We start from the raw sequence: 60948 nt of genomic DNA on the forward strand, positions 1-60948 counted from the left end.
CGCGCTCGCCCAGCCGCCACAAAAGGGCTGCCCTGGGCCAGCGCTGGCATCCGCCGCTGCCGCCTCGCTCCGCTCGGGACAAGGGCGGGTGGGTGCCCGCGGCTGTCCGGCTCCCGTGGCGGGGCCGGCGTGGGGCCACCTCGGCCGGGAGAGCTGTGGCAGCGGCGGGCACGGCCGCCAGGCTGGATGGCCGGGCCGGGCCGGGCTGAGCCGCGCCGCGCCGGCAGGAGGAAGGAGCCCCGTGGCCGCGGCAGCCAGAGCCAGGCCCTGCGCGGGCTGTGGATGGGGCTTGTGTGCGCCCTGTGTGCGCAGAGCGGGCACTGAGGGGGCCGCTGGGCACAGGGCGAGGGGCGGGCAGGGTGGGCAAGGCCGTGGCTCTGCCGCTGCGGCTGCGGCTGCCCCGGGATCGGGGCGGTGCCGGCCCGGGGTAGGATCTTCTCCTCCGTCGTGACACCGCTGCTTGGGGCTGTGTTTCAGGCCCGGCCGTCTCACGCCAAGATGTCTTGCTCCGAGCTGTGCCCACCAAAGGCCAGCGTGGCCGTGCCCCAGCCCATCGCTGAGAGCTGCAACGAGCTGTGCGCCCGGCAGTGCCCCGACTCCACGGCCTTCATCCAGCCGCCCCCCGTCGTCGTCACCTTCCCCGGCCCCATCCTCAGCTCCTTCCCGCAGCAAGCCGTGGTGGGCTCCTCCGGAGCACCCGCCTTTGGGGGCTCCCTGGTGCTGGGGGGCCTCTACGGCGCCGGGGCCACGCTGGGCTCGGGGGGCCTCTGCACCTTTGGCACAGCCTACGCTGCTCCCGCCTGCAGCCCTTGCGCCGTGCCCCGCTACAGCAAGAAGCTCTGGGACACCTGCGGGCCCTGCTAGACCCAGCCCAAGGACCCTCACACACCTCGGCCTCTCGCCTGCTCTCCCACCACCTCTCCTGCCCCTCTCCCCATGGCCACTCCTCTCCTCCTGCCCCGCTGTGCCCCTCCACCAGCATCCCACCGGGCACTGGCCTGGCTCTGCAACGGCTGCCACGGGGCAGAAGCCTGAGGGAAGCCCTCTCCTGAGAGCTGTGGGGACAAAGGGAATGTCTCTGCCTTCCCTGTCTTTCTGCACTGGATCTTTTTGTGTACTGCAATAAAGCCAACTGCAGCCAACTCTTGCCTCTCTGTGCCTTGTCTTTGAGAATGATGGAATGAGAGGATCTTTTTGGCTGGTGCCAAAAAGACACCCCTTGGGTGTCTGTTAGCTGATTGGAAGGCATTTAGGAGAGATTTTCTTAAAGATCAACTTATAGCATACTGTGATCAGTGTGGCTGTTGTATGATTTGGAGAGTGGGGAAAAGTGGCCCTTAAACGGGACATTGAATTTTAATATCATCTTGCAGTTAATGGTATTTTGTAAAAGGAAAGGAAACGGGATGAGGTCCCATATGTAGATCTTTTGTCTCTGAGAGAAAGCAGATGGGCAAAAGGAATTGGAATTGGCTGAACAGGCATGTAAGCAAATGCCATGGAAAGTAAAGAGTGCGGAGGCTCAGGGGAATTGTTCAGCCTGCACATCTACCAAAGCCTGGTTTAAACATTTGGCTACGAAACAAAAGGAAGAGGAGCGTGATAACACGGCTCTAGAATTGGACACAGCCCCATCTGCCCCCACAGCTCCCATTCCAGTATAACCCCTCTTCCGTCATCATCTGATTTTAGACCCGATTCAGAGGCTGACGGTCCAGCGGGGCGATCGGCATCAGAGCTTGGAAATTTGGGTCCTTGCCCGGACTGTAGTGGATTGAGACAAGAGGAGGAATCAGATTCAGATTGGTCTACAGCCATACCTAGGAGAACGAGACGGCGTGCTCATTTGATAACTCCTCTACGATCACGGCATGAGAGACGATCAGTAGCCCCCTTAAGACAGGGAGCTGGACAACAAGGACCGGCGGATGTGACAGGAGCCTTCTCTCCCTCAGATTTAACACTGTGGAAAGAATCGGCCGCTCTCTATAGAGAGGATCCTGGTAAAGTGGGAAGAATAAAGGGAATGAGAATTAAAACTCAAAATCCTGATTGGGATGAAATACGGCTGATTCTGGATAATCTTATGGATTCCAGTGAAAAACAAATGGTTAGGAGAAGTGCTGGAATGCGGGCAGAAGAAGATGTCCGTACTCGGACAGTAGAGAGAGCCACAGACCAGACTTTCCCATCGGGGGACCCAACCCCCCGAAAGGGACGATCATAGGCAGAGACTGAAGAGGTACCAAGAGTGGCTTTTCTATGGGGTCCAAAATGCCATGCCTAAAACTCTAAACTGGTCTACATTGTATGATACCAGGCAGGAAAGGAAAGAGTCCCCAAGAGCATTTTTGGAAAGACTGAAGGAAGCAGTTCGTAAATACACGGATTTGCAGCCTGAAGCTGAGCAAACCAAAGCGCAATTAGCCTTGATATCGTTGTTACCATCGCAGGAGGATATCAGAAAGAAAGTCCAAAAACGGGGAGGAACAGATCCAGGAAATTTGGACAAATTAGTGGAAGGAGCCTGGAAAGTCTATAACAAGCGAGATCAAAGGAATGAGGAAAGCAAAGGAAGACAATTCCTTGCAGTGGTGAACAGGGCTCCTGGATTTTGAAAGCAAAGACAAGAGCGGGGACAAAGCCCTATGAGAGGAGGGATAAGAGGAAGAGGACAAATTGGCAGAATCTCCCTTGGAACTAATCAATGTGCCTTTTGCAGGGAACAGGGACGTTGGAAAAACGAATGCCCTAAACTAGCTGGTCAACAAGCTACAGCTAAATCGATGGTCTTGGGAGAATATATGGACTGATGGGGACCACGGGCGAACCCAGCCGAGCCTCTGGTTACAACTAAGATGGGAGAAAAAGAGGTCACATTTTTGGTGGGTACAGGCGCAACATTTCGGTATTAAACAGCCAAAAGGGAAAAGGTACAACTGACATGGACACGACTACCCCAAGGACTTAAAAAGAGCCGGAAAACCTTGAGGGATGAGTCAGCATTAAATGAGTCAGGTAAAAAGCCCGGCATCAGGACTCTGAGCCCAGAAAGAAGGGAGAAGGTGTTCTTAAAGGGTTGGTCGGAGTCTTCATCGTTGTACCACTCTGTGTTGTTTTATTTTGGGGTTTTATGGTTATACTTTAGTTGGTGTTGCATTAAATTATCTTCTGTTTTCTTCCCCAAGCCGAGTAGCCTGCTCTGTTTTGTCCTGGACCTTAAGCAGCAATTAAGCTCTCCCTGCCCTTTAGCAATCTTCAGGACTTTAGCCCTTGAGACCAATCGCGGTCTTTTGTTCCTTGCTGGATCTAAACCACGACAGCCAAGTGAAGAGATTAATATCTTTGCCTTTGCTTAATGAGGCATTTAACCAATCACTATGATATCGAGACATTTTACAGTAGTTAGGAAGCAACCAGGGGAAAGGGCAAATTCAACGACGGACATTCCACGCGTGCTTTGGATGGCAAGTGTAGCTCTTACTGTTTGACACGTATCAGAACCTTGACAAGTGGACCTAAGGCCGCAGCACAATTGGAGGAGATATCGTCTGTGTCCCCCAGGGCTGCAAAACAAAGAAGTGCCTGCTTCTCGGCATCCCCGTGGAGAGAAGTTGTTTGGCGATTGCGGCCCCGTCAGCGGCCGCTGCTGGAGGAGCCCGGGCCGCAGCACGGCAGCATCATCGTGCCGGGAAGGCGGGCGCTGCTGAGCCTCAAGCCGAGGCGTGAGGGAGGGGGGCCCTGGGCCCCGTGGGCCCCCCAGCGCTTGTCCCCGAGCGCTGCAGCTGAGCCGTGGGGCGGCAGCGCCGTGGGGCACAGCCTGACGCGCAGGTTCCCGCAGAAGAAGCGCATCCCTCCCGCCAGCCCGGCCCTCAGCCGGCTCCGGGAGCTGCCGCCGCAGGAGCCCTCCCCACAGCCCAGCGCCACGAGCAGGGGCAGCGGCCCGACGTGGAGCCTCCCGGCCCCTGCCCCGACCCCCCCCATTCCTTCCCGAGGAGCAGCCTCCCGGAGAGCTGCCGCGTCCCCCCTCTCTGCACAAACCCAACCCGAACGCGAGCCGTTTGCCGCGGGCCGGCGGCAAATCGAGGCGCTTGTGCGGCGTGGAACGGCAGCCGCTCGGGCTCGGCTCTGGGCTCTGCCATGCAGATGTCGGGCAGCCCGGCGCCGGCCTGGGCCGAGCAGAAGCGATGGGGACAGCGCAGGCGGAACGCGCCCCAGCTCCCCGGCTGCCGCTCGGCTCAGCGATTGTCCCCGGCGGCGGGCGGGGAGCAGAGCCCGGGGCTGGGGCGGCCTCGCTGCCCCCCTGCGCCCCGCCGGCCAGGCTGCGGGGAAGGGAAGGCGGCTGTTTGCAGGAGGGGCTGCGCCTCCGTTCACGGCGATGGGCAGCGGGGAGAGGCTGCAGCACGGACAGGGGCAGAAGCAAGTGCATCTACACAGAGGGGATGCAGCTGGGACGGCGGGGGAGGCGCGGGCTGGGAGGCTGAGCCGGGGCTGCCGGGCGAAAGGGGGAGTTTTGGGGCGCGTCTGCTCAGCGATCACTGAATCTCTCTCAGCTGCGCCCTGGCTTCTTGAGTCTGGGCTCAGCACACCAGCTGCTCAGCTGGAGGTGTTCGGCCTAGAGAGGAGGCACAGGAGAGACATCATCAGTCTCTAGAGCTACCTGAAAGGAGGTTGTGGACAGCTGCAGGTCGGTCTCTTCTCCAAAGTCACAAGTGAGAGCAAAGGAGGAAACTGCCTCAGGTTGCAGAAAGGCAGGGTTTAGACTGGAGCTGAGGAAGCAATTTTTCCCCGAGAGGGTTGTTGGACACTGTCGCAGGCTGCCCAGGGAGGTGAGAGAGTCCCAGCCCTGGAGATATTGCAAAGCCATGCAGCTGAGGTGCTGAGGGAGCTGGTGCACTGGTGGCTGTGCAGTGTGAGGACAGTGGTTGGCCTGGAGGATCTTGAAGAGATTTTTCCAGGCAAAAAGATCCTCTCATTCCATCATTCTCAAAGACAAGGCACAGAGAGGCAAGAGTTGGCTGCAGTTGGCTTTATTGCAGTACACGAAAAGATCCAGTGCAGAAAGACAGGGAAGGCAGAGACATTCCCTTTGTCCCCACAGCTCTCAGGAGATGGCTTCCCTCAGGCTTCTGCCCCGTGGCAGCCGTTGCAGAGCCAGGCCAGTGCCCGGTGGGATGCTGGTGGAGGGGCAGAGCGGGGCAGGAGGAGAGGAGTGGCCATGGGGAGAGGGGCAGGAGAGGAGGAGGGAGAGCAGGCGAGAGGCCGAGGTGTGTGAGGGTCCTTGGGCTGGGTCTAGCAGGGCCCGCAGGTGTCCCAGAGCTTCTTGCTGTAGCGGGGCACGGCGCAAGGGCTGCAGGCGGGAGCAGCGTAGGCTGTGCCAAAGGTGCAGAGGCCCCCCGAGCCCAGCGTGGCCCCGGCGCCGTAGAGGCCCCCCAGCCCCAGGGAGCCCCCAAAGGCGGGTGCTCCGGAGGAGCCCACCACGGCTTGCTGCGGGAAGGAGCTGAGGATGGGGCCGGGGAAGGTGACGACGACGGGGGGCGGCTGGATGAAGGCCGTGGAGTCGGGGCACTGCCGGGCGCACAGCTCGTTGCAGCTCTCAGCGATGGGCTGGGGCACGGCCACGCTGGCCTTTGGTGGGCACAGCTCGGAGCAGGACATCTTGGCACGGGCTGGCACGGGCTCTGCAAGAGGACAGAGACTGAGAGAGAGCAGCAGAGGGGAGCCCCTGAGGCAGAGGGGCCCGGGCTGGAAATGGGCAGCAGCAGGAGAAGCGCTCGCAGCCTTACCCTGTTCCTAGACGAGAAGGCACCAGAGCAGGGCTTGGCAGAGCCTGGCACAGGCAGAGCTCTTATAGCAGCCGCAGCATTGCTCAGCCTGGCCTGGACCAATCTGCAGAGCCGGCACTCCCTCCCTCCTGCCAGGCAGGACAGTCCAGGGCTGTTTGTCTCCTGTCCCTCCCTGTGGCAGCATCCCCTGGCCACACCAGCTTCTCCCCCTGCCCAGCCTGTGCTGCTGCTGTCTCAGCTAAAGGGCAGCAGCAGCTCTAGGCTGGGGGCAGTGACCAGGAGCTGAGGGCCATGCTGTTCCCCATCCTTGCTGAGTGTTTGGGCTGTACCCTGTGCCTGCAGCGCCAGGCTCTGCAGGGAGGATGAGCCTACGCCCAGTGCCCAAAGGGCCAACCCAGCCATGGCTCCTTGAGCTTGTGCCTTCAGACAGAGCTCCAGCTGCCCAGCACCCTGAAGGCAGCGTCTGCCCAGCACCACATACTGCAGGGAAGGGCACGAGGGACTTTGTGCCCCAGACTTGCAGAGGCTCATGGCCACGAGGCCAGTGCAGGCTGTCTAGCTGGGCTGGCGAGTGATGCATCCATCGTGCTGAGCAGGCGGGGCCAGAGATCAGCGTCTTTCATCTTCCCCGCCGTAAGCTCAGCCCCGTGTCGATATGAGCCCACGGGATGAGGCAAGAAGAATGTGAGGCAGGGCGCTGGCAGGCAGCCCGTGTCAGGCTGCGTGCGCTCTGAGGCAGCGAGATGCTGAACAGGCAGCGGGGCTCATCTGGGCCGGGAGCTGGCAGCTGGCAGCGCCCCAGCAGGGCCGTTGGCGGGGCCGAGGGAGCGGGTCGGGGCCGGCGAGGAAGCGGCGTCAGCAAAACAGCCGCGTGCTGTCGAGGAATGGTTAAGGGAGAATGGACATGGATCCCAGGGTATAATGTTAGGCCTGATGGGGCAAGGCAAGCTGCGTTCTAGTTATATGAATTTAATGCACAATCAAGACCAGAGTCAGAACCATCGTTAAAGCAGTTGCTGTCACGTAGTCAGTGCAGACAGCAGGCCGCTTTCTGCTCCTTCAAGGTCGGGCTGACATTAGAAGGCTTGATTAGTGATGTAAGTAGCATTAGACATGCACTTGTGTATCATTGTATGCGTGATATCCTCATTGCTCAGGAGGAGGCATTTACTGTAGATCAAGAGAGAGATCTAGAAACCATGCTATTTAGAGAAACTAACTTTGTTTGCTCCTCGACAGCAGGACTGGTTAAAAATTACCAAGTTACAGAAAACAAGAGACACCCACAACTTAAAAGGAGATTGTGATGGTAAAGTACAATTGTGGTCCATTACGGCGAGTGTATTTGCTTCAGCATTTGTACCTGGGTTGGCTGCAGCCCAGGCCTTACGGCAGTTAGAAAAGCTAGTGTGTTGGTCGGAGCAGCAAGCTAATGCTACTACTGATGTTATTGAAAAATTGTTAGCAGACCAGAAAAGCCTTACACATGCCTGATTGCAAGATCGTGCAGCTATTGATTTTTTGCTATTGGCACAAGGGCACGGATGCCAAGACTTTGAAGGCATGTGTTGTTTTAATCTTTCTGATCATAGTGAATCTATTCACAAAGCTTTGGCATATTTAAAGGCTCACGCTAAGAATATTATGGTGGGTTATAACCCTTTTGATAATTGGCTTCAAACAGCTTTTGGGGGGTTGTCACCTTGGTTGACTATGTTAATCAAAGAAGGGTTAAGATGGATTTTGGTTATTTTGCTTTTGCTTGTAATGTTTAGAATAGTATATAGTTGTGTTATGAAGGCAGTGCATAAATTGACTGATTCAGTCTTGATTGTGCAAAAACAAAACGGGGGATTTGTCGAGGATTGGTTAAGAAAGAATGGACATGGACCCCAGGGTATAATGTTAGGCCCGACGGGGCAAGGCAATCTGAGTTCTAGTTATATGAATTTAATGCACAATCAAGACCAGAGTCAGAGCCATGGTTAAAGCAGTTGCTGTCACGTAGTCAGTGCAGACAGCAGGCCACTTTCTGCTCCTTCAACGTCGGGCTGTTTTCAGCCAATGAGCTAACAGCTCAAGCTCGGGCTGTTTTCAGCTAACAGCTAACAGCTCAAGGTGGAAAACAACTACAGGGGAAAAACAAGATGGGAAAATGTGAGGGAGCTTGCTTATCGCAGAAACCGCAAGTAGGATGAACACAAGAATGTAACCTATTAGCTGCTGTTGCTGAGCTGGCTTTGAAGCTGCTGTGTATATAAGTTAGAGCCTGCTCTCAATAAAGAGAAGATTTCTGCTATCACTCACATTGAGTAGGACTGATTTCTTCCCACCCAGCTGAGAATCGGACCCTGGGTTGATCGCCGCATGAAGTAGGCTTGGAGCTGGTTGTTCAGGCTTCGAGCCTGGGTGTTTCAGACTTAGAGTCTGGGTTGCAGACTTCGAGTCTGGTTTTTCAGGCCAAGAGCCGACAACTTCGCGGCAGCGTGCCACGCAGGGAGGAGGAAGGGGCTCGGCCGCCACCAGCCGTGTGCCCCAGCGTGGCAGCTCCTCCCCGCGCTCGCTCAGCCGCCAGAAAAGGGCTGCCCTGGGCCAGCACTGGCATCCGCCGCTGGCCCTCAGATCCTGGGCACTGCCCCCAGCCTAGAGCTGCTGCTGCCCTTTAGCTGAGACAGCAGCAGCACAGGCTGGGCAGGGGGAGAAGCTGGTGTGGCCAGGGGACGCTGCCACAGGGAGGGACAGGAGACAAACAGCCCTGGACTGTCCTGCCTGGCAGGAGGGAGGGAGTGCCGGCTCTGCAGATTGGTCCAGGCCAGGCTGAGCAATGCTGGGGCTGCTATAAGAGCTCTGCCTGTGCCAGGCTCTGCCAAGCCCTGCTCTGGTGCCTTCTCTTCTAGGAACAGGGTAAGGCTGCGAGCGCTTCTCCTGCTGCTGCCCATTTCCAGCCCGGGCCCCTCTGCCTCAGGGGCTCCCCTCTGCTGCTCTCTCTCAGTCTCTGTCCTCTTGCAGAGCCCGTGCCAGCTCGTGCCAAGATGTCCTGCTCCGAGCTGTGCCCACCAAAGGCCAGCGTGGCCGTGCCCCAGCCCATCGCTGAGAGCTGCAACGAGCTGTGCGCCCGGCAGTGCCCCGACTCCACGGCCTTCATCCAGCCGCCCCCCGTCGTCGTCACCTTCCCCGGCCCCATCCTCAGCTCCTTCCCGCAGCAAGCCGTGGTGGGCTCCTCCGGAGCACCCGCCTTTGGGGGCTCCCTGGGGCTGGGGGGCCTCTACGGCGCCGGGGCCACGCTGGGCTCGGGGGGCCTCTGCACCTTTGGCAGAGCCTACGCTGCTCCCGCCTGCAGCCCTTGCGCTGTGCCCCGCTACAGCAAGAAGCTCTGGGACACCTGCGGGCCCTGCTAGACCCAGCCCAAGGACCCTCACACACCTCGACCTGTCACCTGCTCTCCCTCCTCCTCTCCTGCCCCTCTCCCCATGGCCACTCCTCTCCTCCTGCCCCGCTCTGCCCCTCCACCAGCATCCCACCGGGCACTGGCCTGGCTCTGCAACGGCTGCCACGGGGCAGAAGCCTGAGGGAAGCCCTCTCCTGAGAGCTGTGGGGACAAAGGGAATGTCTCTGCCTTCCCTGTCTTTCTGCACTGGATCTTTTCGTGTACTGCAATAAAGCCAACTGCAGCCAACTCTTGCCTCTCTGTGCCTTGTCTTTGAGAATATTGGAATGAGAGGATCTTTTTGTCTGGTGCCATTCACCCCTTGGGTGTCTGTTAGCTGATTGGAAGGCATTTAGGAGCGATTTTCTTAAAGATGAACTTATAGCATACTGTGATCACGTGTGGCTGTTGTATGATTTGGAGAGTGGGGAAAAGTGGCCCTTAAACGGGACATTGAATTATAATATCACCTTGCAGTTAACGGTATTTTGTAAAAGGAAAGGAAACGGGATGAGGTCTCATATGTAGATCTTTTGTCTGTGAGAGAAACCAGATGGGCGAAAGGAATTGGAATTGGCTGAACAGGCATGTAAGCAAATGCCATGGTGTAGTGGGTCTGGGACGGTAGTGATTTTCCACAGCAGCTCCTGCAGTGCTGTGCTTACTGTTGATATCAATATTATGACTACCGCTTGCACAACATCAGGGCTGTCCCTCCAGCATTCCTTTCCCCACCTTCACCAATAGCTGTGGGTGGGCATGATCTTGGGAGGGACTATGGCCAGGACAGCTGACCCAGGCTGACCAAGGAGATATTCCATACCATATGACGTCAGCTCAGTAATATAAACTGGAGGAGAGGAGCAGGAAGGGGAGGTGAGATTCATTTCTGGCCTTCCCAAAGCAACCGCTACGCGTACCGCAGCCCTGCTTCTCGGGAGGTGGCCGGACATCGCTGCTGATGGGAAGTGGAGAGTAACAGCTTTATCTGCTTCTGCTTTGCTTCCCGCGCGCGGCTTTGCTGCTTCTTTATTAAACTGCTTTTATCTCAACCCACGAGACTCCCATCTTATTTTCTCCCCTTCCCTGGCTTGCTGAGGAGGTGGGGGATAAAGCGGGGTGGTGGGCACCTGGCATCCAGCCAGGCTCAAACTACCACAGCCCTTTTGGAACCAAACAACAACCACAGTGGTTGCCCCAGTAGTGAAAAAGAAGCAGTGGATAAGGAGGTCAAGTCCATATCATCGATTAGTAAAGGGCAGAAGAGGAGGAAGAGGAAAGGCTAGAAGAAGAAACTGGTCCTTCGGTACGTAGATCAGGAGAAGGAGTGAAAGAAATCGAAAAGGAAATGGAAACTACTCGGTCCCTCACCTCGACAGAACTTAGAGATATGCGAAAAGATTACAGTCGCCAGCCAGGTGAGCGGATTGGTGCCTGGCTGCTCCGATGTTGGGATAACAGGGCTGACAGTCAGCAATTGGAAGGCAGAGAAGCCCAACAGCTAGGATCTCTTGCTAGGGACCGGGGAATTGATAGAGGCATTGGAAAGAAGACCTCAATTTGTAGTCTCTGGAAACGGCTCCTCTCAAGTGTACGGGCAAGATACCCATTCAAGGAAGACCTTGTAAATGCCCGAGGAAAGTGGACTAGAGCTGATGAAGGGATCCAATATCTAAGAGAATTAGCTGTGTTGGAAGTCATCTATGGTGATCTAGATAATGCCGAGGCCTCCACAGATCCAGACGATGTCCAGTGTACACGGGCCATGTTGAGAAAAGTGATTCAGAGTGCCCCAGCTACATATTCTAATATCCTGGCAATGGTGTATCATCCAGACATGGAGATACCAACAGTGGAGAGGATATCTTCTTGGTTACAGAACTATGAAGAGAGCCTCTGCACCTCCTCATCAGTGAGGGATGATGGCCTGACTGTCAGATCTGCCTCAAGAATTCAGTCATCCACTGTCCCGACCAGGGGAAAGGGAAGTCCCAGACGCAGGAGTACACCGCGAAATGAACTCTGGCTCTTTTTGCGTGGCCAAGGAGAGGATATGAGGAAGTGGGATGGTGAACCCACTTTTAAGCTGGAAGCGCGTGTACGTGAACTAAGGGGGAAGACAGCTGTTAGAAAAGGACCACCCAAGAGAGCTGTCAGCATAGTGGCTGCCAAAACAAAAGAGGACATCAACAGTCTCCAAGACATAGAAGAACTGCAACTACTTCCTTCGATGCCAACGAGGAGACTTCAGGTCTAAAATTGCAAGGATCAGATAGCGAATACTCTGATGAAGAACAGAAATAGAGGGTCCCTGCCTCCAGCCAGGAGGAGGAAAGGGATGACCGAATCTACTGGACTGTGTGGGTTCGATGGCCTGGCACATCAAACCCACAAAGGTATAAAGCCTTAGTAGACACAGGGGCACAGTGTACATTGATGCCATCAAGGTATAGAGGCACAGATTCTGTCTGGATCTCTGGAGTGACAGGGGGATGTGAAGAATTATCTGTATTAGAGGCTGAAGTGAGCTTAACAGGGGACAAATGGAAAAAACACCCCATTGTGACTGGTCCAGAGGCCCCTTGTATTCTTGGCATAGATTACCTCAGGAGAGGGTACTTCAAAGACCCCAAGGGGTATCGATGGGCTTTTGGTATAGCCACTGTAGATACAGAGAAAATCAAACAACTCTCTAATTTACCTGGCCTCTCAGAAGACCCTTTTGTTGTGGGATTGCTGCAAGTTCAAGAGCAACAGGTATCAATTGCTACCAGGACAGTGCACCGGAGGCAATATCGCACGAACCGAGATTCCCTGACTCCCATCCGTGAGTTGATTCATCAACTGGAGGCTCAAGGAGTAATTAGCAAAACTCATTCCCCATTTAATAGTCCCATATGGCCTGTGAAAAAATCTGAGGGAGGGTGGAGGTTAACAGTAGACTATCATGGCCTGAACGAAGTGACACCACCACTGAGTGCTGCTGTACCAGACATGTTAGAGCTCCAGTATGAACTGGAGTCAAAAGCAGCCAAGTGCTATGCTACGATTGACATCGCTAATGCATTCTTCTCAATTCCATTGGCAGCAGAGTGCAGGCCACAATTTGCCTTCACATGGAGAGGCGTCCAATATACTTGGAATCGATTGCCCCAGGGGTGGAAACATAGTCCTACTATTTGCCATGGTCTAATCCAAACTGTGCTGGAAATGGGTGATGCCCCTGAACATTTACAGTACATTGATGACATAATTGTATGGGGCAACAAGGCAGAAGAAGTGTTTGAGAAAGGGAAAAGAATAATACAGATTCTCCTAAAAGCTGGTTTTGCTATAAAAAGAAACAAAGTAAAGGGACCTGCACAAGAGATACAGTTTTGGGGCATAAAATGGCAAGATGGGCGTCGGCATGTGCCTATGGATGTTGTGAACAAAATAGCGACTATGTCTCAACCGACTAATAAGAAAGAAACACAAGCTTTCCTGGGCCTTGTGGGATTCTGGAGGATGCATATCCCAGGTTATAGTCAGCTTGTGAGCCCTCTCTTTAGAGTAACCAGAAAGAAGAACTGTTTTGAGTGGGGCCTGGAGCAACAACAAGCTTTTCAACAAATTAAACAGGAAATAGCTCGTGCAGTCGCCCTTGGGCCCATCCGTACAGGACCAGATGTGCAGAATATCCTCTACACTGCCGCTGGAGAGCATGGTCTCACCTGGAGCCTCTGGCAGAAAACATCTGGAGAAACCCGAGGTCAACCATTAGGGTTTTGGAGCCAAGGATATCGAGGATCGGAAGCCCACTACACCCCAACTGAAAAAGAAATACTAGCAGCATATGAGGGACTTCGAGCTGCTTCAGAAGTCATTGGCACAGAAGCTCATCTCCTCTTGGCACCACGTCTGCCTGTGTTACACTGGATGTGCAAAGGGAAAACCCCTTCTATACATCATGCAACCAGCGCTACATGGAGTAAGTGGATGGCGTTGATTACACAACGATCTCGGCTGGGGAAATCTAATCGCCCAGGAATCCTGGAAGAAATCATGGACTGGCCAGAAGGCAGAGATTTTGGAGCATTGCCTGAGGAAGTAGCTCGCGCCCAAGAGGCACCACCATATAATGAACTGTCAGAAGATGAGAGGCATTATGCTTTGTTTACTGATGGATCCTGCCGCGTGGTAGGAAATCATCGTAAGTGGAAAGCTGCTGTGTGGAGTCCCACACGACGAGTTGTTGAGGCCACTGAAGGAGAAGGTGAGTCAAGTCAGTTTGCTGAAGTGAAGGCTATCCAACTAGCTCTAAAGATTGCAGAACGAGAGAAGTGGCCAGTACTCTATCTTTACACTGACTCCTGGATGGTGGCTAATGCTCTATGGGGATGGCTACAGCAATGGAAGAAGATCAACTGGCAGCGCAAGGGTAAACCCATCTGGGCTGCTGCATTATGGCAAGACATTGCTGCTCGGGTGGAAAATATGACTCTGAAAGTACGTCATGTAGATGCTCATGTGCCAAAAAGCCGTGCCAATGAAGAAAAATGGAACAACCAACGGGTAGATAAAGCTGCTAAAATTGAACTAGCTCAGGTAGATCTAGACTGGGAGCGTAAAGGTGAGCTATTTATAGCTCGATGGGCCCATGAAACATCAGGACATCTGGGAAGAGATGCAACATATAGATGGGCTCGTGATCGAGAGGTGGACTTGACCATGGAAGCCATTACACAGGTCACCCATGAATGTGAAACGTGTGCCGCAATCAAGCGAGCCACACGAATCAAGTCTCCCTGGAACAGAGGCCGATGGCTGGGTTTTCAGTATGGTGAGGCCTGGCAAATTGACTATGTTGGACCGCTACCACGAACACATCAAGGCAAGCGTTATATACTCACCATGGTGGAAGCAACTACCGGTTGGTTGGAAACATACTCTGTAAACCACGCGACTGCCCGAAATACTGTCTTGGGTCTTGAAAGGCAAGTTTTGTGGCGACACGGCACTCCAGAAAGAATTGAATCAGATAATGGAACTCATTTTCGAAATAATCTCATAAACTCCTGGGCAAAGAAACATGGCATTGAGTGGATATACCACATCCCCTATCACCCACAAGCCTCTGGAAAGATTGAGAGATATAATGGGTTAGTAAAGACCATGTTGAGAGCACTGGGCAATGGGGCATGGAAGCAGTGGGATAAAAATTTAGCAGAAGCCACTTGACTGGTCAATAGCAGAGGTTCAACTAACCGTCCTGGTCCTGCCCAAACAAAACCACTACATACTGTGGGAGGAGATAAGGTCCCCGTAGTGCACCCAGGGAAATGGCTGGGGAAGGCAGTATGGGTTGCACCTCCCACGGGAAAGGGCAAACCCATTCGTGGGATTGTCTTTGCTCAAGGGCCTGGGTGTACTTGGTGGGTGATGAGAAAGGATGGGGAAACTCGATGTGTACCTCAAGGAGACTTAACCTTGGGGGAAAAATAACCTGTTATGTGAGTTATCTGTTGTAGATGAACTTTGCAAGAAAAAGCGGACAAGTGGACAAACCAAGCCGGTGCTGGTGCCCAACACTGAACATACTGTTTCCCCTGGCCTGGATATCCATCTTGATAGATGAGACAGAAGTTATGACCTGCTCCAGTGAACATCTACAGAGGATGAAAGGCATAGGAATGTTGTTTGTTTGTTTGATGCAAGATGCAATACAAGAATGATGTTTGTCTGTTGAAGAGTGGGGGTACTGGTTAATGAGAGTGTATAAGAACGTATATGGCTTGTTAAGATGGTTTGTCTGAGCATGACATAAATGGTATGGAATAAGGGGTGGAGACTGTAGTGGGTCTGGGATGGTAGTGATTTTCCACAGCAGCTCCTGCAGTGCTGTGCTTACTGTTGATATCAATATTATGACTACTGCTTGCACAACATCAGGGCTGTCCCTCCAGCATTCCTTTCCCCACCTTCACCAATAGCTGTGGGTGGGCATGATCTTGGGAGGGACTATGGCCAGGACAGCTGACCCAGGCTGACCAAGGAGATATTCCATACCATATGACGTCAGCTCAGTAATATAAACTGGGGGAGAGGAGCAGGAAGGGGAGGTGAGATTCATTTCTGGCCTTCCCAAAGCAACCGCTACGCGTACCACAGCCCTGCTTCTCGGGAGGTGGCCGGACATCGCTGCTGATGGGAAGTAGAGAGGAACAGCTTATCTGCTTCTGCTTTGCTTCCCGCGCGTGCGGCTTTGCTGCTTCTTTATTAAACTGCTTTTATCTCAACCCACGAGACTCCCATCTTATTTTCTCCCCTTCCCTGGCTTGCTGAGGAGGTGGGGGATAAAGCGGGGTGGTGGGCACCTGGCATCCAGCCAGGCTCAAACTACCACACATGGAAAGTAAAGAGTGCGGAGGCTCAGGGGAATTGTTCAGCCTGCACATCTACCAAAACCTGGTTTAAACATTTGGCTACGAAACAAAAGGAAGAGGAGCGTGATAACACGGCTCTAGAATTGGACACAGCCCCATCTGCCCCCACAGCTCCCATTCCAGTATAACCCCTCTTCCGTCATCATCTGATTTTAGACCCGATTCAGAGGCTGACGGTCCAGCGGGGCGATCGGCATCAGAGCTTGGAAATTTGGGTCCTTGCCCGGACTGTAGTGGATTGAGACAAGAGGAGGAATCAGATTCAGATTGGTCTACAGCCATACCTAGGAGAACGAGACGGCGTGCTCATTTGGTAACTCCTCTACGATCACGGCATGAGAGACGATCAGTAGCCCCCTTAAGACAGGGAGCTGGACAACAAGGACCGGCGGATGTGACAGGAGCCTTCTCTCCCTCAGATTTAACACTGTGGAAAGAATCGGCCGCTCTCTATAGAGAGGATCCTGGTAAAGTGGGAAGAATAATGGGAATGAGAATTAGAGCTCAAAATCCTGATTGGGATGAAATACGGCTGATTTTGGATAATCTTATGGATTCCAGTGAAAAACAAACGGTTAGGAGCGCGGGCAGAAGAAGATGTCCGTACTCGGACAGTGGATAGAGCCACAGACCAGACTTTCCCTACGGGGGACCCACCCCCCACCCCCCCCCCCCTCAAAGGGATGATCATAGGCAGAGACTGAAGAGGTACCAAGAGTGGCTTTTCTATGGGGTCCAAAATGCCATGCCTAAAACTCTAAACTGGTCTACATTGTATGATACCAGGCAGGAAAGGAAAGAGTCCCCAAGAGCATTTTTGGAAAGACTGAAGGAAGCGGTTCGTAAATACACGGATTTGCAGCCTGAAGCTGAGCAAACCAAAGCGCAATTAGCCTTGATATTGTTGTTACCATCGCAGGAGGATATCAGAAAGAAACTCCAAAAACTGGGAGGAACAGATCCAGGAAATTTGGACAAATTAGTGGCAGGAGCCTGGAAAGTCTATAACAAGCGAGATCAAAGGAATGAGGAAAGCAAACGAAGACAATTCCTTGCAGTGGAGAACAGGGCTCCTGGATTTTCAAAGCAAAGACAAGGGCGGGGACAAAGCCCTATGAGAGGAGCGATAAGAGGAAGAGGACAAATTGGCAGAATCTCCCTTGGAACTAATCAATGTGCCTTTTGCAGGGAACAGGGACGTTGGAAAAACGAATGCCCTAAACTAGCTGGTCAACAAGCTACAGCTAAATCGATGGTCTTGGGAGAATATATGGACTGATGGGGACCACGGGCGAAGCCAGCCGAGCCTCTGGTTACAACTAAGATGGGAGAAAAAGAGGTCACATTTTTGGTGGGTACAGGCGCAACATTTCGGTATTAAACAGCCAAAAGGGAAAAGGTACAACTGACATGGACACGACTACCCCAAGGACTTAAAAAGAGCCGGAAAATCTTGAGGGATCAGTCAGCAAAGAAGCTACAAATGTGGAAGAAGGAAGAAACAGTGACCCCGGAACCAGAAGCCCTGATCCTGCAGCATGTGGATGACATTTGAAGAGCCACCGAAGCAAAGTCAGCCTGTGCTCAGGTAACCGCTGAACTTTGAAACTCTTTTGGGTCTCAATGAACATGAAGTGTCCAAGAAGAAAGCTCGGGGAGCAGCCAAGCTGTAATAGTTTTGGGCTTTGAAATGTCAAAAGGGGGAAGAAAGCTGGGAACCAAGCAAAATGAAAGCATCTGTGCCACTCCTGAACCATGAACTGTGCAAAGACTTCAGGGCATTCCTGAAAATAGCTGAGTGGTGTCACCTTTGAATGGCGAACGATGGCCTGATAGGCAAACTGCTATATAAAGCCGAAAAATCGACTCCTTTTGTATGGGGTCGCCCTTTTGAAAGCATAAGGAAGCTCTAATATCAACAACAGCTTCAGAATTACCTGATCTAACGAAAGACTTTTCAGCAGCAGGACCCCGCAGCGTCTGCGCCGTGTTCCTGCGAGCCGGGGCCCGGGGAGCCGCCTCCGGGGGCTCTCCCCACCCCACATCCCCCGTTCACGCAGCCTTGCCCTCCCCGTGTCGGCAGGCTGCGGGACCGAGTGTTCCAGCTCTGAGCTCTGTGCTGCCGCAGCCTCTGGAACGCCGGGCTGCCGGCGCGGCTGCTCCCGGCGCTGCCGGCGCTGTCCTCACGCTGCCCTGGGCTGCGGGAGGCGGCCGCCCGGGGGCTGCTCCCTCCCGAGGGCTCCTTAAGCAGCGCGGAGCATCGTTCCCGCGGGCTGGGGCTGGGGCTGGGGCTGCGGCTGCGGCTGGGGCTGGGGGAGTTTCCTCCACAGGACCCTCAGGCTGGAGGCGAGTCCCTTGCCCGAGCCCGCCTTCCGCCCGCTGCTGCACAGCGACAAGCCGTCAGTCGTGAGCCGGCGCCGGGCTGAGCCGCGCTCGTCCTTCTGGCCCTGGGCTCGGCCGAGCGCCCCACGGGACGGCCCGGGCGGAGAGTCCCCTTCCCCGGCTGCGGGCTGCTCTCGCTCGTCCTCGCCTTCGACCGCCTCTCGGACCTCGAAAGCGGCTGCGTGGCGGAGGTGGGCAGGGGAGGGGGCGAGGGGCTCAGCCCCCCGGCGATCAGCCTGACCGCGTGGCGAGAATGCAGCTGTAGCCCTGCAAGCCGTGCGGGGCCACGGCAGGACTGAGAGCCACCAGCAGCTCCGCGTGAGTGCACCCGGACGGGCGAGACACTGTGTGAGGAGGGGCCATGGCACAGGCCGTGCTGGAGCCTGCGGGCCCAGAGCAGCCCCACACGAGAGGCAGAGAGGAGCTGCAGCCTTTGGGATAAATGCACGTCGGAGCAGCCCGTGCAGAGCTGTGTGTGTGTGAGGGACCCCACGGACGTGCAGGGACGACGGGTGCGGAGCCCATCTGCCCTGAGGGCGGACAAACGGCAGAAGCCATCAAGAATAGACCGACTGAAACCCCCACTCCCTGCCCCCTTGGCCGCTCAGGGAAGGAGGAGGTAAAAAGCCCGGCATCAGGGCTCTGAGCCCAGAAAGAAGGGAGAAGGTGTTCTTAAAGGGCTGGTCGGACTCTTCATCGTTGTACCACTCTGTGTTGTTTTATTTTGGGGTTTTATGGTTATACTTTAGTTGGTGTTGCGTTAAATTATCTTCTGTTTTCTTCCCCAAGCCGAGTAGCCTGCTCTGTTTTGTCCTGGACCTTAAGCAGCAATTAAGCTCTCCCTGCCCTTTAGCAATCTTCAGGACTTTAGTCCTTGAGGCCAATCGCGGTCTTTTGTTCCTTGCTGGACCTAAACCACGACAGCCAAGTGAAGAGATGAATATCTTTGCCTTTGCTTAAGGAGGCATTTAACCAATCACTATGATATGGAGACATTTTACGGCAGCCGCTCGGGCTCGGCTCTGGGCTCTGCCATGCAGATGTCGGGCAGCCCGGCGCCGGCCTGGGCCGAGCAGAAGCGATGGGGGCAGCGCAGGCGGAACGCGCCCCAGCTCCCCGGCTGCCGCTCGGCTCAGCGATTGTCCCCGGCGGCGGGCGGGGAGCAGAGCCCGGGGCTGGGGCGGCCTCGCTGCCCCCCTGCGCCCCGCCGGCCAGGCTGCGGGGAAGGGAAGGCGGCTGTTTGCAGGAGGGGCTGCGCGTCCGTTCACGGCGATGGGCAGCGGGGAGAGGCTGCAGCACGGACAGGGGCAGAAGCAAGTGCATCTACACAGACGGGATGCAGCTGGGACGGCGGGGGAGGCGCGGGCTGGGAGGCTGAGCCGGGGCTGCCGGGCGAAAGGGGGAGTTTTGGGGCGCGTCTGCTCAGCGATCACTGAATCTCTCTCAGCTGCGCCCTGGCTTCTTGAGTCTGGGCTCAGCACACCAGCTGCTCAGCTGGAGGTGTTCGGCCTAGAGAGGAGGCACAGGAGAGACATCGTCAGTCTCTAGAGCTACCTGAAAGGAGGTTGTGGACAGCTGCAGGTCGGTCTCTTCTCCAAAGTCACAAGTGAGAGCAAAGGAGGAAACTGCCTGAGGTTGCAGAAAGGCAGGGTTTAGACTGGAGCTGAGGAAGACATTTTCCCCGAGAGGGTTGTTGGACACTGTCCCAGGCTGCCCAGGGAGGTGAGAGAGTCCCAGCCCTGGAGATATTGCAAAGCCATGCAGCTGAGGTGCTGAGGGAGCTGGTGCACTGGTGGCTGTGCAGTGTGAGGACAGTGGTTGGCCTGGAGGATCTTGAAGAGATTTTTCCAGGCAAAAAGATCCTCTCATTCCATCATTCTCAAAGACAAGGCACAGAGAGGCAAGAGTTGACTGCAGTTGGCTTTATTGCAGTACACGAAAAGATCCAGTGCAGAAAGACAGGGAAGGCAGAGACATTCCCTTTGTCCCCACAGCTCTCAGGAGAGGGGTTCCCTCAGGCTTCTGCCCCGTGGCAGCCGTTGCAGAGCCAGGCCAGTGCCCGGTGGGATGCTGGTGGAGGGGCACAGCGGGGCAGGAGGAGAGGAGTGGCCATGGGGAGAGGGGCAGGAGAGGAGGAGGGAGAGCAGGCGAGAGGCCGAGGTGTGTGAGGGTCCTTGGGCTGGGTCTAGCAGGGCCCGCAGATGTCCCAGAGCTTCTTGCTGTAGCGGGGCACGGCGCAAGGGCTGCAGGCGGGAGCAGCGTAGGCTCTGCCAAAGGTGCAGAGGCCCCCCGAGCCCAGCGTGGCCCCGGCGCCGTAGAGGCCCCCCAGCCCCAGGGAGCCCCCAAAGGCGGGTGCTCCGGAGGAGCCCACCACGGCTTGCTGCGGGAAGGAGCTGAGGATGGGGCCGGGGAAGGTGACGACGACGGGGGGCGGCTGGATGAAGGCCGTGGAGTCGGGGCACTGCCGGGCGCACAGCTCGTTGCAGCTCTCAGCGATGGGCTGGGGCACGGCCACGCTGGCCTTTGGTGGGCACAGCTCGGAGCAAGACATCTTGGCACGGGCTGGCACGGGCTCTGCAAGAGGACAGAGGCTGAGAGAGAGCAGCACAGGAGAGCCCCTGAGGCAGAGGGGCCCGGGCTGGAAATGGGCAGCAGCAGGAGAAGCGCTCGCAGCCTTACCCTGTTCCTAGAGGAGAAGGCACCAGAGCAGGGCTTGGCAGTGCCTGGCACAGGCAGAGCTCTTATAGCAGCCCCAGCATTGCTCAGCCTCGCCTGGGCCAATCTGCAGAGCCGGCACTCCCTCCCTCCTGCCAGGCAGGACAGTCCAGGGCTGTTTGTCTCCTGCCCCTCCCTATGGCAGCATCCCCTGGCCACACCAGCTTCTCCCCCTGCCCAGCCTGTGCTGCTGCTGTCTCAGCTAAAGGGCAGCAGCAGCTCCACGCTGGGGGCAGTGCCCAGGAGCTGAGGGCCATGTCCCCATCCTTGCTGAGTGTTTGGGCTGTAGCCTGTGCCTGCAGCGCCAGGCTGTGCAGGGAGGATGAGCCTACGCCCAGTGCCCAAAGGGCCAACCCAGCCAGGGCTCCTTGAGCTTGTGCCTTCAGACAGAGCTCCAGCTGCCCAGCACCCTGAAGGCAACGTCTGCCCAGCACCACATACTGCAGGGAAGGGCACGAGGGACTTTGTGCCCCAGACTTACAGAGGCTCATGGCCACGAGGCCAGTGCAGGCTGTCTAGCTGGGCTGGCGAGTGATGCATCCATCGTGCTGAGCAGACGGGGCCCGAGATCAGCGTCTTTCATCTTCCCCGCCGTAAGCTCAGCCCCGTGTCGATATGAGCCCACGGGATGAGGCAAGAGGAATGTGAGGCAGGGCGCTGGCAGGCAGCCCGTGTCAGGCTGCGTGCGCTCTGAGGCAGCGAGATGCTGAACAGGCAGCGGGGCTCATCTGGGCCGGGAGGTGGCAGCTGGCAGCGCCCCAGCAGGGCCGTTGGCGGGGCCGAGGGAGCGGGTCGGGGCCGGCGAGGAAGCGACGTCAGCAAAACAGCCGCGTGCTGTCGAGGAATGGTTAAGGGAGAATGGACATGGATGCCAGGGTATAATGTTAGGTCTGATGGGGCAAGGCAATCTGAGTTCTAGTTATATGAATTTAATGCACAATCAAGACCAGAGTCAGAGCCATGGTTAAAGCAGTTGCTGTCACGTAGTCAGTGCAGACAGCAGGCCGCTTTCTGCTCCTTCAAGGTCGGGCTGTTTTCAGCCAACGAGCTAACAGCTCAAGGTCGGGCTGTTTTCAGCTAACAGCTAACAGCTCAAGCTCGGGCTGTTTTCAGCTAACAGCTAACAGCCCAAGGTGGAAAACAACTACGGGGGAAAAAGAAGATGGGAAAATGTGAGGGAGCTTGCTTATCGCAGAAACCGCAAGTAGGATGAACACAAGAATGTAACCTGTTAGCTGCTGTTGCTGAGCTGGCTTTGAAGCTGCTGTGTATATAAGTTAGAGTCTGCTCTCAATAAAGAGAAGATTTCTGCTATCACTCACATTGAGTAGGACTGATTTCTTCCCACCCAGCTGAGAATCGGACCCTAGGTTGATCGCCGCATGAAGTAGGCTTGGAGCTGGTTGTTCAGGCTTCGAGCCTGGGTGTTTCAGACTTAGAGTCTGGTTTCAGGCTTCGAGCCTGGTTTCAGGCTTTGAGCCTGGGTTTTTCAGATTTAGAGTCTGGGTTGCAGACTTCGAGTCTGGTTTTACAGGCCAAGAGCCGACAACTTCGCGGCAGCGTGCCACGCAGGGAGGAGGAAGGGGCTCGGCCGCCACCAGCCGCGTGCCCCAGCGTGGCAGCTCCTCCCCGCGCTCGCTCAGCCGCCAGAAAAGGGCTGCCCTGGGCCAGCACTGGCATCCGCCGCTGGCCCTCAGATCCTGGGCACTGCCCCCAGCGTGGAGCTGCTGCTGCCCTTTAGCTGAGACAGCAGCAGCACAGGCTGGGCAGGGGGAGAAGCTGGTGTAGCCAGGGGATGCTGCCACAGGGAGGGGCAGGAGACAACAGCCCTGGACTGTCCTGCCTGGCAGGAGGGAGGGAGTGCCGGCTCTGCAGATTGGTCCAGGCCAGGCTGAGCAATGCTGGGGCTGCTATAAGAGCTCTGCCTGTGCCAGGCTCTGCCAAGCCCTGCTCTGGTGCCTTCTCCTCTAGGAACAGGGTAAGGCTGCGAGCGCTTCTCCTGCTGCTGCCCATTTCCAGCCCGGGCCCCTCTGCCTCAGGGGCTCCCCTGTGCTGCTCTCTCTCAGTCTCTGTCCTCTTGCAGAGCCCGTGCCAGCCCCTGCCAAGATGTCTTGCTCCGAGCTGTGCCCACCAAAGGCCAGCGTGGCCGTGCCCCAGCCCATCGCTGAGAGCTGCAACGAGCTGTGCGCCCGGCAGTGCCCCGACTCCACGGCCTTCATCCAGCCGCCCCCCGTCGTCGTCACCTTCCCCGGCCCCATCCTCAGCTCCTTCCCGCAGCAAGCCGTGGTGGGCTCCTCCGGAGCACCCGCCTTTGGGGGCTCGCTGGGGCTGGGGGGCCTCTACGGCGCCGGGGCCACGCTGGGCTCGGGGGGCCTCTGCACCTTTGGCAGAGCCTACGCTGCTCCCGCCTGCAGCCCTTGTGCCGTGCCCCGCTACAGCAAGAAGCTCTGGGACACCTGTGGGCCCTGCTAGACCCAGACCAAGGACCCTCACACACCTCGACCTGTCACCTGCTCTCCCTCCTCCTCTCCTGCCCCTCTCCCCATGGCCACTCCTCTCCTCCTGCCCCGCTCTGCCCCTCCACCAGCATCCCACCGGGCACTGGCCTGGCTCTGCAACGGCTGCCACGGGGCAGAAGCCTGAGGGAAGCCCTCTCCTGAGAGCTGTGGGGACAAAGGGAATGTCTCTGCCTTCCCTGTCTTTCTGCACTGGATCTTTTCGTGTACTGCAATAAAGCCAACTGCAGCCAACTCTTGCCTCTCTGTGCCTTGTCTTTGAGAATGATGGAATGAGAGGATCTTTTTGTCTGGTGCCATTCACCCCTTGGGTGTCTGTTAGCTGATTGGAAGGCATTTAGGAGCGATTTTCTTAAAGATCAACTTATAGCATACTGTGATCACGTGTGGCTGTTGTATGATTTGGAGAGTGGGGAAAAGTGGCCCTTAAACGGGACATTGAATTATAATATCACCTTGCAGTTAATGGTATTTTGTAAAGGGAAAGGAAACGGGATGAGGTCTCATATGTAGATCTTTTGTCTCCGAGAGAAACCAGATTGGCAAAAGGAATTAGAATTGGCTGAACAGGCCTGTAAGCAAATGCCATGGAAAGTAAAGAGTGTGGAGGCTCAGGGGAATTGTTCAGCCTGCACATCTACCAAAACCTGGTTTAAACATTTGGCTACGAAACAAAAGGAAGAGGAGCGTGATAACACAGCTCTAGAATTGGACACAGCCCCATCTGCCCCCACAGCTCCCATTCCAGTATAACCCCTCTTCCGTCATCATCTGATTTTAGACCCGATTCAGAGGCTGACGGTCCAGCGGGGCGATTGGCATCAGAGCTTGGAAATTTGGGTCCTTGCCCGGACTGTAGTGGATTGAGACAAGAGGAGGAATCAGATTCAGATTGGTCTACAGCCATACCTAGGAGAACGAGACGGCGTGCTCATTTGGTAACTCCTCTACGATCACGGCATGAGAGACGATCAGTAGCCCCCTTAAGACAGGGAGCTGGACAACAAGGACCGGCGGATGTGACAGGAGCCTTCTCTCCCTCAGATTTAACACTGTGGAAAGAATCGGCCGCTCTCTATAGAGAGGATCCTGGTAAAGTGGGAAGAATAATGGGAATGAGAATTAAAACTCAAAGTCCTGATTGGGATGAAATACGGCTGATTCTGGATACTCTTATGGATTCCAGTGAAAAACAAATGGTTAGGAGAAGTGCTGGAATGCAGGCAGAAGAAGATGTCCGTACTCGGACAGTAGATGGAGCCACAGACCAGACTTTCCCATCGGGGATCCAACCCCCTCCCCCCCCTCCAATGGGACGATCATAGGCAGAGACTGAAGAGGTACCAAGAGTGGCTTTTCTATGGGGTCCAAAATGCCATGCCTAAAACTCTAAACTGGTCTACATTGTATGATACCAGGCAGGAAAGGAAAGAGTCCCCAAGAGCATTTTTGGAAAGACCGAAGGAAGCCGTTCGTAAATACACGGTTTTCAGCCTGAAGCTGAGCAAACCAAAGCGCAATTAGCCTTGATATCGTTGTTACCATCGCAGGAGGATGTCAGAAAGAAAGTCCAAAAACTGGGAGGAACAGATCCAGGAAATTTGGACAAATTAGTGGAAGGAGCCTGGAAAGTCTATAACAAGCGAGATCAAAGGAATGAGGAAAGCAAACGAAGACAATTCCTTGCAGTGGTGAACAGGGCTCCTGGATTTTCAAAGCAAAGACAAGGGCGGGGACAAAGCCCTATGAGAGGAGGGATAAGAGGAAGAGGACAAATTGGCAGAATCTCCCTTGGAACTAATCAATGTGCCTTTGGCAGGGAACAGGGACACTGGAAAAACGAATGCCCTAAACTAGCTGGTCAACAAGCTAAGGCTAAATCGATGATCTTGGGAGAATATATGGAGTGATGGGGACCACGGGCGAACCCAGCCGAGCCTCTGGTTACAACTAAGATGGGAGAAAAAGAGGTCACATTTTTGGTGGGTACGGGCGCAACATTTCTGTATTAAACAGCCAAAAGGGAAAAGGTACAACTGACATGGACACGACTACCCCAAGGACTTTAAAAGAGCCGGAAAATCTTGAGGGATCAGTCAGCAAAGAAGCTACAAATGTGGAAAAAGGTAGAAACAGTGACCCCAGAACCAGAAGCCCTGATCCTGCCGCATGTGGATGACATTTGAAGAGCCACCGAAGCAAAGTCAGCCTGTGCTCAGGTAACCGCTGAACTTTGAAACTTTTTGGGACTCAATGAACATGAAGTGTCCAAGAAGAAAGCTCAGAGAGCAGCCAAACTGTAATAGTTTTGGGCTTTAAAATGTCAAAAGGGGGAAGAAAGCTGGGAACCAAGCAAAATGAAAGCATCTGTGCCGTTTTCCTGCGAGCCGGGCCCGGGGAGCCGCCTCCGGGGGCTCTCCCCACCCCACATCCCCCGTTCACGCAGCCTTGCACTCCCCGTGTCGGCAGGCTGCGGGACCGAGTGTTCCAGCTCTGAGCTCTGTGCTGCCGCAGCCTCTGGAACGCCGGGCTGCCGGCGCGGCTGCTCCCGGCGCTGCCGGCGCTGTCCTCACGCTGCCCTGGGCTGCGGGAGGCGGCCGCCCGGGGGCTGCTCCCTCCCGAGGGCTCCTTAAGCAGCGGGGAGCATCGTTCCCGCGGGCTGGGGCTGCGGCTGCGGCTGGGGCTGGGGCTGGGGGAGTTTCCTCCACAGGACCCTCAGGCTGGAGGCGAGTCCCTTGCCCGAGCCCGCCTTCCGCCCGCTGCTGCAGAGCGACAAGCCGTCAGTCGTGAGCCGGCGCCGGGCTGAGCCGCGCTCGTCCTTCTGGCCCTGGGCTCGGCCGAGCGCCCCACGGGACGGCCCGGGCGGAGAGTCCCCTTCCCCGGCTGCGGGCTGCTCTCTGTCCTGGACCTTAAGCAGCAATTAAGCTCTCCCTGCCCTTTAGCAATCTTCAGGACTTTAGTCCTTGAGGCCAATCGCGGTCTTTTGTTCCTTGCTGGACCTAAACCACGACAGCCAAGTGAACAGATTAATATCTTTTCCTTAGCCTAAGGAGGCATTTAACCAATCACTATGATATCGAGACATTTTACAGTAGTTAGGAAGCAACCAGGGGAAAGGGCAAATTCAACGACGGACATTCCACGCGTGCTTTGGATGGCAAGTGTAGCTCTTACTGTTTGACACGTATCAGAACCTTGACAAGTGGACCTAAGGCCGCAGCACAATTGGAGGAGATATGGTCCGTGTCCCCCAGCGCTGCAAAACAAAGAAGTGCCTGCTTCTCGGCATCCCCGTGGAGAGAAGTTGTTTGGCGACTGCGGCCCCGTCAGCGGCCGCTGCTGGAGGAGCCCGGGCCGCAGCACGGCAGCATCATCGTGCCGGGAAGGCGGGCGCTGCTGAGCCTCAAGCCGAGGCGTGAGGGAGGGGGGCCCTGGGCCCCGTGGGCCCCCCAGCGCTTGTCCCCGAGCGCTGCAGCTGAGCCGTGGGGCGGCAGCGCCGTGGGGCACAGCCTGACGCGCAGGTTCCCGCACAAGAAGCGCATCCCTCCCGCCAGCCCGGCCCTCAGCCGGCTCCGGGAGCTGCCGCCGCAGGAGCCCTCCCCACAGCCCAGCGCCACGAGCAGGGGCAGCGGCCCGACGGGGAGCCTCCCGGCTCCTGCCCCGACCCCCCCATTCCTTCCCGAGGAGCAGCGTCCCGGAGAGCTGCCGCGTCCCCCCTCTCTGCACAAACCCAACCCGAACGCGAGCCGTTTGCCGCGGGCCGGCGGCAAATCGAGGCGCTTGTGCGGCGTGGAACGGCAGCCGCTCGGGCTCGGCTCTGGGCTCTGCCATGCAGATGTCGGGCAGCCCGGCGCCGGCCTGGGCCGAGCAGAAGCGATGGGGGCAGCGCAGGCGGAACGCGCCCCAGCTCCCCGGCTGCCGCTCGGCTCAGCGATTGTCCCCGGCGGCGGGCGGGGAGCAGAGCCCGGGGCTGGGGCGGCCTCGCTGCCCCCCTGCGCCCCGCCGGCCAGGCTGCGGGGAAGGGAAGGCGGCTGTTTGCAGGAGGGGCTGCGCGTCCGTTCACGGCGATGGGCAGCGGGGAGAGGCTGCAGCACGGACACGGGCAGAAGCAAGTGCATCTACACAGAGGGGATGCAGCTGGGACGGCGGGGGAGGCGCGGGCTGGGAGGCTGAGCCGGGGCTGCCGGGCGAAAGGGGGAGTTTTGGGGCGCGTCTGCTCAGCGATCACTGAATCTCTCTCAGCTGCGCCCTGGCTTCTTGAGTCTGGGCTCAGCACACCAGCTGCTCAGCTGGAGGTGTTCGGCCTAGAGAGGAGGCACAGGAGAGACATCGTCAGTCTCTAGAGCTACCTGAAAGGAGGTTGTGGACAGCTGCAGGTCGGTCTCTTCTCCGAAGTCACAAGTGAGAGCAAAGGAGGAAACTGCCTCAGGTTGCAGAAAGGCAGGGTTTAGGCTGGAGCTGAGGAAGACATTTTTCCCCGAGAGGGTTGTTGGACACTGTCCCAGGCTGCCCAGGGAGGTGAGAGAGTCCGAACCCTGAAGATATTGCAAAGCCATGCAGCTGAGGTGCTGAGGGAGCTGGTGCACTGGTGGCTGTGCAGTGTGAGGACAGTGGTTGGCCTGGAGGATCTTAAAGAGATTTTTCCAGGCAAACAGATCCTCTCATTCCATCATTCTCAAAGACAAGGCACAGAGAGGCAAGAGTTGGCTGCAGTTGGCTTTATTGCAGTACACGAAAAGATCCAGTGCAGAAAGACAGGGAAGGCAGAGACATTCCCTTTGTCCCCACAGCTCTCAGGAGAGGGCTTCCCTCAGGCTTCTGCCCCGTGGCAGCCGTTGCAGAGCCAGGCCAGTGCCCGGTGGGATGCTGGTGGAGGGGCAGAGCGGGGCAGGAGGAGAGGAGTGGCCATGGGGAGAGGGGCAGGAGAGGAGGAGGGAGAGCAGGCGAGAGGCCGAGGTGTGTGAGGGTCCTTGGGCTGGGTCTAGCAGGGCCCGCAGGTGTCCCAGAGCTTCTTGCTGTAGCGGGGCACGGCGCAAGGGCTGCAGGCGGGAGCAGCGTAGGCTCTGCCAAAGGTGCAGAGGCCCCCCGAGCCCAGCGTGGCCCCGGCGCCGTAGAGGCCCCCCAGCCCCAGCGAGCCCCCAAAGGCGGGTGCTCCGGAGGAGCCCACCACGGCTTGCTGCGGGAAGGAGCTGAGGATGGGGCCGGGGAAGGTGACGACGACGGGGGGCGGCTGGATGAAGGCCGTGGAGTCGGGGCACTGCCGGGCGCACAGCTCGTTGCAGCTCTCAGCGATGGGCTGGGGCACGGCCACGCTGGCCTTTGGTGGGCACAGCTCGGAGCAGGACATCTTGGCACGGGCTGGCACGGGCTCTGCAAGAGGACAGAGACTGAGAGAGAGCAGCACAGGAGAGCCCCTGAGGCAGAGGGGTCCGGGCTGGAAATGGGCAGCAGCAGGAGAAGCGCTCGCAGCCTTACCCTGTTCCTAGAAGAGAAGGCACCAGAGCAGGGCTTGGCAGTGCCTGACACAGGCAGAGCTCTTATAGCAGCCCCAACATTGCTCAGCCTGGCCTGGGCCAATCTGCAGAGCCGGCACTCCCTCCCTCCTGCCAGGCAGGACAGTCCAGGGCTGTTTGTCTCCTGCCCCTCCCTGAGGCAGCATCCCCTGGCCACACCAGCTTCTCCCCCTGCCCAGCCTGTGCTGCTGCTGTCTCAGCTAAAGGGCAGCAGCAGCTCTAGGCTGGGGGCAGTGCCCAGGAGCTGAGGGTCAGCGGCGGATGCCAGTGCTGGCCCAGGGCAGCCCTTTTCTGGCGACTGGGCGAGCGCGGGGAGGAGCTGCCACGCTGGGGCACGCGGCTGCTGGCGGCCGAGCCCCTTCCTCCTCCCTACGTGGCACGCTGCCGCGAAGTTTTCGGCTCTTGACCTGAAAAACCAGACTCGAAGTCTGCAACCCAGACTCTAAGTCTGAAAAACCCAGGCTCGAAGCCTGAAACCAGACTCTAAGTCTGAAACACCCAGGCTCGAAGCCTGAACAACCAGCTCCAAGCCTACTTCATGCGGCGATCAACCCAGGGTCCGATTCTCAGCTGGGTGGGAAGAAATCAGTCCTACTCAATGTGAGTGATAGCAGAAATCTTCTCTTTATTGAGAGCAGGCTCTAACTTATATACACAGCAGCTTCAAAGCCAGCTCAGCAACAGCAGCTAATAGGTTACATTCTCATGTTCATCCTACTTGCGGTTTCTGCGATAAGCAAGCTCCCTCACATTTTCCCATCTTGTTTTTCCCCCGTAGTTGTTTTCCACCTTGAGCTGTTAGCTGTTAGCTGAAAACAGCCCGAGCTTGAGCTGTTAGCTCGTTGGCTGAAAACAGCCCGACCTTGAAGGAGCAGAAAGCGGCCTGCTGTCTGCACTGACTACGTGACAGCAACTGCTTTAACCATGGCTCTGACTCTGGTCTTGACTGTGCATTAAATTCATATAACTAGAACTCAGATTGCCTTGCCCCATCAGGCCTAACATTATACCCTGGGATCCATGTCCATTCTCCCTTAACCATTCCTCGACAAATCCCCCGTTTTGTTTTTGCACAATCAAGACTGTGTCAGTCAATTTATGCACTGCCTTCATAACACAACTATATACTATTCTAAACATTACAAGTAAAAGCAAAATAACCAAAATCCATCTTAACCCTTCTTTGATTAACATAGTCAACCAAGGTGACAACATCATGCATACAATGATACACAAGTGCATGTCTAATACTACTTACATCACTAATCAAGCCTTCTAATGTCATTGAGGTTTGGTTACTTTGTTTGCTAAGCCAGCATCCTAATTTGCATAGCTGAGTTAATAAAGCAGATACTCTTACACCTGGAGCAAATATACTAGTTGCTATTATTGCTGAGGAAGACCAAAGGTAACACGGTCATCACATTTGTCAGTAAATGCACGCACAAATTGGTTTTGACAATGATGTTTCTAAATCATTGTGTGATTAGGCATCAAGATCGTCAGTTGTCCCAAACTGCATGGTCCCCTTTGTAATCTCGAGGGTATTCCAGGCTATGCCTGGTCCCCACAGATCAGAAACATTCCCTTTGGTAACTGCATAGGCACAAGACTAGACCTGGGTCTTTTTGGTGAAGTGTAATTGCACCGAGATGTTGCGTTCTTATACACGCCCAGGATGGGATCCACATTCTGTCCCAAATGTTTTGGTATTGCTGGTAAAATTAAACATAACACAAAAATCCATCTTTATAGATCCCAATAATTCTAACTCCTGTGGCTCTGTTGTCATTATTGGCAACCATGAAATGATCAAATCCCAGCTGTCAGCTTTGCCATTACCCTTAACTAAGGGGTTTGTTTTTAATGCATTTGGTACAGGCCATTGTGCCACATCTGATGGAACTCCCACCAAACAGGTAGAAAAAGGATTATCTGGAGTGGCCATTGATAAACATATTGTAGACTGATTGATTGCTTTGGCCAGTGTAAGCCACATGTTTTGCTTGGTTTGTTGAAATTGCCTAAAACCATTTACCACAATCATTTGAAGCATCAACAGTATGACAAAATCCCTTTTTTTTTTTACTCCTGATAAAAAAAAAATCCTTCACCAATGAGTCTAAAACACAAACCACCTTTTAGCTTCTCAATGTCAAAATGTTCTGTTCCTGACACCTAAAACACCTCAGAAAGTTTCCCCTGTAAGAAAACCAGTATTCATCATCACATTTACAGCAAAATGCATAACATCACGACCAACAGTTTTTACACTCGTTGAGGCAAGGGACTGAGGATGGAAAGGACGAGCCCAGCGGTCCGTGAGGGCCGGGGCCGTCGGTGTCGGCGCGGTGTGTGTGGGGGGCTCCGGAGACACCGACCGGGCGCGGGAAGCGGCTGCGCGGCGCCGGCTGCGGATGGAAGGGGCGGGGGGGGTCTGGCTCACTCCGTGCCGTCCCCGGCGCCGGCGGCGCAGTCGGTACTGGTCTCTCCTGTGTTTTCCTTGTCTCCCCTCTCGTGCCCGATGGTGTCCAGTCTAACACGGGGTCGCGCTCCCCCACTCCTCTGATCGTCCTGCGCCTCACCCCCGCCCGACTCCGCCCGCTCGGCATTGCCCTGCGAGTCGTCCCAGGGGTAACTCGGCGGGTTGGGCTCGAATGGGAAGCAGCTCTCCCGCGGGGGCTCTGCTCCGAAGCCCTTTCGCCTCTCTGACTTTGTAAAAACTCTTGTGTAGAGAAGAATTCTTTTTTTTTTTCTTCTTTTCTTTTTTTTTTCTCAGCACGCCCCGCTCAGCGCCGGGCGGCACCGGGCTGGCTTTCAGTGACGACAGGCCGTGTCTCGATGGTCCCTTGTCGCTCCAGTTTCTTTAATACTTCCTGCAGGAACCTGTCCATTCCCTTGTCTGTCTCCTTCAGCCTCGGCACAAGGGTCAACGCCTGGGCTGCAGCCATGGCCACACGCTGTTCTGCTTGCATTTCTTTTAAAGTATTTAGCACGTCTCTCCAAACGAGACCTAGATCTTTACTGATCTTACTATTGTCCTCATCACCACTAATAGTGGCTTCCCAGAGAAGGTTTCCAATTTCTCGCCACTCACCAGAAAAGGGAGATGAGACATAATTAGTCCCGATACCAAACAGTCCAGCTGTTGGCTCGGCTACAGTCTCGGGCATATCAAGCCGCTGAGTTACAGCAGCGGCCAAATTCTTTTCCAACTTATACTTTTTCAAACAGTTAATGACCTCTCTCCACTGTTTCATCAGTTTCCGAGCAGTCTTATCTTCGTCTATAACCAAGTCCCAAAGACAAGTCCCATATGCTCTCCACTCCTCCTCATCAAAATATTTCTCAGAGTCTTTAAAAAAGCCTTTACAATTACTATGTACAAGTAGACCAGACAAATCGGTCAGTTTTAAGTCCACCCCCCGCTTTTCTAAAAAGCGATGTAAAAGTGAGAGTGCTGCCTCCTTATCCATGTTGTCGGATCCTCGTCTCACCGCAACCTGTAGTCACTCCCCCGGGTACAGCAACCTCTGCTTGGGGTCCGTCAGGCTTCCTCCGACCACTGCCTCTGCCTCCGGATTTTCAAGTCTCAGCTCCCCGCAGGCAGGCTCCTTACCCGGTAACACCCACTGATGTCCCTGTTCGGGCACCATATGCCGAGAAGTTTTTGGCTCTTGGCCTGAAAAATCAGACTCGAAGTCTGCAACCCAGATTCTAAGTCTGAAAAACCCAGGCTCAAAGCCTGAAACCCAGGCTCGAAGCCTGAAACCAGACTCTAAGTCTGAAACCAGACTCTAAGTCTGAAAAACCCAGGCTCGAAGCCTGAACAACCAGCTCCAAGCCTACTTCATGCGGCGATCAACCCAGGGTCCGATTCTCAGCTGGGTAGGAAGAAATCAGTCCTACTCAATGTGAGTGATAGCAGAAATCTTCTCTTTATTGAGAGCAGGCTCTAACTTATATACACAGCAGCTTCAAAGCTGGCTCAGCAACAGCAGCTAATAGGTTACATTCTTGTGTTCATCCTACTTGCGGTTTCTGCGATAAGCAAGCTCCCTCACATTTTCCCATCTTGTTTTTCCCCCGTAGTTGTTTTCCACCTTGAGCTGTTAGCTGTTAGCTGAAAACAGCCCGAGCTTGAGCTGTTAGCTCGTTGGCTGAAAACAGCCCGACCTTGAAGGAGCAGCAAGCGGCCTGCTGTCTGCACTGACTACGTGACAACAACTGCTTTAACCATGGCTCTGACTCTGGTCTTGATTGTGCATTAAATTCATATAACTAGAACATAGATTGCCTTGCCCCATCAGGCCTAACATTATACCCTGGGATCCATGTCCATTCTCCCTTAACCATTCCTCGACAGCACGCGGCTGTTTTGCTGACGCCGCTTCCTCGCCGGCCCCGACCCGCTCCCTCGGCCCCGCCAACGGCCCTGCTGGGGCGCTGCCAGCTGCCAGCTCCTGGCCCACATGAGCCCCGCTGCCTGTTCAGCATCTCGCTGCCTCAGAGCGCACGCAGCCTGACACGGGCTGCCTGCCAGCGCCCTGCCTCACGTTCCTCTTGCCTCATCCCGTGGGCTCATATCGACACGGGGCTGAGCTTACGGCGGGGAAGATGAAAGACGCTGATGTTGGGCGCTGCCTGCTCAGCACGATGAATGCATCACTCGCCAGCCCAGCTAGACAGCCTGCACTGGCCTCCTGGCCATGAGCCTCTGCAAGTCTGGGGCACAAAGTCCCTCGTGCCCTTCCCTGCAGTATGTGGTGCTGGGCAGAGGCTGCCTTCAGGGTGCTGGGCAGCTGGAGCTCTGTCTGAAGGCACAAGCTCAAGGAGCCATGGCTGGGTTGGCCCTTTGGGCACTGGGCGTAGGCTCATCCTCCCTGCAGAGCCTGGCACTGCAGGCACAGGCTACAGCCCAAACACTCAGCAAGGATGGGGAACAGCATGGCCCTCAGCTCCTGGGCACTGCCCCCAGCGTGGAGCTGCTGCTGCCCTTTAGCTGAGACAGCAGCAGCACAGGCTGGGCAAGGGGAGAAGCTGGTGTGGCCAGGGGATGCTGCCTCAGGGAGGGGCAGGAGACAAACAGCCCTGGACTGTCCTGCCTGGCAGGAGGGAGGGAGTGCCGGCTCTGCAGATTGGCCCAGGCCAGGCTGAGCAATGCTGGGGCTGCTATAAGAGCTCTGCCTGTGCCAGGCTCTGCCAAGCCCTGCTCTGGTGCCTTCTCGTCTAGGAACAGGGTAAGGCTGCGAGCGCTTCTCCTGCTGCTGCCCATTTCCAGCCCGGGCCCCTCTGCCTCAGGGGCTCCCCTCTGCTGCTCTCTCTCAGTCTCTGTCCTCTTGCAGAGCCCGTGCCAGCCCGTGCCAAGATGTCCTGCTCCGAGCTGTGCCCACCAAAGGCCAGCGTGGCCGTGCCCCAGCCCATCGCTGAGAGCTGCAACGAGCTGTGCGCCCGGCAGTGCCCCGACTCCACGGCCTTCATCCAGCCGCCCCCCGTCGTCGTCACCTTCCCCGGCCCCATCCTCAGCTCCTTCCCGCAGCAAGCCGTGGTGGGCTCCTCCGGAGCACCCGCCTTTGGGGGCTCGCTGGGGCTGGGGGGCCTCTACGGCGCCGGGGCCACGCTGGGCTCGGGGGGCCTCTGCACCTTTGGCAGAGCCTACGCTGCTCCCACCTGCAGCCCTTGCGCCGTGCCCCGCTACAGCAAGAAGCTCTGGGACACCTGCGGGCCCTGCTAGACCCAGACCAAGGACCCTCACACACCTCGACCTGTCACCTGCTCTCCCTCCTCCTCTCCTGCCCCTCTCCCCATGGCCACTCCTCTCCTCCTGCCCCGCTGTGCCCCTCCACCAGCATCCCGCCGGGCACTGGCCTGGCTCTGCAACGGCTGCCACGGGGCAGAAGCCTGAGGGAAGCCCTCTCCTGAGAGCTGTGGGGACAAAGGGAATGTCTCTGCCTTCCCTGTCTTTCTGCACTGGATCTTTTCGTGTACTGCAATAAAGCCAACTGCAGCCAACTCTTGCCTCTCTGTGCCTTGTCTTTGAGAATGATGGAATGAGAGGATCTTTTTGTCTGGTGCCATTCACCCCTTGGGTGTCTGTTAGCTGATTGAAAGGCATTTAGGAGCGATTTTCTTAAAGATCAACTTATAGCATACTGTGATCACGTGTGGCTGTTGTATGATTTGGAGAGTGGGGAAAAGTGGCCCTTAAACGGGACATTGAATTATAATATCACCTTGCAGTTAACGGTATTTTGTAAAGGGAAAGGAAACGGGATGAGGTCTCATATGTAGATCTTTTGTCTCCGAGAGAAACCAGATGGGCAAAAGGAATTAGAATTGGCTGAACAGGCATGTAAGCAAATGCCATGGTGTAGTGGGTCTGGGATGGTAGTGATTTTCCACAGCAGCTCCTGCAGTGCTGTGCTTACTGTTGATATCAATATTATGACTACCGCTTGCACAACATCAGGGCTGTCCCTCCAGCATTCCTTTCCCCACCTTCACCAATAGCTGTGGGTGGGCATGATCTTGGGAGGGACTATGGCCAGGACAGCTGACCCAGGCTGACCAAGGAGATATTCCATACCATATGACGTCAGCTCAGTAATATAAACTGGGGGAGAGGAGCAGGAAGGGGAGGTGAGATTCATTTCTGGCCTTCCCAAAGCAACCGCTACGCGTACTGAAGCCCTGCTTCTCGGGAGGTGGCCGGACAGCGCTGCTGATGGGAAGTGGAGAGTAACAGCTTTATCTGCTTCTGCTTTGCTTCCTGCGCGCGGCTTTGCTGCTTCTTTATTAAACTGCTTTTATCTCAACCCACGAGACTCCCATCTTATTTTCTCCCCTTCCCTGGCTTGCTGAGGAGGTGGGGGATAAAGCGGGGTGGTGGGCACCTGGCATCCAGCCAGGCTCAAACTACCACAGCCCTTTTGGCGCCCAACGTGGGGCGAGATAATAGCAGATTTACATTAACTCCATTGCAATTACAGTAAGCCAATGAGTGCAAAGTTCCTGTGCTGGTCACGGAGCCTTGCTGTTATGCAGCTTATCTTACACTTTCTAATGCTTGGGAACACGATGCTACTAACATTGACTCTCTGCTGTGCTTTAACCTTAATAGCTTTGCTAGGCTGGCTATATAATTTTGTGAAAAGGATGAAAGGGCCTGGGAACATGATGGCCCAAATAATAATAGCAAGTCTCATTCTGTTACTGATGAATTTAGTGTGCTGTGGGAGCTATCTTGTGGAGGCCATGGGGCAAAGCACCTCTTTTTCCTCAGCTCGGACTGATCTAGACAATTTTGTTATACAGACTTCCCAGGTCCTTAGTCACCCTTATACGAGAGTTTTAATAGTACTAATTAACATGGTTGGTATATTATATATCTTGTGGAATCTGGACTCATCTGGGTATCAGAGAGTACAAATTTGTGATGGAAACATGTTAAAATGCCCCCTGAAGCGGCCAGTCCCTGGGTGGCAGGGTATGTGGATGAATTTAGGCAAATTCCTAGGACGGTTATCACCTCCTGTAACCTGGGATTTTACATCTGAACAGATAAAAAACCCTGCTTTACTGACACGCTACCTGATAGAAGGGTGTCTTACCTACCCTAATGAGGCCCATCAGGTTCAGGCACTATACTGGGGCCTAGCCTCTGCCTACCGAGCTGCATTCCAGTCCTCTCAGAGAGCTATGATAGAAGTGGAAACTCAAACGGTACCTGAGGCCAACATAGTTGAGTCAGTCGCAGTCCAGCCCTCTCAGAGAACTATGGCCGAGGTGGAAATGCAAACTATACCTGAGACTACCATGGTTGAGTCAGGGAACCAAACAACAACCAGAGTGGTTGCCCCAGTAGTGAAAAAGAAGCAGTGGATAAGGAGGTCAAGTCCATATCATCGATTAGTAAGGGCAGAAGAGGAGGAAGAGGAAAGGCTAGAAGAAGAAACTGGTCCTTCGGTAAGGAGATCAGGAGAAGGAGTGAAAGAAATCGAAAAGGAAATGGAAACTACTCGGTCCCTCACCTCGACAGAACTTAGAGATATGCGAAAAGATTCAAGTCGCCAGCCAGGTGAGCGGACTGGTGCCTGGCTGCTCCGATGTTGGGATAACGGGGCTGACAGTCAGCAATTGGAAGGCAGAGAAGCCCAACAGCTAGGATCTCTTGCTAGGGACCGGGGAATTGATAGAGGCATTGGAAAGAAGACCTCAATTTGTAGTCTCTGGAAACGGCTCCTCTCAAGTGTACGGGCAAGATACCCATTCAAGGAAGACCTTGTAAATGCCCGAGGAAAGTGGACTAGAGCTGATGAAGGGATCCAATATCTAAGAGAATTAGCTGTGTTGGAAGTCATCTATGGTGATCTAGATAATGCCGAGGCCTCCACAGATCCAGACGATGTCCAGTGTACACGGGCCATGTTGAGAAAAGTGATTCAGAGTGCCCCAGCTACATATTCTAATATCCTGGCAATGGTGTATCATCCAGACATGGATATACCAACAGTGGAGAGGGTATCTTCTTGGTTACAGAACTATGAAGAGAGCCTCTGCACCTCCTCATCAGTGTGGGATGATGGCCTGACTGTCAGATCTGCCTCAAGAATTCAGTCATCCACTGTCCCGACCAGGGGAAAGGGAAGTCCCAGACGCAGGAGTACACCGCGAAATGAACTCTGGCTCTTTTTGCGTGGCCAAGGAGAGGATATGAGGAAGTGGGATGGTGAACCCACTTTTAAGCTGGAAGCGCGTGTACGTGAACTAAGGGGGAAGACAGCTGTTAGAAAAGGACCACCCAAGAGAGCTGTCAGCATAGTGGCTGCCAAAACAAAAGAGGACATCAACAGTCTCCAAGACATAGAAGAATTGCAACTGCTTCCTTCGATGCCAATGAGGAGACTTCAGGTCTAAAATTGCAAGGATCAGATAGCGAATACTCTGATGAAGAACAGAAATAGAGGGTCCCTGCCTCCAGCCAGGAGGAGGAAAGGGATGACCGAATCTACTGGACTGTGTGGGTTCGATGGCCTGGCACATCAAACCCACAAAGGTATAAAGCCTTAGTAGACACAGGGGCACAGTGTACATTGATGCCATCAAGGTATAGAGGCACAGATTCTGTCTGGATCTCTGGAGTGACAGGGGGATGTGAAGAATTATCTGTATTAGAGGCTGAAGTGAGCTTAACAGGGGACAAATGGAAAAAACACCCCATTGTGACTGGTCCAGAGGCCCCTTGTATTCTTGGCATAGATTACCTCAGGAGAGGGTACTTCAAAGACCCCAAGGGGTATCGATGGGCTTTTGGTATAGCCACTGTAGATACAGAGAAAATCAAACAACTCTCTAATTTACCTGGCCTCTCAGAAGACCCTTTTGTTGTGGGATTGCTGCAAGTTCAAGAGCAACAGGTATCAATTGCTACCAGGACAGTGCACCGGAGGCAATATCGCACGAACCGAGATTCCCTGACTCCCATCCGTGAGTTGATTCATCAACTGGAGGCTCAAGGAGTAATTAGCAAAACTCATTCCCCATTTAATAGTCCCATATGGCCTGTGAAAAAATCTGAGGGAGGGTGGAGGTTAACAGTAGACTATCGTGGCCTGAACGAAGTGACACCACCACTGAGTGCTGCTGTACCAGACATGTTAGAGCTCCAGTATGAACTGGAGTCAAAAGCAGCCAAGTGCTATGCTACGATTGACATCGCTAATGCATTCTTCTCAATTCCATTGGCAGCAGAGTGCAGGCCGCAATTTGCCTTCACATGGAGAGGCGTCCAATATACTTGGAATCGATTGCCCCAGGGGTGGAAACATAGTCCTACTATTTGCCATGGTCTAATCCAAACTGTGCTGGAAATGGGTGATGCCCCTGAACATTTACAGTACATTGATGACATAATTGTATGGGGCAACAAGGCAGAAGAAGTGTTTGAGAAAGGGAAAAGAATAATACAGATTCTCCTAAAAGCTGGTTTTGCTATAAAAAGAAACAAAGTAAAGGGACCTGCACAAGAGATACAGTTTTGGGGCATAAAATGGCAAGATGGGCGTCGGCATGTGCCTATGGATGTTGTGAACAAAATAGCGACTATGTCTCAACCGACTAATAAGAAAGAAACACAAGCTTTCCTGGGCCTTGTGGGATTCTGGAGGATGCATATCCCAGGTTATAGTCAGCTTGTGAGCCCTCTCTTTAGAGTAACCAGAAAGAAGAACTGTTTTGAGTGGGGCCTGGAGCAACAACAAGCTTTTCAACAAATTAAACAGGAAATAGCTCGTGCAGTCGCCCTTGGGCCCATCCGTACAGGACCAGTTGTGCAGAATATCCTCTACACTGCCGCTGGAGAGCATGGTCTCACCTGGAGCCTCTGGCAGAAAACATCTGGAGAAACCCGAGGTCAACCATTAGGGTTTTGGAGCCAAGGATATCGAGGATCGGAAGCCCACTACACCCCAACTGAAAAAGAAATACTAGCAGCATATGAGGGACTTCGAGCTGCTTCAGAAGTCATTGGCACAGAAGCTCATCTCCTCTTGGCACCACGTCTGCCTGTGTTACACTGGATGTTCAAAGGGAAAACCCCTTCTATACATCATGCAACCAGCGCTACATGGAGTAAGTGGGTGGCGTTGATTACACAACGATCTCGGCTGGGGAAATCTAATCGCCCAGGAATCCTGGAAGAAATCATGGACTGGCCAGAAGGCAGAGATTTTGGAGCATTGCCTGAGGAAGTAGCTCGCGCCCAAGAGGCACCACCGTATAATGAACTCTCAGAAGATGAGAGGCATTATGCTTTGTTTACTGATGGATCCTGCCGCGTGGTAGGAAATCATCGTAAGTGGAAAGCTGCTGTGTGGAGTCCCACACGACGAGTTGTTGAGGCCACTGAAGGAGAAGGTGAGTCAAGTCAGTTTGCTGAAGTGAAGGCTATCCAACTAGCTCTAAAGATTGCAGAACGAGAGAAGTGGCCAGTACTCTATCTTTACACTGACTCCTGGATGGTGGCTAATGCTCTATGGGGATGGCTGCAGCAATGGAAGAAGACCAACTGGCAGCGCAAGGGTAAACCCATCTGGGCTGCTGCATTATGGCAAGACATTGCTGCTCGGGTGGAAAATATGACTCTGAAAGTACGTCATGTAGATGCTCACGTGCCAAAAAGCCGTGCCAATGAAGAACAATGGAACAACCAACGGGTAGATAAAGCTGCTAAAATTGAACTAGCTCAGGTAGATCTAGACTGGGAGCGTAAAGGTGAGCTATTTATAGCTCGATGGGCCCATGAAACATCAGGACATCTGGGAAGAGATGCAACATATAGATGGGCTCGTGATCGAGGGGTGGACTTGACCATGGAAGCCATTACACAGGTCACCCATGAATGTGAAACGTGTGCTGCAATCAAGCGAGCCACACGAATCAAGTCTCCCTGGAACAGAGGCCGATGGCTGGGTTTTCAGTATGGTGAGGCCTGGCAAATTGACTATGTTGGACCGCTACCACGAACACATCAAGGCAAGCGTTATATACTCACCATGGTGGAAGCAACTACCGGTTGGTTGGAAACATACCCTGTAAACCACGCGACTGCCCGAAATACTGTCTTGGGTCTTGAAAGGCAAGTTTTGTGGCGACACGGCACTCCAGAAAGAATTGAATCAGATAATGGAACTCATTTTCGAAATAATCTCATAAACTCCTGGGCAAAGAAACATGGCATTGAGTGGATATACCACATCCCCTATCACCCACAAGCCTCTGGAAAGATTGAGAGATATAATGGGTTAGTAAAGACCATGTTGAGAGCACTGGGCAATGGGGCATGGAAGCAGTGGGATAAAAATTTAGCAGAAGCCACTTGACTGGTCAATAGCAGAGGTTCAACTAACCGTCCTGGTCCTGCCCAAACAAAACCACTACATACTGTGGGAGGAGATAAGGTCCCCGTAGTGCACCCAGGGAAATGGCTGGGGAAGGCAGTATGGGTTGCACCTCCCACGGGAAAGGGCAAACCCATTTGTGGGATTGTCTTTGCTCAAGGGCCTGGGTGTACTTGGTGGGTGATGAGAAAGGATGGGGAAACTCGATGTGTACCTCAAGGAGACTTAACCTTGGGGGAAAAATAACCTGTTATGTGAGTTATCTGTTGTAGATGAACTTTGCAAGAAAAAGCGGACAAGTGGACAAACCAAGCCGGTGCTGGTGCCCAACACTGAACATACTGTTTCCCCTGGCCTGGATATCCATCTTGATAGATGAGACAGAAGTTATGACCTGCTCCAGTGAACATCTACAGAGGATGAAAGGCATAGGAATGTTGTTTGTTTGTTTGATGCAAGATGCAATACAAGAATGATGTTTGTCTGTTGAAGAGTGGGGGTACTGGTTAATGAGAGTGTATAAGAACGTATATGGCTTGTTAAGATGGTTTGTCTGAGCATGACATAAATGGTATGGAATAAGGGGTGGAGACTGTAGTGGGTTTGGGATGGTAGTGATTTTCCACAGCAGCTCCTGCAGTGCTGTGCTTACTGTTGATATCAATATTATGACTACTGCTTGCACAACATCAGGGCTGTCCCTCCAGCATTCCTTTCCCCACCTTCACCAATAGCTGTGGGTGGGCATGATCTTGGGAGGGACTATGGCCAGGACAGCTGACCCAGGCTGACCAAGGAGCTATTCCATACCATATGACGTCAGCTCAGTAATATAAACTGGGGGAGAGGAGCAGGAAGGGGAGGTGAGATTCATTTCTGGCCTTCCCGAAGCAACCGCTACGCGTACCACAGCCCTGCTTCTCAGGAGGTGGCCGGACATCGCTGCTGATGGGAAGTGGAGAGGAACAGCTTTATCTGCTTTTGCTTTGCTTCGCGCGCGCGCGGCTTTGCTGCTTCTTTATTAAACTGCTTTTATCTCAACCCACGAGACTCCCATCTAATTTTCTCCCCTTCCCTGGCTTGCTGAGGAGGTGGGGGATAAAGCGGGGTGGTGGGCACCTGGCATCCAGCCAGGCTCAAACTACCACACATGGAAAGTAAAGAGTGCGGAGGCTCAGGGGAATTGTTCAGCCTGCACATCTACCAAAACCTGGTTGAAACATTTGGCTACGAAACAAAAGGAAGAGGAGCGTGATAACACGGCTCTAGAATTGGACACAGCCCCATCTGCCCCCACAGCTCCCATTCCAGTATAACCCCTCTTCCGTCATCATCTGATTTTAGACCCGATTCAGAGGCTGACGGTCCAGCGCGGTCCAGCTTGGAAATTTGGGTCCTTGCCCGGACTGTAGTGGATTGAGACAAGAGGAGGAATCAGATTCAGATTGGTCTACAGCCATACCTAGGAGAACGAGACGGCGTGCTCATTTGGTAACTCCTCTACGATCACGGCATGAGAGACGATCAGTAGCCCCCTTAAGACAGGGAGCTGGACAACAAGGACTGGCGGATGTGACAGGAGCCTTCTCTCCCTCAGATTTAACACTGTGGAAAGAATCGGCCGCTCTCTATAGAGAGGATCCTGGTAAAGTGGGAAGAATAATGGGAATGAGAATTAAAACTCAAAGTCCTGATTGGGATGAAATACGGCTGATTCTGGATACTCTTATGGATTCCAGTGAAAAACAAATGGTTAGGAGAAGTGCTGGAATGCGGGCAGAAGAAGATGTCCGTACTCGGACAGTAGATAGAGCCACAGACCAGACTTTCCCATCGGGGGACCCACCCCCCACCCCCCCCCCTCAAAGGGATGATCATAGGCAGAGACTGAAGAGGTACCAAGAGTGGCTTTTCTATGGGGTCCAAAATGCCATGCCTAAAACTCTAAACTGGTCTACATTGTATGATACCAGGCAGGAAAGGAAAGAGTCCCCAAGAGCATTTTTGGAAAGACTGAAGGAAGCGGTTCGTAAATACACGGATTTGCAGCCTGAAGCTGAGCAAACCAAAGCGCAATTAGCCTTGATATTGTTGTTACCATCGCAGGAGGATATCAGAAAGAAACTCCAAAAACTGGGAGGAACAGATCCAGGAAATTTGGACAAATTAGTGGCAGGAGCCTGGAAAGTCTATAACAAGCGAGATCAAAGGAATGAGGAAAGCAAACGAAGACAATTCCTTGCAGTGGAGAACAGGGCTCCTGGATTTTCAAAGCAAAGACAAGGGCGGGGACAAAGCCCTATGAGAGGAGCGATAAGAGGAAGAGGACAAATTGGCAGAATCTCCCTTGGAACTAATCAATGTGCCTTTTGCAGGGAACAGGGACGTTGGAAAAACGAATGCCCTAAACTAGCTGGTCAACAAGCTACAGCTAAATCGATGGTCTTGGGAGAATATATGGACTGATGGGGACCACGGGCGAAGCCAGCCGAGCCTCTGGTTACAACTAAGATGGGAGAAAAAGAGGTCACATTTTTGGTGGGTACAGGCGCAACATTTCGGTATTAAACAGCCAAAAGGGAAAAGGTACAACTGACATGGACACGACTACCCCAAGGACTTAAAAAGAGCCGGAAAATCTTGAGGGATCAGTCAGCAAAGAAGCTACAAATGTGGAAGAAGGAAGAAACAGTGACCCCGGAACCAGAAGCCCTGATCCTGCAGCATGTGGATGACATTTGAAGAGCCACCGAAGCAAAGTCAGCCTGTGCTCAGGTAACCGCTGAACTTTGAAACTCTTTTGGGTCTCAATGAACATGAAGTGTCCAAGAAGAAAGCTCGGGGAGCAGCCAAGCTGTAATAGTTTTGGGCTTTGAAATGTCAAAAGGGGGAAGAAAGCTGGGAACCAAGCAAAATGAAAGCATCTGTGCCACTCCTGAACCATGAACTGTGCAAAGACTTCAGGGCATTCCTGAAAATAGCTGAGTGGTGTCACCTTTGAATGGCGAACGATGGCCTGATAGGCAAACTGCTATATAAAGCCGAAAAATCGACTCCTTTTGTATGGGGTCGCCCTTTTGAAAGCATAAGGAAGCTCTAATATCAACAACAGCTTCAGAATTACCTGATCTAACGAAAGACTTTTCAGCAGCAGGACCCCGCAGCGTCTGCGCCGTGTTCCTGCGAGCCGGGGCCCGGGGAGCCGCCTCCGGGGGCTCTCCCCACCCCACATCCCCCGTTCACGCAGCCTTGCCCTCCCCGTGTCGGCAGGCTGCGGGACCGAGTGTTCCAGCTCTGAGCTCTGTGCTGCCGCAGCCTCTGGAACGCCGGGCTGCCGGCGCGGCTGCTCCCGGCGCTGCCGGCGCTGTCCTCACGCTGCCCTGGGCTGCGGGAGGCGGCCGCCCGGGGGCTGCTCCCTCCCGAGGGCTCCTTAAGCAGCGCGGAGCATCGTTCCCGCGGGCTGGGGCTGGGGCTGGGGCTGCGGCTGCGGCTGGGGCTGGGGGAGTTTCCTCCACAGGACCCTCAGGCTGGAGGCGAGTCCCTTGCCCGAGCCCGCCTTCCGCCCGCTGCTGCAGAGCGACAAGCCGTCAGTCGGGAGCCGGCGCCGGGCTGAGCCGCGCTCGTCCTTCTGGCCCTGGGCTCGGCCGAGCGCCCCACGGGACGGCCCGGGCGGAGAGTCCCCTTCCCCGGCTGCGGGCTGCTCTCGCTCGTCCTCGCCTTCGACCGCCTCTCGGACCTCGAAAGCGGCTGCGTGGCGGAGGTGGGCAGGGGAGGGGGCGAGGGGCTCAGCCCCCCGGCGATCAGCCTGACCGCGTGGCGAGAATGCAGCTGTAGCCCTGCAAGCCGTGCGGGGCCACGGCAGGACTGAGAGCCACCAGCAGCTCCGCGTGAGTGCACCCGGACGGGCGAGACACTGTGTGAGGAGGGGCCATGGCACAGGCCGTGCTGGAGCCTGCGGGCCCAGAGCAGCCCCACACGAGAGGCAGAGAGGAGCTGCAGCCTTTGGGATAAATGCACGTCGGAGCAGCCCGTGCAGAGCTGTGTGTGTGTGAGGGACCCCACGGACGTGCAGGGACGACGGGTGCGGAGCCCATCTGCCCTGAGGGCGGACAAACGGCAGAAGCCATCAAGAATAGACCGACTGAAACCCCCACTCCCTGCCCCCTTGGCCGCTCAGGGAAGGAGGAGGTAAAAAGCCCGGCATCAGGGCTCTGAGCCCAGAAAGAAGGGAGAAGGTGTTCTTAAAGGGCTGGTCGGACTCTTCATCGTTGTACCACTCTGTGTTGTTTTATTTTGGGGTTTTATGGTTATACTTTAGTTGGTGTTGCGTTAAATTATCTTCTGTTTTCTTCCCCAAGCCGAGTAGCCTGCTCTGTTTTGTCCTGGACCTTAAGCAGCAATTAAGCTCTCCCTGCCCTTTAGCAATCTTCAGGACTTTAGTCCTTGAGGCCAATCGCGGTCTTTTGTTCCTTGCTGGACCTAAACCACGACAGCCAAGTGAAGAGATGAATATCTTTGCCTTTGCTTAAGGAGGCATTTAACCAATCACTATGATATGGAGACATTTTACGGCAGCCGCTCGGGCTCGGCTCTGGGCTCTGCCATGCAGATGTCGGGCAGCCCGGCGCCGGCCTGGGCCGAGCAGAAGCGATGGGGGCAGCGCAGGCGGAACGCGCCCCAGCTCCCCGGCTGCCGCTCGGCTCAGCGATTGTCCCCGGCGGCGGGCGGGGAGCAGAGCCCGGGGCTGGGGCGGCCTCGCTGCCCCCCTGCGCCCCGCCGGCCAGGCTGCGGGGAAGGGAAGGCGGCTGTTTGCAGGAGGGGCTGCGCGTCCGTTCACGGCGATGGGCAGCGGGGAGAGGCTGCAGCACGGACACGGGCAGAAGCAAGTGCATCTACACAGAGGGGATGCAGCTGGGACGGCGGGGGAGGCGCGGGCTGGGAGGCTGAGCCGGGGCTGCCGGGCGAAAGGGGGAGTTTTGGGGCGCGTCTGCTCAGCGATCACTGAATCTCTCTCAGCTGCGCCCTGGCTTCTTGAGTCTGGGCTCAGCACACCAGCTGCTCAGCTGGAGGTGTTCGGCCTAGAGAGGAGGCACAGGAGAGACATCGTCAGTCTCTAGAGCTACCTGAAAGGAGGTTGTGGACAGCTGCAGGTCGGTCTCTTCTCCGAAGTCACAAGTGAGAGCAAAGGAGGAAACTGCCTCAGGTTGCAGAAAGGCAGGGTTTAGGCTGGAGCTGAGGAAGACATTTTTCCCCGAGAGGGTTGTTGGACACTGTCCCAGGCTGCCCAGGGAGGTGAGAGAGTCCGAACCCTGAAGATATTGCAAAGCCATGCAGCTGAGGTGCTGAGGGAGCTGGTGCACTGGTGGCTGTGCAGTGTGAGGACAGTGGTTGGCCTGGAGGATCTTAAAGAGATTTTTCCAGGCAAACAGATCCTCTCATTCCATCATTCTCAAAGACAAGGCACAGAGAGGCAAGAGTTGGCTGCAGTTGGCTTTATTGCAGTACACGAAAAGATCCAGTGCAGAAAGACAGGGAAGGCAGAGACATTCCCTTTGTCCCCACAGCTCTCAGGAGAGGGCTTCCCTCAGGCTTCTGCCCCGTGGCAGCCGTTGCAGAGCCAGGCCAGTGCCCGGTGGGATGCTGGTGGAGGGGCAGAGCGGGGCAGGAGGAGAGGAGTGGCCATGGGGAGAGGGGCAGGAGAGGAGGAGGGAGAGCAGGCGAGAGGCCGAGGTGTGTGAGGGTCCTTGGGCTGGGTCTAGCAGGGCCCGCAGGTGTCCCAGAGCTTCTTGCTGTAGCGGGGCACGGCGCAAGGGCTGCAGGCGGGAGCAGCGTAGGCTCTGCCAAAGGTGCAGAGGCCCCCCGAGCCCAGCGTGGCCCCGGCGCCGTAGAGGCCCCCCAGCCCCAGCGAGCCCCCAAAGGCGGGTGCTCCGGAGGAGCCCACCACGGCTTGCTGCGGGAAGGAGCTGAGGATGGGGCCGGGGAAGGTGACGACGACGGGGGGCGGCTGGATGAAGGCCGTGGAGTCGGGGCACTGCCGGGCGCACAGCTCGTTGCAGCTCTCAGCGATGGGCTGGGGCACGGCCACGCTGGCCTTTGGTGGGCACAGCTCGGAGCAGGACATCTTGGCACGGGCTGGCACGGGCTCTGCAAGAGGACAGAGACTGAGAGAGAGCAGCACAGGAGAGCCCCTGAGGCAGAGGGGTCCGGGCTGGAAATGGGCAGCAGCAGGAGAAGCGCTCGCAGCCTTACCCTGTTCCTAGAAGAGAAGGCACCAGAGCAGGGCTTGGCAGTGCCTGACACAGGCAGAGCTCTTATAGCAGCCCCAACATTGCTCAGCCTGGCCTGGGCCAATCTGCAGAGCCGGCACTCCCTCCCTCCTGCCAGGCAGGACAGTCCAGGGCTGTTTGTCTCCTGCCCCTCCCTATGGCAGCATCCCCTGGCCACACCAGCTTCTCCCCCTGCCCAGCCTGTGCTGCTGCTGTCTCAGCTAAAGGGCAGCAGCAGCTCCACGCTGGGGGCAGTGCCCAGGAGCTGAGGGCCATGTCCCCATCCTTGCTGAGTGTTTGGGCTGTAGCCTGTGCCTGCAGCGCCAGGCTGTGCAGGGAGGATGAGCCTACGCCCAGTGCCCAAAGGGCCAACCCAGCCAGGGCTCCTTGAGCTTGTGCCTTCAGACAGAGCTCCAGCTGCCCAGCACCCTGAAGGCAACGTCTGCCCAGCACCACATACTGCAGGGAAGGGCACGAGGGACTTTGTGCCCCAGACTTACAGAGGCTCATGGCCACGAGGCCAGTGCAGGCTGTCTAGCTGGGCTGGCGAGTGATGCATCCATCGTGCTGAGCAGACGGGGCCCGAGATCAGCGTCTTTCATCTTCCCCGCCGTAAGCTCACCCCCGTGTCGATATGAGCCCACGGGATGAGGCAAGAGGAATGTGAGGCAGGGCGCTGGCAGGCAGCCCGTGTCAGGCTGCGTGCGCTCTGAGGCAGCGAGATGCTGAACAGGCAGCGGGGCTCATCTGGGCCGGGAGGTGGCAGCTGGCAGCGCCCCAGCAGGGCCGTTGGCGGGGCCGAGGGAGCGGGTCGGGGCCGGCGAGGAAGCGACGTCAGCAAAACAGCCGCGTGCTGTCGAGGAATGGTTAAGGGAGAATGGACATGGATGCCAGGGTATAATGTTAGGTCTGATGGGGCAAGGCAATCTGAGTTCTAGTTATATGAATTTAATGCACAATCAAGACCAGAGTCAGAGCCATGGTTAAAGCAGTTGCTGTCACGTAGTCAGTGCAGACAGCAGGCCGCTTTCTGCTCCTTCAAGGTCGGGCTGTTTTCAGCCAACGAGCTAACAGCTCAAGGTCGGGCTGTTTTCAGCTAACAGCTAACAGCTCAAGCTCGGGCTGTTTTCAGCTAACAGCTAACAGCCCAAGGTGGAAAACAACTACGGGGGAAAAAGAAGATGGGAAAATGTGAGGGAGCTTGCTTATCGCAGAAACCGCAAGTAGGATGAACACAAGAATGTAACCTGTTAGCTGCTGTTGCTGAGCTGGCTTTGAAGCTGCTGTGTATATAAGTTAGAGTCTGCTCTCAATAAAGAGAAGATTTCTGCTATCACTCACATTGAGTAGGACTGATTTCTTCCCACCCAGCTGAGAATCGGACCCTAGGTTGATCGCCGCATGAAGTAGGCTTGGAGCTGGTTGTTCAGGCTTCGAGCCTGGGTGTTTCAGACTTAGAGTCTGGTTTCAGGCTTCGAGCCTGGTTTCAGGCTTTGAGCCTGGGTTTTTCAGATTTAGAGTCTGGGTTGCAGACTTCGAGTCTGGTTTTACAGGCCAAGAGCCGACAACTTCGCGGCAGCGTGCCACGCAGGGAGGAGGAAGGGGCTCGGCCGCCACCAGCCGCGTGCCCCAGCGTGGCAGCTCCTCCCCGCGCTCGCTCAGCCGCCAGAAAAGGGCTGCCCTGGGCCAGCACTGGCATCCGCCGCTGGCCCTCAGATCCTGGGCACTGCCCCCAGCGTGGAGCTGCTGCTGCCCTTTAGCTGAGACAGCAGCAGCACAGGCTGGGCAGGGGGAGAAGCTGGTGTAGCCAGGGGATGCTGCCACAGGGAGGGGCAGGAGACAACAGCCCTGGACTGTCCTGCCTGGCAGGAGGGAGGGAGTGCCGGCTCTGCAGATTGGTCCAGGCCAGGCTGAGCAATGCTGGGGCTGCTATAAGAGCTCTGCCTGTGCCAGGCTCTGCCAAGCCCTGCTCTGGTGCCTTCTCCTCTAGGAACAGGGTAAGGCTGCGAGCGCTTCTCCTGCTGCTGCCCATTTCCAGCCCGGGCCCCTCTGCCTCAGGGGCTCCCCTGTGCTGCTCTCTCTCAGTCTCTGTCCTCTTGCAGAGCCCGTGCCAGCCCCTGCCAAGATGTCTTGCTCCGAGCTGTGCCCACCAAAGGCCAGCGTGGCCGTGCCCCAGCCCATCGCTGAGAGCTGCAACGAGCTGTGCGCCCGGCAGTGCCCCGACTCCACGGCCTTCATCCAGCCGCCCCCCGTCGTCGTCACCTTCCCCGGCCCCATCCTCAGCTCCTTCCCGCAGCAAGCCGTGGTGGGCTCCTCCGGAGCACCCGCCTTTGGGGGCTCGCTGGGGCTGGGGGGCCTCTACGGCGCCGGGGCCACGCTGGGCTCGGGGGGCCTCTGCACCTTTGGCAGAGCCTACGCTGCTCCCGCCTGCAGCCCTTGTGCCGTGCCCCGCTACAGCAAGAAGCTCTGGGACACCTGTGGGCCCTGCTAGACCCAGACCAAGGACCCTCACACACCTCGACCTGTCACCTGCTCTCCCTCCTCCTCTCCTGCCCCTCTCCCCATGGCCACTCCTCTCCTCCTGCCCCGCTCTGCCCCTCCACCAGCATCCCACCGGGCACTGGCCTGGCTCTGCAACGGCTGCCACGGGGCAGAAGCCTGAGGGAAGCCCTCTCCTGAGAGCTGTGGGGACAAAGGGAATGTCTCTGCCTTCCCTGTCTTTCTGCACTGGATCTTTTCGTGTACTGCAATAAAGCCAACTGCAGCCAACTCTTGCCTCTCTGTGCCTTGTCTTTGAGAATGATGGAATGAGAGGATCTTTTTGTCTGGTGCCATTCACCCCTTGGGTGTCTGTTAGCTGATTGGAAGGCATTTAGGAGCGATTTTCTTAAAGATCAACTTATAGCATACTGTGATCACGTGTGGCTGTTGTATGATTTGGAGAGTGGGGAAAAGTGGCCCTTAAACGGGACATTGAATTATAATATCACCTTGCAGTTAATGGTATTTTGTAAAGGGAAAGGAAACGGGATGAGGTCTCATATGTAGATCTTTTGTCTCCGAGAGAAACCAGATTGGCAAAAGGAATTAGAATTGGCTGAACAGGCCTGTAAGCAAATGCCATGGAAAGTAAAGAGTGTGGAGGCTCAGGGGAATTGTTCAGCCTGCACATCTACCAAAACCTGGTTTAAACATTTGGCTACGAAACAAAAGGAAGAGGAGCGTGATAACACAGCTCTAGAATTGGACACAGCCCCATCTGCCCCCACAGCTCCCATTCCAGTATAACCCCTCTTCCGTCATCATCTGATTTTAGACCCGATTCAGAGGCTGACGGTCCAGCGGGGCGATCGGCATCAGAGCTTGGAAATTTGGGTCCTTGCCCGGACTGTAGTGGATTGAGACAAGAGGAGGAATCAGATTCAGATTGGTCTACAGCCATACCTAGGAGAACGAGACGGCGTGCTCATTTGGTAACTCCTCTACGATCACGGCATGAGAGACGATCAGTAGCCCCCTTAAGACAGGGAGCTGGACAACAAGGACCGGCGGATGTGACAGGAGCCTTCTCTCCCTCAGATTTAACACTGTGGAAAGAATCGGCCGCTCTCTATAGAGAGGATCCTGGTAAAGTGGGAAGAATAATGGGAATGAGAATTAAAACTCAAAGTCCTGATTGGGATGAAATACGGCTGATTCTGGATACTCTTATGGATTCCAGTGAAAAACAAATGGTTAGGAGAAGTGCTGGAATGCAGGCAGAAGAAGATGTCCGTACTCGGACAGTAGATGGAGCCACAGACCAGACTTTCCCATCGGGGATCCAACCCCCTCCCCCCCCTCCAATGGGACGATCATAGGCAGAGACTGAAGAGGTACCAAGAGTGGCTTTTCTATGGGGTCCAAAATGCCATGCCTAAAACTCTAAACTGGTCTACATTGTATGATACCAGGCAGGAAAGGAAAGAGTCCCCAAGAGCATTTTTGGAAAGACCGAAGGAAGCCGTTCGTAAATACACGGTTTTCAGCCTGAAGCTGAGCAAACCAAAGCGCAATTAGCCTTGATATCGTTGTTACCATCGCAGGAGGATGTCAGAAAGAAAGTCCAAAAACTGGGAGGAACAGATCCAGGAAATTTGGACAAATTAGTGGAAGGAGCCTGGAAAGTCTATAACAAGCGAGATCAAAGGAATGAGGAAAGCAAACGAAGACAATTCCTTGCAGTGGAGAACAGGGCTCCTGGATTTTCAAAGCAAAGACAAGGGCAGGGACAAAGCCCTATGAGAGGAGGGATAAGAGGAAGAGGACAAATTGGCAGAATCTCCCTTGGAACTAATCAATGTGCCTTTGGCAGGGAACAGGGACACTGGAAAAACGAATGCCCTAAACTAGCTGGTCAACAAGCTAAGGCTAAATCGATGATCTTGGGAGAATATATGGAGTGATGGGGACCACGGGCGAACCCAGCCGAGCCTCTGGTTACAACTAAGATGGGAGAAAAAGAGGTCACATTTTTGGTGGGTACGGGCGCAACATTTCTGTATTAAACAGCCAAAAGGGAAAAGGTACAACTGACATGGACACGACTACCCCAAGGACTTTAAAAGAGCCGGAAAATCTTGAGGGATGAGTCAGCAAAGAAGCTACAAATGTGGAAAAAGGTAGAAACAGTGACCCCAGAACCAGAAGCCCTGATCCTGCCGCATGTGGATGACATTTGAAGAGCCACCGAAGCAAAGTCAGCCTGTGCTCAGGTAACCGCTGAACTTTGAAACTTTTTGGGACTCAATGAACATGAAGTGTCCAAGAAGAAAGCTCAGAGAGCAGCCAAACTGTAATAGTTTTGGGCTTTAAAATGTCAAAAGGGGGAAGAAAGCTGGGAACCAAGCAAAATGAAAGCATCTGTGCCGTTTTCCTGCGAGCCGGGCCCGGGGAGCCGCCTCCGGGGGCTCTCCCCACCCCACATCCCCCGTTCACGCAGCCTTGCACTCCCCGTGTCGGCAGGCTGCGGGACCGAGTGTTCCAGCTCTGAGCTCTGTGCTGCCGCAGCCTCTGGAACGCCGGGCTGCCGGCGCGGCTGCTCCCGGCGCTGCCGGCGCTGTCCTCACGCTGCCCTGGGCTGCGGGAGGCGGCCGCCCGGGGGCTGCTCCCTCCCGAGGGCTCCTTAAGCAGCGGGGAGCATCGTTCCCGCGGGCTGGGGCTGCGGCTGCGGCTGGGGCTGGGGCTGGGGGAGTTTCCTCCACAGGACCCTCAGGCTGGAGGCGAGTCCCTTGCCCGAGCCCGCCTTCCGCCCGCTGCTGCACAGCGACAAGCCGTCAGTCGTGAGCCGGCGCCGGGCTGAGCCGCGCTCGTCCTTCTGGCCCTGGGCTCGGCCGAGCGCCCCACGGGACGGCCCGGGCGGAGAGTCCCCTTCCCCGGCTGCGGGCTGCTCTCTGTCCTGGACCTTAAGCAGCAATTAAGCTCTCCCTGCCCTTTAGCAATCTTCAGGACTTTAGTCCTTGAGGCCAATCGCGGTCTTTTGTTCCTTGCTGGACCTAAACCACGACAGCCAAGTGAACAGATTAATATCTTTTCCTTAGCCTAAGGAGGCATTTAACCAATCACTATGATATCGAGACATTTTACAGTAGTTAGGAAGCAACCACGGGAAAGGGCAAATTCAACGACGGACATTCCACGCGTGCTTTGGATGGCAAGTGTAGCTCTTACTGTTTGACACGTATCAGAACCTTGACAAGTGGACCTAAGGCCGCAGCACAATTGGAGGAGATATGGTCCGTGTCCCCCAGCGCTGCAAAACAAAGAAGTGCCTGCTTCTCGGCATCCCCGTGGAGAGAAGTTGTTTGGCGACTGCGGCCCCGTCAGCGGCCGCTGCTGGAGGAGCCCGGGCCGCAGCACGGCAGCATCATCGTGCCGGGAAGGCGGGCGCTGCTGAGCCTCAAGCCGAGGCGTGAGGGAGGGGGGCCCTGGGCCCCGTGGGCCCCCCAGCGCTTGTCCCCGAGCGCTGCAGCTGAGCCGTGGGGCGGCAGCGCCGTGGGGCACAGCCTGACGCGCAGGTTCCCGCAGAAGAAGCGCATCCCTCCCGCCAGCCCGGCCCTCAGCCGGCTCCGGGAGCTGCCGCCGCAGGAGCCCTCCCCACAGCCCAGCGCCACGAGCAGGGGCAGCGGCCCGACGTGGAGCCTCCCGGCCCCTGCCCCGACCCCCCCATTCCTTCCCGAGGAGCAGCCTCCCGGAGAGCTGCCGCGTCCCCCCTCTCTGCACAAAGCCAACCCGAACGCGAGCCGTTTGCCGCGGGCCGGCGGCAAATCGAGGCGCTTGTGCGGCGTGGAACGGCAGCCGCTCGGGCTCGGCTCTGGGCTCTGCCATGCAGATGTCGGGCAGCCCGGCGCCGGCCTGGGCCGAGCAGAAGCGATGGGGGCAGCGCAGGCGGAACGCGCCCCAGCTCCCCGGCTGCCGCTCGGCTCAGCGATTGTCCCCGGCGGCGGGCGGGGAGCAGAGCCCGGGGCTGGGGCGGCCTCGCTGCCCCCCTGCGCCCCGCCGGCCAGGCTGCGGGGAAGGGAAGGCGGCTGTTTGCAGGAGGGGCTGCGCCTCCGTTCACGGCGATGGGCAGCGGGGAGAGGCTGCAGCACGGACACGGGCAGAAGCAAGTGCATCTACACAGAGGGGATGCAGCTGGGACGGCGGGGGAGGCGCGGGCTGGGAGGCTGAGCCGGGGCTGCCGGGCGAAAGGGGGAGTTTTGGGGCGCGTCTGCTCAGCGATCACTGAATCTCTCTCAGCTGCGCCCTGGCTTCTTGAGTCTGGGCTCAGCACACCAGCTGCTCAGCTGGAGGTGTTCGGCCTAGAGAGGAGGCACAGGAGAGACATCGTCAGTCTCTAGAGCTACCTGAAAGGAGGTTGTGGACAGCTGCAGGTCGGTCTCTTCTCCGAAGTCACAAGTGAGAGCAAAGGAGGAAACTGCCTCAGGTTGCAGAAAGGCAGGGTTTAGGCTGGAGCTGAGGAAGACATTTTTCCCCGAGAGGGTTGTTGGACACTGTCCCAGGCTGCCCAGGGAGGTGAGAGAGTCCGAACCCTGAAGATATTGCAAAGCCATGCAGCTGAGGTGCTGAGGGAGCTGGTGCACTGGTGGCTGTGCAGTGTGAGGACAGTGGTTGGCCTGGAGGATCTTAAAGAGATTTTTCCAGGCAAACAGATCCTCTCATTCCATCATTCTCAAAGACAAGGCACAGAGAGGCAAGAGTTGGCTGCAGTTGGCTTTATTGCAGTACACGAAAAGATCCAGTGCAGAAAGACAGGGAAGGCAGAGACATTCCCTTTGTCCCCACAGCTCTCAGGAGAGGGCTTCCCTCAGGCTTCTGCCCCGTGGCAGCCGTTGCAGAGCCAGGCCAGTGCCCGGTGGGATGCTGGTGGAGGGGCAGAGCGGGGCAGGAGGAGAGGAGTGGCCATGGGGAGAGGGGCAGGAGAGGAGGAGGGAGAGCAGGCGAGAGGCCGAGGTGTGTGAGGGTCCTTGGGCTGGGTCTAGCAGGGCCCGCAGGTGTCCCAGAGCTTCTTGCTGTAGCGGGGCACGGCGCAAGGGCTGCAGGCGGGAGCAGCGTAGGCTCTGCCAAAGGTGCAGAGGCCCCCCGAGCCCAGCGTGGCCCCGGCGCCGTAGAGGCCCCCCAGCCCCAGCGAGCCCCCAAAGGCGGGTGCTCCGGAGGAGCCCACCACGGCTTGCTGCGGGAAGGAGCTGAGGATGGGGCCGGGGAAGGTGACGACGACGGGGGGCGGCTGGATGAAGGCCGTGGAGTCGGGGCACTGCCGGGCGCACAGCTCGTTGCAGCTCTCAGCGATGGGCTGGGGCACGGCCACGCTGGCCTTTGGTGGGCACAGCTCGGAGCAGGACATCTTGGCACGGGCTGGCACGGGCTCTGCAAGAGGACAGAGACTGAGAGAGAGCAGCACAGGAGAGCCCCTGAGGCAGAGGGGTCCGGGCTGGAAATGGGCAGCAGCAGGAGAAGCGCTCGCAGCCTTACCCTGTTCCTAGAAGAGAAGGCACCAGAGCAGGGCTTGGCAGTGCCTGACACAGGCAGAGCTCTTATAGCAGCCCCAACATTGCTCAGCCTGGCCTGGGCCAATCTGCAGAGCCGGCACTCCCTCCCTCCTGCCAGGCAGGACAGTCCAGGGCTGTTTGTCTCCTGCCCCTCCCTGAGGCAGCATCCCCTGGCCACACCAGCTTCTCCCCCTGCCCAGCCTGTGCTGCTGCTGTCTCAGCTAAAGGGCAGCAGCAGCTCTAGGCTGGGGGCAGTGCCCAGGAGCTGAGGGTCAGCGGCGGATGCCAGTGCTGGCCCAGGGCAGCCCTTTTCTGGCGACTGGGCGAGCGCGGGGAGGAGCTGCCACGCTGGGGCACGCGGCTGCTGGCGGCCGAGCCCCTTCCTCCTCCCTACGTGGCACGCTGCCGCGAAGTTTTCGGCTCTTGACCTGAAAAACCAGACTCGAAGTCTGCAACCCAGACTCTAAGTCTGAAAAACCCAGGCTCGAAGCCTGAAACCAGACTCTAAGTCTGAAACACCCAGGCTCGAAGCCTGAACAACCAGCTCCAAGCCTACTTCATGCGGCGATCAACCCAGGGTCCGATTCTCAGCTGGGTGGGAAGAAATCAGTCCTACTCAATGTGAGTGATAGCAGAAATCTTCTCTTTATTGAGAGCAGGCTCTAACTTATATACACAGCAGCTTCAAAGCCAGCTCAGCAACAGCAGCTAATAGGTTACATTCTCATGTTCATCCTACTTGCGGTTTCTGCGATAAGCAAGCTCCCTCACATTTTCCCATCTTGTTTTTCCCCCGTAGTTGTTTTCCACCTTGAGCTGTTAGCTGTTAGCTGAAAACAGCCCGAGCTTGAGCTGTTAGCTCGTTGGCTGAAAACAGCCCGACCTTGAAGGAGCAGCAAGCGGCCTGCTGTCTGCACTGACTACGTGACAGCAACTGCTTTAACCATGGCTCTGACTCTGGTCTTGACTGTGCATTAAATTCATATAACTAGAACTCAGATTGCCTTGCCCCATCAGGCCTAACATTATACCCTGGGATCCATGTCCATTCTCCCTTAACCATTCCTCGACAAATCCCCCGTTTTGTTTTTGCACAATCAAGACTGTGTCAGTCAATTTATGCACTGCCTTCATAACACAACTATATACTATTCTAAACATTACAAGTAAAAGCAAAATAACCAAAATCCATCTTAACCCTTCTTTGATTAACATAGTCAACCAAGGTGACAACATCATGCATACAATGATACACAAGTGCATGTCTAATACTACTTACATCACTAATCAAGCCTTCTAATGTCATTGAGGTTTGGTTACTTTGTTTGCTAAGCCAGCATCCTAATTTGCATAGCTGAGTTAATAAAGCAGATACTCTTACACCTGGAGCAAATATACTAGTTGCTATTATTGCTGAGGAAGACCAAAGGTAACACGGTCATCACATTTGTCAGTAAATGCACGCACAAATTGGTTTTGACAATGATGTTTCTAAATCATTGTGTGATTAGGCATCAAGATCGTCAGTTGTCCCAAACTGCATGGTCCCCTTTGTAATCTCGAGGGTATTCCAGGCTATGCCTGGTCCCCACAGATCAGAAACATTCCCTTTGGTAACTGCATAGGCACAAGACTAGACCTGGGTCTTTTTGGTGAAGTGTAATTGCACCGAGATGTTGCGTTCTTATACACGCCCAGGATGGGATCCACATTCTGTCCCAAATGTTTTGGTATTGCTGGTAAAATTAAACATAACACAAAAATCCATCTTTATAGATCCCAATAATTCTAACTCCTGTGGCTCTGTTGTCATTATTGGCAACCATGAAATGATCAAATCCCAGCTGTCAGCTTTGCCATTACCCTTAACTAAGGGGTTTGTTTTTAATGCATTTGGTACAGGCCATTGTGCCACATCTGATGGAACTCCCACCAAACAGGTAGAAAAAGGATTATCTGGAGTGGCCATTGATAAACATATTGTAGACTGATTGATTGCTTTGGCCAGTGTAAGCCACATGTTTTGCTTGGTTTGTTGAAATTGCCTAAAACCATTTACCACAATCATTTGAAGCATCAACAGTATGACAAAATCCCTTTTTTTTTTTACTCCTGATAAAAAAAAAATCCTTCACCAATGAGTCTAAAACACAAACCACCTTTTAGCTTCTCAATGTCAAAATGTTCTGTTCCTGACACCTAAAACACCTCAGAAAGTTTCCCCTGTAAGAAAACCAGTATTCATCATCACATTTACAGCAAAATGCATAACATCACGACCAACAGTTTTTACACTCGTTGAGGCAAGGGACTGAGGATGGAAAGGACGAGCCCAGCGGTCCGTGAGGGCCGGGGCCGTCGGTGTCGGCGCGGTGTGTGTGGGGGGCTCCGGAGACACCGACCGGGCGCGGGAAGCGGCTGCGCGGCGCCGGCTGCGGATGGAAGGGGCGGGGGGGGTCTGGCTCACTCCGTGCCGTCCCCGGCGCCGGCGGCGCAGTCGGTACTGGTCTCTCCTGTGTTTTCCTTGTCTCCCCTCTCGTGCCCGATGGTGTCCAGTCTAACACGGGGTCGCGCTCCCCCACTCCTCTGATCGTCCTGCGCCTCACCCCCGCCCGACTCCGCCCGCTCGGCATTGCCCTGCGAGTCGTCCCAGGGGTAACTCGGCGGGTTGGGCTCGAATGGGAAGCAGCTCTCCCGCGGGGGCTCTGCTCCGAAGCCCTTTCGCCTCTCTGACTTTGTAAAAACTCTTGTGTAGAGAAGAATTCTTTTTTTTTTTCTTCTTTTCTTTTTTTTTTCTCAGCACGCCCCGCTCAGCGCCGGGCGGCACCGGGCTGGCTTTCAGTGACGACAGGCCGTGTCTCGATGGTCCCTTGTCGCTCCAGTTTCTTTAATACTTCCTGCAGGAACCTGTCCATTCCCTTGTCTGTCTCCTTCAGCCTCGGCACAAGGGTCAACGCCTGGGCTGCAGCCATGGCCACACGCTGTTCTGCTTGCATTTCTTTTAAAGTATTTAGCACGTCTCTCCAAACGAGACCTAGATCTTTACTGATCTTACTATTGTCCTCATCACCACTAATAGTGGCTTCCCAGAGAAGGTTTCCAATTTCTCGCCACTCACCAGAAAAGGGAGATGAGACATAATTAGTCCCGATACCAAACAGTCCAGCTGTTGGCTCGGCTACAGTCTCGGGCATATCAAGCCGCTGAGTTACAGCAGCGGCCAAATTCTTTTCCAACTTATACTTTTTCAAACAGTTAATGACCTCTCTCCACTGTTTCATCAGTTTCCGAGCAGTCTTATCTTCGTCTATAACCAAGTCCCAAAGACAAGTCCCATATGCTCTCCACTCCTCCTCATCAAAATATTTCTCAGAGTCTTTAAAAAAGCCTTTACAATTACTATGTACAAGTAGACCAGACAAATCGGTCAGTTTTAAGTCCACCCCCCGCTTTTCTAAAAAGCGATGTAAAAGTGAGAGTGCTGCCTCCTTATCCATGTTGTCGGATCCTCGTCTCACCGCAACCTGTAGTCACTCCCCCGGGTACAGCAACCTCTGCTTGGGGTCCGTCAGGCTTCCTCCGACCACTGCCTCTGCCTCCGGATTTTCAAGTCTCAGCTCCCCGCAGGCAGGCTCCTTACCCGGTAACACCCACTGATGTCCCTGTTCGGGCACCATATGCCGAGAAGTTTTTGGCTCTTGGCCTGAAAAATCAGACTCGAAGTCTGCAACCCAGATTCTAAGTCTGAAAAACCCAGGCTCAAAGCCTGAAACCCAGGCTCGAAGCCTGAAACCCAGGCTCGAAGCCTGAAACCAGACTCTAAGTCTGAAACCAGACTCTAAGTCTGAAAAACCCAGGCTCGAAGCCTGAACAACCAGCTCCAAGCCTACTTCATGCGGCGATCAACCCAGGGTCCGATTCTCAGCTGGGTAGGAAGAAATCAGTCCTACTCAATGTGAGTGATAGCAGAAATCTTCTCTTTATTGAGAGCAGGCTCTAACTTATATACACAGCAGCTTCAAAGCTGGCTCAGCAACAGCAGCTAATAGGTTACATTCTTGTGTTCATCCTACTTGCGGTTTCTGCGATAAGCAAGCTCCCTCACATTTTCCCATCTTGTTTTTCCCCCGTAGTTGTTTTCCACCTTGAGCTGTTAGCTGTTAGCTGAAAACAGCCCGAGCTTGAGCTGTTAGCTCGTTGGCTGAAAACAGCCCGACCTTGAAGGAGCAGCAAGCGGCCTGCTGTCTGCACTGACTACGTGACAACAACTGCTTTAACCATGGCTCTGACTCTGGTCTTGATTGTGCATTAAATTCATATAACTAGAACATAGATTGCCTTGCCCCATCAGGCCTAACATTATACCCTGGGATCCATGTCCATTCTCCCTTAACCATTCCTCGACAGCACGCGGCTGTTTTGCTGACGCCGCTTCCTCGCCGGCCCCGACCCGCTCCCTCGGCCCCGCCAACGGCCCTGCTGGGGCGCTGCCAGCTGCCACCTCCTGGCCCAGATGAGCCCCGCTGCCTGTTCAGCATCTCGCTGCCTCAGAGCGCACGCAGCCTGACACGGGCTGCCTGCCAGCGCCCTGCCTCACGTTCCTCTTGCCTCATCCCGTGGGCTCATATCGACACGGGGCTGAGCTTACGGCGGGGAAGATGAAAGACGCTGATGTTGGGCGCTGCCTGCTCAGCACGATGAATGCATCACTCGCCAGCCCAGCTAGACAGCCTGCACTGGCCTCCTGGCCATGAGCCTCTGCAAGTCTGGGGCACAAAGTCCCTCGTGCCCTTCCATGCAGTATGTGGTGCTGGGCAGAGGCTGCCTTCAGGGTGCTGGGCAGCTGGAGCTCTGTCTGAAGGCACAAGCTCAAGGAGCCATGGCTGGGTTGGCCCTTTGGGCACTGGGCGTAGGCTCATCCTCCCTGCAGAGCCTGGCACTGCAGGCACAGGCTACAGCCCAAACACTCAGCAAGGATGGGGAACAGCATGGCCCTCAGCTCCTGGGCACTGCCCCCAGCGTGGAGCTGCTGCTGCCCTTTAGCTGAGACAGCAGCAGCACAGGCTGGGCAAGGGGAGAAGCTGGTGTGGCCAGGGGATGCTGCCTCAGGGAGGGGCAGGAGACAAACAGCCCTGGACTGTCCTGCCTGGCAGGAGGGAGGGAGTGCCGGCTCTGCAGATTGGCCCAGGCCAGGCTGAGCAATGCTGGGGCTGCTATAAGAGCTCTGCCTGTGCCAGGCTCTGCCAAGCCCTGCTCTGGTGCCTTCTCGTCTAGGAACAGGGTAAGGCTGCGAGCGCTTCTCCTGCTGCTGCCCATTTCCAGCCCGGGCCCCTCTGCCTCAGGGGCTCCCCTCTGCTGCTCTCTCTCAGTCTCTGTCCTCTTGCAGAGCCCGTGCCAGCCCGTGCCAAGATGTCCTGCTCCGAGCTGTGCCCACCAAAGGCCAGCGTGGCCGTGCCCCAGCCCATCGCTGAGAGCTGCAACGAGCTGTGCGCCCGGCAGTGCCCCGACTCCACGGCCTTCATCCAGCCGCCCCCCGTCGTCGTCACCTTCCCCGGCCCCATCCTCAGCTCCTTCCCGCAGCAAGCCGTGGTGGGCTCCTCCGGAGCACCCGCCTTTGGGGGCTCGCTGGGGCTGGGGGGCCTCTACGGCGCCGGGGCCACGCTGGGCTCGGGGGGCCTCTGCACCTTTGGCAGAGCCTACGCTGCTCCCACCTGCAGCCCTTGCGCCGTGCCCCGCTACAGCAAGAAGCTCTGGGACACCTGCGGGCCCTGCTAGACCCAGACCAAGGACCCTCACACACCTCGACCTGTCACCTGCTCTCCCTCCTCCTCTCCTGCCCCTCTCCCCATGGCCACTCCTCTCCTCCTGCCCCGCTGTGCCCCTCCACCAGCATCCCGCCGGGCACTGGCCTGGCTCTGCAACGGCTGCCACGGGGCAGAAGCCTGAGGGAAGCCCTCTCCTGAGAGCTGTGGGGACAAAGGGAATGTCTCTGCC

At 55.6% G+C, this 60948-nt stretch overlaps 10 protein-coding genes across 10 annotated transcripts; 5 read left to right on the forward strand and 5 right to left on the reverse strand.

Moving 5' to 3' along the window:
* Positions 1-5123: 5123 nt before the first annotated feature.
* Positions 5124-5813, reverse strand: LOC133627049 (scale keratin-like). The gene is made up of 2 exons (XM_062010040.1): positions 5787-5813; positions 5124-5681 (listed from the first exon to the last, which is right to left on the reverse strand). Exon 2 carries the CDS (start codon positions 5656-5658, stop codon positions 5293-5295), a length of 366 nt encoding a protein of 121 aa, XP_061866024.1. The 5' UTR covers positions 5659-5681; positions 5787-5813; the 3' UTR covers positions 5124-5292.
* A 2971-nt stretch (positions 5814-8784) lies between these two features.
* LOC133627053 (scale keratin-like) lies at positions 8785-9184 on the forward strand. Its single transcript, XM_062010078.1, has one exon. The coding sequence runs from the start codon at positions 8819-8821 to the stop codon at positions 9182-9184; it is 366 nt and encodes a 121-aa protein (XP_061866062.1). The 5' UTR covers positions 8785-8818.
* Positions 9185-20205: 11021 nt separating this feature from the next.
* Positions 20206-20571, reverse strand: LOC133627072 (scale keratin-like). The gene has a single exon (XM_062010171.1). It carries the CDS (start codon positions 20569-20571, stop codon positions 20206-20208), a length of 366 nt encoding a protein of 121 aa, XP_061866155.1.
* A 2236-nt stretch (positions 20572-22807) lies between these two features.
* On the forward strand, positions 22808-23207 carry LOC133627047 (scale keratin-like). The gene has a single exon (XM_062010036.1). The coding sequence runs from the start codon at positions 22842-22844 to the stop codon at positions 23205-23207; it is 366 nt and encodes a 121-aa protein (XP_061866020.1). The 5' UTR covers positions 22808-22841.
* Positions 23208-28066: 4859 nt separating this feature from the next.
* Positions 28067-28670, reverse strand: LOC133627044 (scale keratin-like). Its single transcript, XM_062010020.1, has one exon. The coding sequence runs from the start codon at positions 28596-28598 to the stop codon at positions 28233-28235; it is 366 nt and encodes a 121-aa protein (XP_061866004.1). The 5' UTR covers positions 28599-28670; the 3' UTR covers positions 28067-28232.
* A 5390-nt stretch (positions 28671-34060) lies between these two features.
* Positions 34061-34498, forward strand: LOC133627062 (scale keratin-like). Its single transcript, XM_062010108.1, has one exon. It carries the CDS (start codon positions 34133-34135, stop codon positions 34496-34498), a length of 366 nt encoding a protein of 121 aa, XP_061866092.1. The 5' UTR covers positions 34061-34132.
* Positions 34499-46250: 11752 nt separating this feature from the next.
* Positions 46251-46854, reverse strand: LOC133627046 (scale keratin-like). The gene has a single exon (XM_062010035.1). It carries the CDS (start codon positions 46780-46782, stop codon positions 46417-46419), a length of 366 nt encoding a protein of 121 aa, XP_061866019.1. The 5' UTR covers positions 46783-46854; the 3' UTR covers positions 46251-46416.
* A 2164-nt stretch (positions 46855-49018) lies between these two features.
* LOC133627060 (scale keratin-like) lies at positions 49019-49418 on the forward strand. The gene has a single exon (XM_062010105.1). The coding sequence runs from the start codon at positions 49053-49055 to the stop codon at positions 49416-49418; it is 366 nt and encodes a 121-aa protein (XP_061866089.1). The 5' UTR covers positions 49019-49052.
* A 4859-nt stretch (positions 49419-54277) lies between these two features.
* LOC133627061 (scale keratin-like) lies at positions 54278-54881 on the reverse strand. The gene has a single exon (XM_062010106.1). It carries the CDS (start codon positions 54807-54809, stop codon positions 54444-54446), a length of 366 nt encoding a protein of 121 aa, XP_061866090.1. The 5' UTR covers positions 54810-54881; the 3' UTR covers positions 54278-54443.
* Positions 54882-60068: 5187 nt separating this feature from the next.
* Positions 60069-60729, forward strand: LOC133627073 (scale keratin-like). The gene is made up of 2 exons (XM_062010181.1): positions 60069-60235; positions 60341-60729. The coding sequence occupies exon 2, from the start codon at positions 60364-60366 to the stop codon at positions 60727-60729; it is 366 nt and encodes a 121-aa protein (XP_061866165.1). The 5' UTR covers positions 60069-60235; positions 60341-60363.
* Positions 60730-60948: the final 219 nt, after the last annotated feature.

The sequence above is a fragment of the Colius striatus genome, chromosome 17 (genome assembly GCF_028858725.1).
Source record: "Colius striatus isolate bColStr4 chromosome 17, bColStr4.1.hap1, whole genome shotgun sequence".
NCBI lineage: Eukaryota > Metazoa > Chordata > Aves > Coliiformes > Coliidae > Colius > Colius striatus.

Coding starts and splice junctions, on each gene's coding strand:
- LOC133627062 (XM_062010108.1), top strand. CDS start 34,133: ATGTCCTGCTCCGAGCTGTGCCCACCAAAGGCCAGCGTGGCCGTGCCC.
- LOC133627053 (XM_062010078.1), top strand. CDS start 8,819: ATGTCCTGCTCCGAGCTGTGCCCACCAAAGGCCAGCGTGGCCGTGCCC.
- LOC133627060 (XM_062010105.1), top strand. CDS start 49,053: ATGTCTTGCTCCGAGCTGTGCCCACCAAAGGCCAGCGTGGCCGTGCCC.
- LOC133627049 (XM_062010040.1), bottom strand. CDS start 5,658: ATGTCCTGCTCCGAGCTGTGCCCACCAAAGGCCAGCGTGGCCGTGCCC.
- LOC133627072 (XM_062010171.1), bottom strand. CDS start 20,571: ATGTCTTGCTCCGAGCTGTGCCCACCAAAGGCCAGCGTGGCCGTGCCC.
- LOC133627047 (XM_062010036.1), top strand. CDS start 22,842: ATGTCTTGCTCCGAGCTGTGCCCACCAAAGGCCAGCGTGGCCGTGCCC.
- LOC133627044 (XM_062010020.1), bottom strand. CDS start 28,598: ATGTCCTGCTCCGAGCTGTGCCCACCAAAGGCCAGCGTGGCCGTGCCC.
- LOC133627061 (XM_062010106.1), bottom strand. CDS start 54,809: ATGTCCTGCTCCGAGCTGTGCCCACCAAAGGCCAGCGTGGCCGTGCCC.
- LOC133627046 (XM_062010035.1), bottom strand. CDS start 46,782: ATGTCCTGCTCCGAGCTGTGCCCACCAAAGGCCAGCGTGGCCGTGCCC.
- LOC133627073 (XM_062010181.1), top strand. CDS start 60,364: ATGTCCTGCTCCGAGCTGTGCCCACCAAAGGCCAGCGTGGCCGTGCCC.